The sequence below is a fragment of the Carassius carassius genome, chromosome 48, assembly GCF_963082965.1.
Source record: "Carassius carassius chromosome 48, fCarCar2.1, whole genome shotgun sequence".
NCBI classification, from domain to species: Eukaryota; Metazoa; Chordata; class Actinopteri; order Cypriniformes; family Cyprinidae; genus Carassius; species Carassius carassius.
Window position 1 is genome coordinate 14,523,316 of NC_081802.1, and position 72,089 is coordinate 14,595,404.

Genomic DNA, 72,089 nt, shown 5'->3' on the forward strand with positions numbered 1-72,089 from the left:
ACACAGCCCATTGATCTAATGACACTGATGAGTGCACCAAATGCACACCTTGCACGCAACAGACAGAAATGTACAGCTCTCTGATCCAATGGCATACAGACATCGTCAGTTTGACAGTACTCTAGGCCAATGATGTTGGGGGATCGTGTGTGGGTGGCAGTTATATTTCAGGGCGACCATGCCACTTTTTATCATAACCCTGATAAAATGTAGCAATGTATTGCCAGTATGAGTGCTAATTGGAATAAGTAAAAATTGAAATCGCATCATTTGACTCCTTTAAACTGACTGATTTGTAACTAGGAATTAATGAATCAGATTTGTAACTGATGTGCAGTAATAATATTAACAATCAAGAAATGCATAAAGTATATAAAAAAATAATTTACTCTGGCAAACACACCTTAGTACTACTTGTGTAGAATTATGCCAGCAGAATATTTACAGGAATGACTGCAATTTTCTTTAGTGTTTCAAGATCTCATACTGCTATACAATAAGAACAATTGTTTTCTTTCAGCAACAAGAAAGTATCAGCATCAGAAAATGTGACTGTGCATGACATGCCACTCTTGCTTCAAACACTCATTTGTTAACATGGGGGCCGAGAAACTTGGGCTGCTCAGATGCTGTAGATGCAGGAAGTCTGCAACAGGACCTAAGTTTGACATTTGTCCTTCTATAAGGGAGCTTGAGCTCTTTTTCTCCAGCGAATCAAGAAATAGGCTATAGACAGGAAAATGATTACAGATAAAGGAATTCGAACACAGATTAATAATATCTTCATCCAGTCTGTCTGTGTTTCTGGTACTTGGTTTTCTTCTTCAGTGGATTGGTTTCCAGTTTCTAATGTTGATTCTGAAACAGAACAAGTTAATTTAAAATATAATTAAAAAAATAATTATTACACTGTCATAAAGACATCAGATCCATCATTTTACCCTATACAGCAGCATTCAGACTATTTTAATGAAAACTTCAATACATTATTTTTACACACCGTTAATGATCAGCCATACAGTCTCTTGTTTATTATAAGATGAGTGTGTGATTAAACACCCATCACAGTTAGATCCTCATCTCTGCTTGCCTTCACATGCTCATCAATAGAAACATTACAGGCTAGAATAATCATCAATCTGAAGAGACATTTAATGCATTAAACACTTTATCAAGACATTCAATTCTTCAAATATCCCAGTGAACACTGAAGACACATGATTGTTACAGACATATTTATTCATAAGGTTCTTGGCTTCTATATTATTCAGTTCATGCAAATATACAGTACTCTGCATTTGAGGAAATTTTTCAATGTACTATAGATTTGTTGATAAGTTTGTGGGTTCATTTTCCAGGAAACACATACTGGTAAAAAAAAAAAAATATATATATATATATCTAACAAATACCTAAAACCAGCATTTTGTATTGTATCATTGTTGTATTGTGTTTCTGTATTCTCATAGTGATCAGACTGGTTCTCAAATACATATTGTGTGTCATTTAGTTGGTCTGTCATCTAATTTTTTATGTTTAATATTCACTAAGATGTGGAGGTTCTGTGGTGACATTCAGCTCCAGGATGCTGGAGATATAAACACGGTAACGAGTCAAACAAATCCAACACGCATTTCTCTACCAAACTCTGCTGCTGATTGACTGATGTTTTAGGGAATTAGTGAATCAGATTTGGTAAAGGTTGTAAATAAATACATTTGAACACAACATTAAGAAACAAATAGAAGGATAAGGGTGGTCAACCTATGAGCCCTAGCCCTTTATTAAAATGACTGAACAATGTGAGACAACAAGGTGCCAATAATCCCACACATTTTAGGTTTCACGTTCTCATGCTAATTTATTTCACACATAATTGTCTCTTTTTGCAAATTAAAACTAAAGGAATAAGCCTCATCAGCAGGCCAGTCTTACGAAAAAAAAAAAAAAGAGAACTAAATGTATATTTTGCAAAATGATCTCAACTTGCTTTTTGCATAAACTGTATTGTGGTGGCTTAGAATAGCATAGATATATTTGTCTCAAAAATGTTTCCTTCTGAAGAAATAATTCAGTCAGGGGAAGGAGTGGACAGCTAGAAGGACGAGCAGGCAAGTCAGCGCTAATGATACTTTTGTGGATGAACAGGCAGCAGCATCATTAGCTCTTTCACAGTGTATTCAAGCTGACAAAACAAATGGCAACAGTGCTGGCAATACTGCATAATCGCAACAGGGTTATGACCTGAGCCTGGTTCCCCGATAACGCTCACTCTTAGCACGCTAAGAAGACTCGAAAGATATATCTTACCAAAGTTGTGTATGTTCCTAAGTGTGTTCCCCGAAGTGTCCCTTAGGAAGCTTCTTAGCACGCTGCCTCTTACGTTCAACGTTACAAAGGCGCTGTCCCGAGTGAAGGTGCTGAATTAGTTGGCATCGATTACTCAGGAATCCGTTTTCCACTTCACGCGAAGATGCATTGCAGCGTTAAGAAAGACAACACGTTCTATGCAAATGAAACATTCCTCAAATTATTCCAGTAACATTTATTTATGTAAGTTATTAGTAAAATATAGACTATTAATTGAATGATCAAATTGTCAGTAATATGTTCACACTGGACGAACCACATATCCCTCGCTAATCATCCACCCTCCTTATCCCATTGTGCCACTTGTGCCGCTTCTTGACATGGGTTTAACGACTTAAAAATTATGTAATACACTTTTATATTAATGGTGAGGTACTTTACAATCAGAATTGATTGGCAAGCAGCTGCAGTTACTTCTGTTTAATGTGGTATTGATTGCCATTGGTTAATGTTTTCAATAAAGAGCAACCTATCTACAATGAACAGAGAGAAAGAGTTAGATACAGAATATGGTGGGGAAGCAATGTAAAAAAGGGCACCAAGCTTCTTGTCTGTTACGGCTGCTAGTGTGTGAATGAAGGCGCACGAGGAAGAAGATACACTGAAAAAAATGATTATGGCCCCAATTAAATTAAGCGTAATTCAATTTTGCTAGTTTTATCCTAAATTTAGTTTTGATTTTAATTAATAAATATTAATTATACGAATTACATGCATTTAAATCCAAGCCATGTGAATTAATTAAATTCAGCATGAAAATATTAAGTTGATGCTGTGTGCATGCGTGCAAATGCACATTTTCACAGGCGCCAAAAGGAGTTTCCAGTCCGTTTCATGGTGGGAACTGAAGACCTTTTCATTCCACACTGTAAAACCCGGCAAGTTAACTTAACTCAAACCGTTTGAGTAAACCGATTGCCTTGATTTAAACCATGTACGTTTTAAAACTTTTCAATTAAGTAATTAAGTGATTAATTGAGTGATAATTGTGAATTAGTGATGAACAGCTGCTGTTAACAAACAGAATCACTGAAGAAAAGAGAAACACAAGAACTACTACAACTGACTTCAGACACAATCTTAGATGAAATCAACTGAAAAAAAATACATTAAATCTCTCAAGATCTGATTAAACAACCCCACAAACAGCATCACCAGCTCCACTTATTAATAACCAGACTGACTTTATTTCTGTCAGACGTCTACAGAAGATCTTATTGAGAATGAACTAAGGTTTAGATGTTGATTTATTGTTTCATTTGAAGTAACCATGCAAGAGATCAGTGTTTGCTTTAGTTGGGCTCCTGACCCTTGACTTCTGTCTCAGTTTATTTTTCTCTGATTGTTGTAACCATGTGTTTATGAGACATGTTTGTTATAACTCAAAATCATAGAGAGAATATTATCAGATATTGGTTGTTATTCAGCATTTTGTTGATGACAATCATCAATTATGGAGTTGTTCAGAGTCAAACATCAGACTAAATAGGTGGTTTATAATTAGTTTGGATGTTTACAATAAAAACATTCAAAGAGCCAGTGGTTCTGTCATAATCAGTCAAAAAGGACTTTTCAATTATCTTGTGCTTATACATCTTTCTTCTATGACAGCAATTAGTCACTCACAGACATGAATAATCAGAATATGAACCTCAACAATGGTGACGAAAAAAGATGCTGCAATGCATGCTGGGTACTATTGTAGTACAAAACTCATCCATGGCTCCCAGCATGCATTGCAGTGTGTTTTTTTATTATTTATTTTTATTAATAAAATCAACTTATAAAATATAAGTACAACCAATTTATAAAATATAAGTACACTCAACCTAAAAAATATATCTGGATTTAGAAAACTTTATTTCGTGCAACCCCTTGACATAATAAAATTAAGTAAAGTCAACATAACATTTTATTCAGTGTATATAAATGGGTTCTTTTAATGAACACAGGAGAATAAGGGCACATCCAACATAACCATACTATAAGATACAATACTAACTCCAGATACAACATCACAATACATTAACTTACAATAATCACGGACCAGGAGGATCTCAAAAGACAGGGTATTTAAACACGAGGGAGAAATCAGGTGAATGGAGACAGGTGGGGATTAATCAATTAACCAAACAAGAAAAGGAAGATGACCAAATAAGGGAACTGAAAGTCCACGTACATAACATCGTCAGAGGAACTTGAAGTTTTGCTGGACCTTGCCACCAGGTCGGAGCAGGGGCGTCGGACTGTGGGTAAAACCAGTACCAGGGCCCCAAAGGAAGAGAGGGCCCTTGAAAAGTCTGGAATATATATTTTCAAGGGGAGGGGGGCCCATTAGGACTACCTATGCATAGGGCCCGGGATCTTATGCAGCCCCCCTGGGTCGGAGATCACACCCCTATGGTCCACTATAACCTGCACGTTTATGGCCATGTATCCCTTTCATGATATGTACGCCTTATCAATCACAGATGGATTGGCGATAGGGATGCCCTCCACCAGGCCCAAGATTCTGGGGATACCAGCAATGGCATGACAGCCCTGCTGCACCTCCTGACTTGTTGCTATAGCAGCCGGATGTAATCCCCGGCATGGCGCAGAGTGGCGTTGGTGACAATGTGGACCCACCTCCACACCGAGGTCTTGCTTAGGCCATAGCCCTCTCCCACCACCTCGATGAAGCTCTCTGCAGCAAAAAACCTTAGCGCTGCAAGCAGCTGGACTTCAGGTCTTAAAGTAAAATTCCGCCACATTAGCTTGGCAAGCGCAGGTCTGAGAAGGTCCAGCAGCTCCATAATGAGTTGTCTTGGGAGGCGAAATTTTATTAATATAGCCACGTCAGGCAAAATGTCAAAAGGGCTTAAGTTTTGCCGAATTAAAAAACTGACATGGACTAAACGGCTCCGTGGCCGGCACCGTCTTTGATTCAATAGCCTACGTTGGATCACTGCCATAGTTGGTCGCTTACTGGACACCACCATGCTTACCCATTTATAGATCTTAACCATTTAGCGCAATATTGTTTGCCAGATTATAATTATCAAAAGTGACTGCCAATTTATACTCTTTAATGACATTATGAAATAGCCTAGGCTAATTAACACCATATTAGTTCTGATACCACATGAAGTCAACTTCATAAATATGCCTGTATCCAATGCGAACATATTTTATTATTAGTCTTAAAATGTCCATAACATAAAATCATTGTTGAGCCACAACATTGTCAACATATAATAGTTTTTGACTTGATTTCTAAAGACAGCTGCACAGTGGCGGCGACTAGAGTCTTGAATTTCAACACTTTCATTTTACAGAGAGTAAAGAAAATTTTCTTTCAGTCTAGCCAGAGTTCAGGCACTCTCAGAAACTCCCATTAAAATCACTGAAGCACTTTACATTATGAAACGAATATCTTACATTCGTATCCACATCTGCACTTTTTGATGTATCTGATGAGAGAATTCGCTAAATAATTCAGTCAGTGAGCAAGTAAACAAAACACCGCGTCTCAGTGATGACTCTTCTGCACGTCTCTGATTGGCCATTGCATCCATGAGCGCAACAGAATTGTCTCTGATTGGTTATCATGAAGCGTTGTACGAACGCGTCTGTCTCTGGCTCAGCGCCAGCCAGTGAACACAGATTTGAATTTAGCAGCTGATGCATGTGCATTGAACGATCTAATCACACTGTGATTGTATCAAATATATAACAAATATTATTCGGCTATAGTGTTTTTTTTTTGGTCGTTCTACTACTGTTTTTACCTCAGTATTTTTTAAATATATATATGTGAAGATGTTTCTCACAGATACAAGAGACATCTTGTACCCCAGGTCAGCAATGCCATTATAATGGTCTATTCTACTCCAGAGCTTTATTCTAAATTATTACCACTTATCTTATTGTTAGAAATGGCTTGTAAATGTGATGTTATACCTGAATTTTTTTTGGTGTCCTGCACATTCTTTGGTATACTCATTACTTATGTTTACTGGTGATTCTTTTCATCCCAGAGCTGACCTCTTTATATTATTTACAATTATTGTAAGTGTAATAATTTGCTTGTAAGCTAAGGCTGTTTTTTTTAACAATTTAATTGGAAACCTGCATGTTCTTTTGTGTGTGTGTGTGTGTGTGTATATCTATTTTTTCTTTTTTTCTGTTATTTATATTTCAGTGATCTGACATCATGTTTCAATGACAGTTACTGTACTTTGAAATGTGGAATTAAAACTTCAAATGGAAATTTGTCTGGTTTGATCAATCATTATTCTTGATAAACTGCATGGAACGAAGGCAGTAGGAAGGCGCCGGCGGTGCACCGTCAAACGTGTTTGCGATTACGCCATTCTGACGCTTCTACTGCCGCCGGAGCGCCGCCGGCGGTCCGCCGAATCATTGCTAACTGGGCAGTGCTGAAATTTGCATGCTCACAAATCCTTTATGCAAGAAACATCTCATGGATGCACTGGGACACATCTTCAGTGATGTATCCTGGGATCATTGGGTGTTTCGGGTCTCGCAACATCATACACCCTCGCCCAGGCGACCCAGCCGGGGTTGATCAAGCCCCGACTTGCGTCCCAGTAGCAGACCACAGATCATCCCTCTTAATCCAAAGCCACCTTGTAGCTTTTTCTGCGGCTTCGCTTGCAGATTGAATGGCCCTCTTCTTGGCCGCCCCTGTTAGACCCAGACGGCTAAGGACTTTGCAAAGTGAACGCCCTGCAAAGCCTCTACAGCCTACTTCTATAGACTCATAGAAGGTTTTCCAGCCTCTCTCCCTGCACTCTTCCACCAGTTCCTGGTACTTAGCGCGTTTCCTCTCATTGGCTTCCTCAATACGCTCTTCCCATGGCACCGTAAGTTCCAGCATGATCAGATGTTTTGAAGCCTCGGAAGTAATTATCATGTCTGGGCGGAGATTTGTGGTTGCAATATGCTGAGGGAACCTCAGCTGTCTTCCAAGGTCAACCTGCAGCTGCCAGTCAGAGGCTTTGTGGAGGAGGCCTGTTGTTAATTGTGGACGCGCCAGGGGTTTCTCTCCAGCTTTGATGAAGAGGACTGCCTTCTTTGGAGCATGATGGTGTTTGCTGGTGCTAATGGCTGAGGCTACACTCTCAGCAATTGCCTTAAGCACCTGGTCGTGGCGCCAGCGATAGCGACCATCTGCCAGAGCCTTTGGGCAGCTGCTGAGGAGATGTTCTAGGGAGCCTCTTCCAGAGCAAAGAAGGCAGAAAGGTGTTTCACTCTTCCCCCAGACATGGAGGTTGGCTGGGCTTGGCAGGGCATCGTAGACTGCTTGTACCAGGAAACGGACCCGATGGAAATCTGCCTGCAAGATGTTTGCCCAGGTAATCCTGCACTGCAGTGTACTCTCCCACCTTGTCCATGCTCCCTGCTGCCGGAGTCCCACAACCCTGCTCAGTCGCTCTTCCTCTACGCATGCTCGGACCTCTTCCTGGAGTAGATGGTGTCTTTCCTTACCACGGACCTGGCTGACCAAAATCTTCAGCATGTAGCCCAAGCCCACTCTGCCTGTTGCCACGGTGCCCACAAATGCCTTTTGTCTTAGGCGTGACTCTGCCACCTCCAATGCTTTCCCAGCCTTCCACTTCCTTCCTTTCCTCACCTCAATGCCGGCTGATGACACTTTGCAGTCTCTGGAATCCCTGTACTGTAGGACTTCTCTGGTGCGTACCACCATAAATTCTTCAGTGAGGCCACTGAAGGGCAGCTGCAGGATGTTACTTGTCCCATACAGTGCAGCGCTGGTAAGACTGCGTGGAAGCCCTAGCCATTTCTGAAGAAAGCCACTGATCTTCCTTTCTAGGGACTCAACTGTTGTCATCAGGACTGCATAGACCAGCAGGGGCCACAGAGCTCGGGGCAGGATGGAATGCTGGTAGATCCAGGCTTTAAATCTACCAGGCAGACCGGACTTATCAACCTTGGTGAGCCAAGCTCCAAGTTCTTTGTAGAACTTCCTGATGGCGGCAGAGTCTTTCAGGCTGGAGTCAAAAAGCTTCCCCAAACTCTTGACGGGTTGCTCTGTGATGGTTGATATGACAGCTCCTGAGATGGAAAAACGGAACTTGTCAATCACTTTCCCCCTCTTCAGCACCATGGACCTTGACTTCCTCTGTAGAGCACTCAAGCCGGCCACTGCGCTTGTCCCCAAGCAGTAGTTTTGTGAAGCCAAAGGGATTGGCGATGAAGGCCGCTCGCTTCCTGGCTCTCTCTCTTCCCCGTCTCCGGTGCCACTCTGCTCTGCGGAGGGTCATCAGCTTCTTCCGCAGGATGTTTTGCAGCTCTGCTAATGGTCGCTTCTCCTCAGCAGTAGCTTTCTTGTACTGTTTCTTGAGAGTACGAAGTTCCTGACGCAGGTGATGTATCTTGGTGGCCCTGCGGTTCATGGTGTAGGAAGGGGGCTTGGTTTTTCCCTTCTCTACCTGCCCAAATCTTTCTGAGGCGTAACTGAAGATGATGGTAGTCATCATTTGGAGTCGGCTGTCAGCGTCTCCTTTGGCTGTGGCTTGGATGATATTGGACACATCCTCGTCGAACTGCAGCCACTCACTCCGTTTGCTGGCTGGGGGCCATTTAATCCGCTGCTGAGGAACTACTCTGCTGGGATTGGGAGGCTCTGGTACGTGGAGGGACTGGGCTCTGTGGGTTGCCTCCTGGCCGGGCTCCTCCTGCGTCTCACTAGGTTCAGGACCTGTGCATTGCACCTCACTCTCCCGCTCCAAACATTTCATTCTGGCCTGGTGGATTCTTAGGCCACGATGATTCTTGCACAGCTTTCCGCAAATGCATGTCACGTTCGTTGTCTGTCCGTTTGCATGGGTTGTTAACCTTTAGTCCGTCCGATTGGAGATCTCATCCTCCCCCCCTCTCGGGATCTCCTGGGGGTATCTCTCTGTAGGGCTTTCCGTAGCTTGTTTGGGTTCTTTCTCGAGAAAAACTCAGGCTGGGGTGCTAACCCATACTGACCCAGGTGCCGTCTTTCCGTGCCGTCAACTGTCTCTCCAGTCATCGACCAAACTATTCTTGGTTGTCACCTAGTCTATTCCTAGGTGTCACTGGCTGAGCCAGACCTTAACTATGCAAGAAACATCTCATGGATGCACTGGGACACATCTTCAGTGATGTATCCTGGGATCATTGGGTGTTTCGGGTCTCGCAACATCATACACCCTCGCCCAGGCGACCCAGCCGGGGTTGATCAAGCCCCGACTTGCGTCCCAGTAGCAGACCATGGATCAGCCCTCTTAATCCAAAGCCACCTTGTAGCTTTTTCTGCCCTCTTCTTGGCCGCCCCTGTCAGACCCAAACGGCTAAGGACTTTGCAAAGTGAACGCCCTGCAAAGCCTCTACAGCCGACTTCTATAGGCTCATAGAAGGTTTTCCAGCCTCTCTCCCTGCACTCCTCCACCAGTTCCTGGTACTTAGCGCATTTCCTCTCATTGGCTTCCTCAATACGCTCTTCCCATGGCACCGTAAGTTCCAACATGATCAGATGTTTTGAAGCCTCGGAAGTAATTATCATGTCTGGGCGTAGACTTGTGGTTGCAATATGCTGAGGGAACCTCAGCTGTCTTCCAAGGTCAACCTGCAGCTGCCAGTCAGAGGCTTTGTGGAGGAGGCCTGTTGTTAATTGTGGACGCGCCAGGGGTTTCTCTCCAGCTTTGATGAAGAGGACTGCCTTCTTTGGAGCATGATGGTGTTTGCTGGTGCTAATGGCTGAGGCTACACTCTCAGCAATTGCCTTAAGCACCTGGTCGTGGCGCCAGCGATAGCGACCATCTGCCAGAGCCTTTGGGCAGCTGCTGAGGAGATGTTCTAGGGAGCCTCTTCCAGAGCAAAGAAGGCAGAAAGGTGTTTCACTCTTCCCCCAGACATGGAGGTTCGCTGGGCTTGGCAGGGCATCGTAGACTGCTTGTACCAGGAAACGGACCCGATGGAAATCTGCCTGCAAATGTTTGCCCAGGTAATCCTGCACTGCAGTGTACTCTCCCACCTTGTCCATGCTCCCTGCTGCCGGAGTCCCACAACCCTGCTCAGTTGCTCTTCCTCTACGCATGCTCGGACCTCTTCCTGGAGTAGATGGTGTCTTTCCTTGCCACGGACCTGGCTGACCAAAATCTTCGGGATGTAGCCCAAGCCCACTCTGCCTGTTGCCACGGTGCCCACCAATGCCTTTTGTCTTAGACGTGACTCTGCCACCTCCAATGCTTTCCCAGCCTTCCACTTCCTTCCTTTCCTCACCTCAAATGCCGGCTGATGACACTTTGCAGTCTCTGGAATCCCTGTACTGTAGGACTTCTCTGGTGCATACCACCATAAATTCTTCAGTGAGGCCACTGAAGGGCAGCTGCAGGATGTTACTTGTCCCATACAGTGCAGCGCGGTCCGCCGACTCATTGCTATCTGGGGCAGTGCTGAAATTTGCATGCTCACAAATCCTCTCATTATAATATGCGAACTGTAGACATTATGAAAGATTCATTATGCATATGTTTCTTGTGTTAGAAAAAATATTTGTGACATTGCGATGAACTGAGATGTCGTTTAGAGATTATAAAAGCAGCGCTATTTTGCACCCTCTTGCTTTAGTTAAAAATAAATGTTCTGTGAATGTTGATGCTGTAATGACAAATATTTATAAGGAGCGTGTATGCTGGGATTTCATAAATTTCATGGAGAAAAAAAGTAATGTAACAAGTAATGTAACTAATTACTAATTACTTTAGTAATTACTAATAACTAAAGTAATCATAACAGTAACGTGATTACTTTTAAAAGGAGTAATCAATAATTATTAACTTGATTACATTTTCAGAGTAACTTGCCCAACAGTGGCCATTAGTCATCTTAAACTCAACACATTTCCAAGAATAGACTGATGGTTTGTCCTCTGAATTCAACAGATTGTTTGCAAAAAAAATGTACTCTTGTCACAGAAAGAAATATGAAAGGTTTACTTCCTCTACACTTACTCAAGGCATTAAGTAACAAACATCTAAGCCTACAAGATGATATAATAGATACCAGTATGTTGATTTTATTTGTATTTTTTTTTTGGAAGGTATACACATTTCTATTGCTAGACAACATGTTAGATTTCCAGTCTAACAAGTGAGCTCAAAGATATTTCCAGTTTTGCCTGATGCCGGTGCAGAGATCCAGAGAAAGACAAAAATATTTTACACAACATCACTTCAAGTGCTAGCATCAGGTGAATGAATGAAATACAATGTACTGTTGAGAAAGAGAAAACTGTCTTGGACTCATGGTGCACATGCTATATGAAATTTCCTACGTCCCACTTCTGAAGCTCTGAAGTTTTGTTGTCGGAAAGATAGAAATAATCCCAGATAACAACATTGCTTCGAACCAGATCCCGCCCACACCGGATGCGTTCCGTCAGATGTGCATTCCACTCCATGATGGATGAGCTAAGAAAATAAAATAAAAATTCATCGTTCGGTCATATATTTGCTAGATGCTGACTTTGCCATCTAGTGGAAAGTGAGGTTTTTTTTTATGATAATGGTAATTCCTATACAGTTACATTAAATGTCTTGATATGAAAAAATAAAAAAAATAAAAATTCAGCCCCATCATGAGCCACATCTCATCTGATCACCTCATTCTGAAGCTGGAAGAACAGTGAGATATTAATCACAAAAACATGATACAGTGAGTTCATCTTTTTAGCTTCTGTCAGATCAGTGTCTTTAATAAATTTCTGTTTCTCAAAACGTTAGCACAAATAAAAAAAAGTTATTTATGCATTTGTTCATTGAGTGTTTATCCCTAAAACTGGATGTTCATGTTGGATGTTCAAATGTAACTACTTGTTTCAAAAGTACAATTCCCATTATGTTTGAAGAATGGTGGAATGTAATGTACCTTAATGTTCAAATAAAACTGTACATTTGGTTTTAAAAGGTTCAACTGCATTAAAACTAGCAACCAAACCTGCATGCTGATATTGTATCCTATAAACAAACAAGGCATGAAGGGTAATTTCAAGACAAGGCTGTGCGTGTGAAACTTTTACTCTCTCTCTTTTAGTTCCTTTGTAGATCAAAATGAGGATGTCTTGTCGATCTGAATCAAAACCTCAAAAACACACTGTACATTGCCACTTGCCTGCTCATCTCTGATGGTTGTCCTCAGTCTCTATGAGTTTCTCCTCCCAAGAGAACATCAGTAAATATTAACTTTGTCAAGTCTGTTTTATTGTCAATTCTTCCACATACAGTACATACGTAGAGAAATTGTGTTACTCTAAGACCCTCGGTGCATACAGATAACACAAACAGTAGAGCTTAAAAATCTAATATAAAATATAAGATACAACTATACAATAAGGGCATGTAGAAAAGACATATAGTATTATACAAATAAAAATAAAGTTAAATAAAGCAGCACAAGGCACATGGCAGATAGAGTGCAAACCAGTGAAGTGAACAAACAGTGCAGATAAAAGATTTTTAGTGCAAAAAATGATGGATGAAACTGTCCTTCAGACTGAAGAAGCTGTGTGACGGGTGTGTGGGATCACCTGTGATGCAGAGGGCTTTACGAGTGAGACGGGTTCAATAAATGTCCTGGAGGGAGGGGAGAGAGACACCAGTGATCGTCTCAGCTGCTATCACTATGCGTTGCAGAGTTTTTTGGGCAGAACACATTGCAGGTGCCGTACCACACAGTGATGCAGCTCATTAGGATGCTCTCCACGTGTCACACAGCAGCTGAACACTCTGTCAGGATCAGAACAAGAGAGAGGAACCATGGATTCAGTCCAGATCTGAAAAACAGGTAATGTTATAGAAAAATGTCATGTTTGTTAATATATATATAAAAAAAAACATTTCAAAAGCAAATTTGTGAAAAACTCACTGTATATTTTCCTGTTTTATTCAATTTTATCTATCTTTTTTTTGCTCTGTAGGTCAAAATTAGGATATTATTGGAGGCTGCATTCTTATTATTGGAAGCTGCATTCTTGTGGTGTATTTATGGTGACAAACTGAATTCAAGACATGACATCGTATTAAAAACTAAATGACACCAGGGATATATAAAAAAGGATTAAGATAAATGTTTGATTTGAGGATTAAGATCAAGAATATAACATTTTCCCAGAGGAGTTAATGAAAGAAGCTTCAATTTCACACTCAAGTAAGTTTGTGTTCATTTACTCATTTGTTTCATTTGCTGCAGTTCATTTCGTGCATGTGATCAAACATCAGATTTAAGGACGGCTATAGCTGCCAGCTCAGAAAACAAACAAACAAAAAATTTGCTTATTTTTATTATGTATATATATATATATAAAGCTTAACTCTTTTTTTTTCAATGAAGCTTGTGCAATAGTTTGTAGTCTAACCAATGAAATGAGAAATAAAACTAAGCTTTTCTTATGTCTTTTATTGACGAATTAAAGTCTAGACATGACAGATGATGTGAAAGTCAACTCATCTCTCAAGAAACATGAATCACCACAGAAACCCCATTTATAAGCTACTATTAAATATTGTAAAACGTAATTTTCTGTAAAGTTGCTTTGTAATGATTTGTATTGTAAAAAGCGGTATACAAATAAACTTGAATTGAATTGAATGAATAATCGAATATACCAATGCATTTCTGTTCACGCCATTTTGACGATCTCAGAACCCGGAAACTGTTCTTTTACGACAAATAGGAATTTTATGTACAATGCATCAATCATATCTGAAGACCATGATCGTCGGGTATGTTTAAGATTTCAGAAGTACTGTCTTCACAAAATGAGCCGTATTTCCCACATTTCGTCTTGTTACTGCCGCTACACGTGTCAAAAGTGATCAAGGTTACATGCTCATGTTTGCATTTGGACTGGTTTGATATGATCTTCACTTAAAATAGCATTTATAATATCTAAATGCATTAATAATGGTTTGATTTATTAATGAGTTACAGGTTTATACTCAGAGAAATAGCTAAAACTATTCTTTTGATTTAGCCATGAGCATTAGCATATTGTATTGCCTTTTGTTGTCCTGGTGCATGTGCAATTGTTGTTGTTTTTTACAGTAATTTGACTGACCAAGTCTTACAGTGCTATAAAGAGGCTCGTCTGAGGACAACATTTAGTTTAGCATCTACAGGATAAATATGCAACACCTAGCATATTAGTAAGGGAAATACATGGAAATATTTGTTTATTTAGTTGTATGCATTTTGACAATTTAGTTGAATGGTGACATTTGACAACATGTCAAAAATTTGCTTGCAAGCAAATGAAATCCAGTTTAACCTCAATCCCATTTAAAGCTTACTTTGTAAAAATATAAAAGAAAGATTGTTGTAATGGCAACAGGCTTTTAATTCAGACCGAATGATTTCACTCAACCGGCCTGAAGAATAATGAATATGCCATTTGTGGCGAGTGGGGCGGGGCCGAGGGATGTGGGAACAAGGAGTGAGGCCGGCAATGATTGGGCAAATCAGTGACACCTGCGGCCCACCGCCGGTCTCGAGTCCCACGTAGGAGATGGAAGGATATAAAACTGGAGCGACGACAGTGAAGGACGAGAGAGGACCAGGCCTGGGATTTTAGTTGTGTTTTGATTTTGATTTTGTGCGCGTCAGTCGCCGTGAGGGGCTGACGCGCTGTTTTGTCTTTAATTTGTAATATTATAATATGTTGTTTGATTGTCCGCCGGATCCCGCCTCCTTCTTGCCGATGACGAGGAAGTCTTATCATTACAGTGGTGCCGAAGCCCGGGAGAAGGAGGGACGCGCTGCTGAAGATCCCTCGCCGCTGTGGTGAATCCGCGGTGCCACGGAGCTGGCGAGGAGGATGCCGCCATGGACGCTCGAGGCGGTGGACTGGAGCGAGTTGCCGGGGACGGGCGAGCTCGCTGCCGACCGCCCGCGATGTGGAGGGATGCCTGCCGTCCGTGAGGGAGCGGAGGAGTCGGCGCCGTTCGCCAGGGGGCCGGAGCCTGCTGCCTCCGTGAAGGTATCCGGAGGAGCAGGGAACGGGGGACTCCTGCCGGCTGCCCAAAACCGGAGGAGCCGTCACCGTCCACCGGGCGGCGGAGGGGTGTCGTGCCGTCCGATGAGGGCCGTCCAGTGCCACCGCCAGGCACCGCGGAGGAGATCGCCCAGCCGGTGGAGGGCCGAGCAGCAGTGCGTCTGGGAACCGGAATTTTTTTTTTTTTTTTTTTTTCCTCTCTGGTCTCTGTCGCTCCTCCTTCCATCTCCTCCTTCCGTCTGTCCTACCCCCAGGTTCCCGCAGGTTCCCGTGAGCGGTCCCCACCGGAGGGAGGGGGGGGGGGTAGAGCGCAGTCTCGAGGGTACCCCCCGGCCTGCGAGGGGCGATGGGGGTATTTGGCGAGTGGGGCGGGGGCCGAGGGACGTGGGAACAAGGAGTGAGGCCGGCAATGATTGGGCAAATCACCTGCGGCCCACCGCCGGTCTCGAGTCCCACGTAGGAGATGGAAGGATATAAAACTGGAGCGACGACAGTGAAGGACGAGAGAGGACCAGGCCTGGGATTTTAGTTGTGTTTTGATTTTTATTTTGTGCGCGTCAGTCGCCGTGAGGGGCTGACGCGCTGTTTTGTCTTTAATTTGTATTATTAAAATGTTGTTTGATTGTCCGTCGGTTCCCGCCTCCTTCTTGCCGATGACGAGGAAGTCTTATCATTACACCATTAAACAATAACTGCATGAAATATAATAATTATTGAAGTAAACAATAAAACACCAGCAGCAGCTTGCCTTAACTGTAAGGGGGGAATCCCTAAATGTCTCACTTTAACTTTCCACATCAAAATAAATGATAATTATACTTTTAAAGTCAGAATTAATAAAGGGGTAATTTTTTGATAATTGTTTCTAGATTTAGTGACATCAGAGTTTCTTTAGTTTAATAAAGGACCTGTTTTCTGTTTCTGCAGTCACTACTTCATGTTTGCAGTGCTGATAAAAAAAGGTGAGTATCTGAACTAAAAGATACATTTATAAATGCCAGACTGTGTTTACAGTAAAGTTTGTGTGGTTTCAGTGTGTCTGCAGGTCACAGTCGAGGGGTTTATTGATAGTTCTGTTGTTCTGCCGTGTTCTTCAGCTCAACATGATCTTAAACTTCAAGATATTGATGTGCACTGGAGAGACACAAATGACAAAATTGTTTATAGTATAATCAAGGGTAAAAATTCAGTAGCGGGACAAAACCAACGGTACAAGAACAGAGCTGAAACTTTTCCTGATGAGTATCTGAGAGGAAACTTCTCCCTTAAACTCAACAATCTTCAACACACTGATGCAGGAAAATACACCTGTTTCATCACACCCTCAGACGAACAAGAGACTGCAGAGCTGATCCTCAAAGGTGTGTGACACCAGTTGATTAATGTATGGTGATTTTAATTTAAAAAGTAAAAAAAAAAAAAGCCAGCAATGACATGTGGGGGCCAGATGGGTTAAGTATGGGTTCCATGGTTACTGTGTGGGCGTGGGCTTTGACTGGGTGAAATCAGCGGGTCCCATGTAGGTTATGTAGTATGAGTCCCACATAGGAAGCCCATATGAGCTGATTAAATGAGCCCCGTAAGGGACAGGCATGGGCCAATTGGGCATGGGTTTGAACTGAGAACACATATATGGATCCTGCATAGCATATTTATGGTCCAAGTGGGCATGGGTTTGAACTGGGAATGCATATATGGGTCCTGCATAGATTTTTTATGGGCCAAGTGGCCATGGGTTTGAACAGGGAACACATATATGGGTCCTGCATGGCATATTTATGGGACAAGTGGCGGATATTGGCTTTAAAATTCAATATCGGTTTAAAGATCCTTACAGAGCCCACTTTAAGCCCATAGGGGCATTCACGGTTGAAAAAATAACCTATACTATAAAATTACTATAAAAAGACGCATACCTTTGGTGTGAGAGACCCGGGTTCGAATCCACTGTGAGACACCAATGTGTAAATAGCATAACATAAATAGCAATTGTAAGTCGCTTTGGATTACATAAATGCAATTTAATTGTAAACCCCTTTAGGCAGGTGGGGCCCAAATGGGTATGACATGAATTACCCAGTTAAGACCCACATAAGACCCTTACAGGTCCCACTTAAAACCCATCTTGGCATTCACGGCTGGCCCCCGGGTGCAAGCCCATTTTAAACGCCCTTTAAGCAGGTGGGGCCCAAATGGGTCTGTCATGAATTGCCCAGTTAAGATCCCACATAACACCCTTATAGATCCCTTTTAAAGCCCATCTGGGCATCCATGGCTGGATCCTGTGTGCAAACCCACTTTAGACCCATTTGGGCAGGTGGGGCCCAAATGGGTCTAACATTAATTGCCCAATTAAGACCCATTCAGTACCCTTAAAGGTCCCACTTTTAGTATGTCTGGGCTTCCACGGCTTGCCCCAATATGGATCCTGGGTGCAAGCCCATAATGTGGCCCACATTTGCCGCCCATGAAGCCCTCATCTGGGCCCCACATGTCATTGCTGGCTGGGTAAGTGTTTGATCAATTACTGATATTCAAGGCTGAATGCTGCTGTAAATAAATTATAGACAGATCTGTCATGTTTATCACATGCAGTAATATTGTTTTCTTCACTTTTTGTTGACAGCAGAAATAGGACACAACCACATTGATCAAGAAAACCAAGGAGAAGATTCAGGAGCAAACAGTGTGGGCAAATCAGGGCCTTTGCTCTGGGTTTGCATTTTAGTTATTTACTACTATTATCCTTAACAGGGCAACAGCATACTGTAGTAACTATAGTGAACTGATAAAATTTAATAAATACTGTAGTATTATTTAGTTTTTACTACAGTAAACTGCAGTGTAAAGTAATATACCCTATAGCTGTAGAAAACTTAGTGCAGTATTGGGTAATTAGTTTATATTACTATAATCGTTATGTTACCACAGAAACTATAAAATTACCACAACAAATTAATTCAAGTACTTTACTAAAGCATGGTTTAAAAACACTATAGTATTTGCTATAAATTACTATAAATTACTACTTATTTTTTTCATGTGCATGGCTACAAATTTAACCAAAAAACATGGTCGCTATAGTTTAACCATGGTAACCACTGTAGCGAATCAGCTCAAATGGGGAAAAATTAATAATCAATCATAACCAGTTATGATTAGTTATAAATATTTAGATCTGCTGTAAGTATTTACTTGTCCTCTCAGTGTCAACTAACGTTAATTTCCTGGTTAAAAGACAATGTACAAGAACAGTAACAGCATACACAATGCCCTAAAGTATATGGGAATTCATTCAAAGAAAGTGTTTTCTACGAATCAATTAGAGAAGAGTCCCTTTTTGTGCATTATATGTCTGTTTTTGAGAGACTTGAGTTAAGAGTTGCTTTGCCACATTCCTGGGCGTGGTAAACCTAGTGTTATCAGATAGTGTGCCTATGGTTGCTGTGGAACCAGAGGCCTGTTCTGCCTTTTTTGAGGTGATAGCTGCCTTTTGGGGCAAGGGTCCATAGACTCTTTGATTAGATGAGAGGTCATTAGATATTATTTGTTAAATATAACAAATAGTTGTGTGTCTGATTGGTCCAAATGCTACATACCATAGTTTAACCATGGCGAACCATAGTTTAACCATCGTGTTTGTAGCGAAACTGTAGTTATACAAATGGTAATCAATAGGCCAAAAAAAAAATACTACACTTTTACTGAAATAAAATTTATAAAATTCATTTTTGTAAGGGATTGACTGCACATGACATAGTTGAGTGACAGTTATAGTAAAAATGTGGTAATTGTGTAGGCTTTTTTACATGATCCCACAAATATCAAATTTCCTAAATTCACAAATGCGGGAAGACTGATATTTTATGAAACAGGAGGAAACCTTACCTCTATGTGTCTTGAAGTCATCTAAATCCATCTTTTAATACACTATATAGCTTGTCTTCGGTCCGTGTGGAGTTGTTGGCATTTAGGAATTATTGCCCCTCCTTGTGCTCCAGTAGTAACTGTTTACAGTAAAAATGTGATTTCAGTGTGTCTGACGGTTAAAGTACAGGCTGTTATTGGCAGTTCTGTTTTCCTTCCATGTTCTTCCAAAGATGATCATGAACTTCAAGACAGTTATGTGCACTGGATACTCAATATGATATTGTATATAGTATAATAAAGGATAAAGATTCAGAATTGGGACAGGACCCATGGTACAACAACAGAGTCAAATCTTTCCCAATGGTGTATAAGACAATATATATATATATATATATATATATATATATATATATATATATATATATATATATATATATATATATATATATATATATATCTTTATATGTATTTATATATATGTGTGTGTGTGTATATATATATATATATATATATATATATATTTAAGTCACTTTGGATAAAAGCGTCTGCTAAATGAATAAATGTAAATATGTAAATGTGCTGAACATGAAAGCCAAGGAGAAGAAAACAGACTAGATAGAGTGATGACTGCATCCCATTTGCGTCACAGGGACAGTTGGCCAGCAGGAGGCACCAAGGCAAATTTTGATTTATCTGTGACTTGTAAGTCAATATTAACATACTGACATCAATGAGACACTTACCAAGTTCAGTCACTATTGCCGAAGATCCCAAAAGTAAGTAAAGCCATGAATGAATCCTACCTGTGAAAACATACTTGGAAGTAAAAAAGCCATCAAACCTTTTCCAGGCAATGTTGTCAGTTCAGCAGCAAGTTTACACTGATTTTTTTTCTTTTTCTTCAACCTTTTATTTGCTATGTTTGGGTTGTACATTTTTCTTTGTAAAATTTGAGGAAAACATTTGTGAAATAATGGAAGAACTTTTTTTTTCTTCTTGTAGTTTGTGAAATAATTAAAGTGGATCAGTAATAGTGTGACAGGAGTTGGTTCTTCTCATAGCACGATTTCCTCGAAGGTGTTTACTTTGTACCTGTACACATAAACTCATGTATAACAAGTATACACACTGTAATTCTAAATAGTTAAGTAAAGAGTTATTGAACTCGGATGCCCTAAAGTTACTTGCTCTATTTTTGTTTTGCACACCTGTCATTTGAAATCAATGAATGTCACCATGTAGCTCACAACCAGTTGCACTCTGAATCTAAGCAGGGTTGAGCCAGAGGTGAATCTGGGTGGGATATCTACCTGGCTTAATCAATGTTGCTGGTGTGTTGATAGTAAGGTGCTCACATTGATGGTGGCATGGTTCATACTATCCCAGTATGGTTCTGTCCTAAGGGGGAATTTGTGGTCTGTATGTTTGTGTGAAGTTCACTAGACATTAGGTTGTTGATTTGTGACTTTAAATTTCAGAATGGTATACTTATGTTAGGCCCTTACCTATGTGGTCATCACAGAGGACTAGTTCTGCTGGGTTCAGCTCCAACCCCAATCAAACATACCAGAACTAACAAGGTCTTCAGCATCTTTGGGAGAGACCCAGACTTCTAAAAGAAAATGCTTTTCACTAGGGCAATACCCCTAGCCTATGACTTTGGTGTTGCTAGAACCATGCTCGACTATTTGAGCTGAAGGAACTACTAATATGCACCCTTTAGAAGTAGAAAAGGTACAAAGGTGTTCATGTGAGGGTTCTATCCCAGTGACAAGCTTGTGCATCTCTAAAAGTTCGATTTTTTTCACATTGTTTTTTGAGAGTGTGGTTGTAAAAAATCCCATGGTGAGTAGATGATTGACTTTGGTCTCCTGGCCAAACTAACCTTTGGTTTCAATAGAAGTATCCACACAAATGCTATAAAAAATGTAAGGAAGCTATTATACCTCTCCTTTCCCTTCTCCTCATCTGATAAAGATATGTTCAAGTCACTTGTGTGTTGTGGCTCCTTGACAGATGGCTGGCATTGAATTTGTTTGCTATGATGGGCATGTCTAGTCGAACAGGAAACAAGTTGAGATATGGATCACATTATGCAGTCTCCAGTCTGCACTTTGGTTACATATCATTTTGGTAATTCATCTGGAAGGCTATCAATGTGTTGCTGTGCTAATGCACCACAAGTAGTTCTGTGTTTATTGATGTTTTAGCTGGTGCCATTTTGGAGTCGAGAGTTTCTCAGACCGAGTTTTGTTCTCTAAGAAGGAACCACTCTCCTCTCGCACTCCTTCTCATACCATGTCAGTCCACTTTCTCACCAATACCACCAGCTCTGGGACAAACAATATCACAGCAGTGAGAGGCAGTGCTGTATCAATTTCAGGGGCTCTGATCCTCTGCCTTTTTCTACCAATTGGTGTCTTTGGAAACCTCTTGATCATTTGGAGCATCCTGGCTCGAACCCGCCACCGTTCCATCACAACCCTCCTGATTTTAAACCTCGCCTTTGCGGATGGATTCTTGATGCTTTTGATACCTTTTTTCATTGTTTATTTGTTAAAACGCAACTGGGTTTTTACCCTGCCACTGTGCAAGATTCTGCTGTACCTCTGCAGTGCCAACATGTACGCTTCAATATTTCTGATAACGCTAATGAGTTTGCACAGGATGATGGCTGTGGTGTTGTGGAACCATGCTGGTGTCCTGACAGACCGGAGGGCGATTATTCGGGTGTTGGTGGGACTGTGGATTTTTGCTCTCGGCATATCAATACCCAACTCTGTTTTCTGGACCACTTTCAGGAGTGAGCAAGAACCAACATTTTTAATGTGTGTTTGTAAACATCCACAGCCACGAGATGTGAGTTATGTTTTCCAGATAAACATTTACAAACTAGTTATATTTAGTAACCATTAAAGAGAATAGTAACTCACATTTAAGCATGCTACTAACTTAACTATGTTTATACCACTGTAGCTCAGAGGTTTACTGTTGCTTTTCCAATAACTAGCTATTTTTTAGTAGTGCTGCAGTGTGTCAAAATGCTTTATCACTGTTTTAACTGAATTGCACATGTAGCCTCACAACTGAGCTTTCTGATGCTATGGTCCTATTTTAGCTTCTGTGTGTCAGAGTGGAAGTTGTCATAGAAGGGTATAGACACAAGGGTAAACTGTCTTTTGCTAGTCTACAGACAAAAATCATTGTTAATGACACAATGTTAATATCTGCTCCAGCAATAGACACAGAGGACTAATATAGTAGAAATCGGGTGGAAGCAAGGGCATTGTGGTTTATTTATCTATAATGCATCCCACTTTAATAAACGTGAAAAAGTCAAAAGGGTTCGTGATCAAACACAATCTGTAAGAATGTGTCGCTCTTTCAGTTATTAATATGCAAATAATCCATTAGTAATCAGATTGATGGCTCAGTCGGAATAAAAAAGGCTTCATTCAAAAATGCCTCAATAGATGCGATTGAGCTCAAATGGAATTAAATTTCAAATGGATTTGAAATGGTCGGTGTAGACCTGAAATCAACAGGAAAAAAAACTGAACAACTTGTTAAGCATGTAAGAGAAGTCTAAATCAATAATTATTTGCAGGCTGTCATATATGACCTCACTCTGTTTTAGGTGATACTGCAGCATTGTTTGGAAATTGTGCTGGGATTCTTGATGCCGTATGGGCTGATCATTAGCAGTTACATGTGTATCCTGTGCAGAATTCGAAGGACACGGTTTCGTAGGCACATCCGAAGTGAGAAACTCATCATGCTTATCGTCATCACCTTCGGCTTGACCTGGCTTCCTTTCCACACCATGAATATGGTGGAGGTGTGTGTGCTACTCAAATAAAACACAAGCATTTTTTTTTCTTTTCTGATTGAATTCAGTGCACACAGACTGAAGAAGTTTATGTCTTTGGCACTTTTAACTGTGATGGTTTTGGCTCACATTTAACAAAAACCCACCAATTCACGATCTCAACAAATACTTCATAAAAAATAAAAAATAAAAAATGAAATAGTGAATTGTTGGCCTTCTGGAAAGTATGTTCATTTACTGTACATGTATTAAATACTTGGTAGGGGCTCCTTTTGCTTTAATTAATGCCTCAGTTCACCCCAAATCATCACAGGCTGTGGAAACTTAACACTGGACTTCAAGCAACTTAGGCTATGAGCTTCTCCACAATTCCTCCAGACGCTAGGACCTTGGTTTCCAAATGAAATACAAAACTTGCTCTCATCTTAAAAGAGGACTTTGGACCAATGGCAACAGTCCAGTTCTTCTTCTGCTTAGCCCAGGTAAGATGCCTCTGACGTTGTCTGTGGTACCGGGGGGCTTAAAAAGAGGAAAACGACAACTGTAGCCAAATTCTTTATGCCTTGACTCCAGCCTCAGTTTATTCCTTGTGAAGTTCTCTAAAATTCTTAAATCCCGTTTGCCTGACAATCCTCAGAAGGCTGCGGTTCTCTCTGTTGGTTGTGCATCTTTTTCTTCAACAATTTTTTCCTTCCATTCAACTTTCTGTTAACATGCTTGGATACAGCACTCTGTGAACAGCCAGCTTATTGGCAATGATTTTTTTGTGTGACATACACTCCTTGTGAAGGGTGTCAATGATTGTCCGAGACCATTCTGAAACTCAGGAAACCTTTGCAGGTGTTTTGAGTTGATTAGCTGATTGGCATTTCATCATATTCTAATTTGATGAGACAGTGAATTGGTGGCTTTTTGTTAAATGTGAGCCAATATCATCACAATTAAAAAAAAAAAAAAACTTACTTCAGTCTGTGTGCATTGAATTTATTTAATACATGAGTTTCCTAATTTGAGCACCTGTAAATATTTTCATGATAATGTTTTGCACATGTATATATTGTATTTATTTAAAACATTATAAATGTGTTTTTATGGGTATTCACCATAGATCCCTTAAAATGGGATTATCATATCTAAGAGTGTTGATTATGACCTTCCTGCACAGATTGCAAGGACTTTTCTCCCAGAAGATTCCCATGCAAAAGCCAGGTGAGCTTAGCTGAACACACACGGAGAAATTATATTCAGACTTCTTTCATTGTGTATGAAATAAATAATTTAGCATCTACAAAAGTTAAGTGACTAATTTATCCTCTTCCTCTCAGACTAGATCAAATCTGGTTTTCATTTCGAGGCCTTACCTCCACTATCACCTTCATCAGCAGCTGCATAAACCCTGTTCTCTACACCTTTGCTGGAAAGCCATACATTAAACGTGAAGGTCTGGCTTTCATGGCAAGGCTCTTTGAGGGCTCAAGGATCGAGTCCATTAGAAAGAGTCGGCAGAATCAGCAAAATCAGGATCAAGAGGAGAAAGAAGAGGTTGATCATCTAAAAGACATATGATTTAACTTGCTTGCATGCCGATTTAAACATTTAAGAAAGGGGAAGGGACATGTTGGGCTTGTTTTTGGGTCTTGGTATTTTTCTTTATTTGTACAGTTATGGTTTAGACTGAATGATGCTGTTAATGTCAAACAAAAGGATAAGTTCACTTAAGTGAATTTACAGAACCACTTTCTTTAAGATAACTTTAATTTTGTTTGATAATTTGTTATATAATGCAAAGAAATGTTTAACTGGCTCAAGTGTCCAAATATTTTTGGGGGGTTAATGTAAATCTCAAAGAGTTGGTTTAGGTTTTGTCAAGTAGAGGGCACCACACAACAGAGAGACAAAAGCCTATGCAAACAACTCAGAAAGAGTCTAGTAGTGCAGTGGAAATGGTTGTAATTGTTATGACAGAAATGTCAAAATTCATTAATTTTGTTTATTATTCTAGTTTTGAGCACAAACTACTATATTGTGTAGTTTATGCTTGGAACTATTTGCTACTGACTTCAAATAGTATAACTTCTGAAAACAGGACTTAATATATCTGCTACTTTGGTAAACTTACCTTGTATTAGGGATGTTTGACATACATATATTGACATATATTGGAAGTCGTGGCCTGGTGGTTAGAGAATCGGACTCCCAATCGAAGGGTTGTGGGTTCGAGTCCCGGGCCGGCAGGAATTGTGGGTGGGGGGAGTGCATGTACAGTTCTCTCTCCACCTTCAATACCACGACTTAGGTGCCCTTGAGCAAGGCATCGAACCCCCAACTGCTCCCCGGGCGCCGCAGCATAAATGGCTGCCCACTGCTCCGGGTGTGTGCTCACAGTGTGTGTGTGTGTGTTCACTGCTCTGTGTGTGTGCACTTCGGATGGGTTAAATGCAGAGCACAAATTCTGAGTATGGGTCACCATACTTGGCCGAATGTCACTTCACCTTCACCTTCACCCTACAGATTGGTTAAGAACAGATCTGCGAACTTTCCTTGTGGATTTTGTACATAGAGGTGAATGTGATTTTCATAAGTAGGACATGCTTGCTAGATCAACATCCTTTTTGGTTCTGGAATAACCAGAGCCGGATTATCCATAAGGGCACTTGGGCCAGTGCCCAGGGGCACCAACCATTCACAACAACTAGGGGGCACCACATGACACAAGCTTTAAAAATATTTTTCGTAAATTGTTTTATTATTAACTTGAAATTCTTGAAAGACCATACATAACTCGTTTATGAACAATAACTTAAATACAATAATAATAATAATAAATTATAAATAAATAAAGATTACATGACCACTATCAGTCCCCCCCTTCCGTCCCCAATCTGTCAGAGTTGAGTTGGTCCACAAGTACGCGCGAATGTGTAATTTTTTTAGCGGCTACAGAAAATGAATCAAAATGGACAGACGTCAATGGAGTGGTTTTGCAAAAAGAAAGTTAAAGACAGACAAGGACGCTAGACGTTTAGCTAAAATTCAAAATGTTCCAGGGATCGAAAGGTTAATGATAATGGACGGTAATGTTTTCTCTTGGTTCTTGGTTCTAAATAAATGCGGCTTATAGTCCAGTGCGACTTATATGTTTTTTTTTCCTTGTCATGACGTATTTTTGGACTGATGTGACTTATACTTAGGTGCGACTTATAGTTGGACAAGTTAATAAATTACATTTGAGAAATCACCTTAATTATGTCTGAATGGGGGGGTGGGGGGGGGCTTTTGAGGTAGTGCCCAGATGCACCACACTGTCTTAATACGGCCCTGGGAATAACATACCTATAAATCATTCAATCAGATTTACAGGTTGGGTTTAGGGTTAGGCATGAGTTAAAGACATTTGATCGACTTATCAATTTCCTCTGGTTTTAAGGCTAGGTTCTCATTTAAGTTGTTATGGTTGGTGTGGTATTCAGGTTAAGAATAACACAACGCTATTTCAGTTATTTGACTGAAATGTTTGCTTGTTTCATAGTCTGATAGAGAAGTTATTTTAAACCATCCCCCGTGTAACTTTGTGTAAAATTTTAGAATGGAAGTTCACGATTTGTTAAAATAAATGAAGTCATCTGAAAAGACTTCACATTTTATTCTACATTAACAATTGATGTGATGTTTGTGCACAGATATAATTTAAATGATGTGCTATCAGGAAATAATGAATCACATTTGATAATGTTGATAAATTTATTCTGCAAACATGAAATACATAAAGAATACAAAATTCATTTAATATTGGAAAACACATTTGAACAGAACACTTGTGATACAGAATTAAGGCAGGAACATACTGACAGGCTTGTTTGTCCTTTAGCTAAAGCAAAGCTATTTTTTTATCTTTCAGTCTTATTCTGTTATAAAATAAGAACAATGCAATTCATTCAGCAATAATGTAACAGCACCAGAAGAAAGGGCCAAAAAATATGTAACAATTCAGCTATTAGACAATGATCAGAAATGTTGCAGAAAGTGAAAAGTAACTTTTGGACCTGTTTTATATCACTGTAGCTTGTTCTTCAGTCATGACTAAAGAAAATTGGGCAGCTTGAATTCTTTCTATCAAAATGCATGATAAAACAGGCAATTCTAAGTAATACAAAGGCAATAATAGTAGCATATATTGCACAATGATAACCCGATCTAATGAAAGTGTGTATAAATAGTATGCCAAATAAAAATTAAAACTCATGTTTTCATATGCAAAAATTGATATTTGGCATGCATATGCATATGCTTTAGGCTTGTGGGGTAGATCCGTATCATATGTACACGAAACCTGCATATCGTAAAGTCGCATTTCAATAAATTAGAATGTTGTGAAAAAGTTATTTTAGTAATTCAACGCAAATTATGAAACTCCTGTATTAAATAAATTCAGTACACACAGACTGAAGTAGTTTAAGTCTTTGGTTATTTTAATTGTGATGATTTTGTCTCACATTTAACAAAAACCCACCAATTTGCATCTCAACAAATTAGAATACTTCATAAAAAAATCATTTTTAGTGAATTCTGGAAAGTATGTTCATTTATTGTACATGTACTCAATACTTGGTAGGGGCTCTTTTTGCTTTAATTACTGCCTTAATTCAGCGTGGCATGGAGGTGATCAGTTTGTGGCACTGCTGAGGTGGTCTGGAAGACCAGGTTTCTTTGACAGCGGCCTTCATAACATCTGCATTGTTTGGTCTCTTGTCTCTCATTTTCCTCTTGTCAATAGCCCATAGATTCTCTATGAGGTTAAGGTCTGGTGAGTTTGCTGGCCAGTCAAGCACACCAGCACCATGGTCATTTAACCAACTTTTGGTGCTTTTGGCAGTGTGGGCAGGAGCCAAATCCTGCTGGAAAATGAAATCAGCATCTTCAAAAAGCTGGTCAACAGAAGGAAGCATGAAGTGCTCCAAAATGTCTTGGTAAACGAGTGAAGTGATTTTGGATTTCAGAAAACACAATGGACCAACACCAGCAGATGACATTGCACCCCAAATCATCACAGACTGTGGAAACTTAAAACTGAACTTCAAGCAACTTGGGCTATGAACTTCTCCACCCTTCCTCCAGACTCTAGGACCTTGGTTTCCAAATGAAATATAAAACTTGCTCTCATCTGAAAAGAGGACTTTGGACCACTGGGCAACAGTCCAGTTCTTCTTCTCCTTAGCCCAGGTAAAATGCCTCTGACATTATCTTTGGTTCAGGAGTGGCTTAACAAGAGGAATACAACAACTGTAGCCAAATTCTTTGACACGTCTGTGTGTGGTGGCTCTTGATGCCTTGACCCCAGCCTCAGTCCATTTCTTGTGAAGTTCACTCAAATTTTTGAATCGATTTTGCTTGACAATCCTCATAAGCCTGTGTTTCTCTTGTTTGTTATCTTTTTTCTGCTAACTTTCTGTAAACATACTTGGATACAGCACTCTGTGAACAGCCAGCTCCTTTGGCAATGAATGTTTGTGGCTCCTTGTGAAGGGTGTCAATGATTGTCTTCTGGACAACTGTCAGATCAGCACCATGATTGTGTAGCCTAGTGAACCAAACTGAGAGACAATTTTGAAGGCTCAGGAAACCTTTGCAGGTGTTTTGAGTTCATTAGCTGATTCGCATGTCACAATAATCTAATTTGTTGAGATTTGGTCAGTTTTTGTTAAATGTGAGCCAAAATCATCACAATAAAAAAACAACAACAAAGACTTAAACTACTTCAGTCTGTGTGCATTGAATTTATTTAATACACGATTAACATCGTGTATACACGATTAATACACAATTTGAGTTGAATTACTGGAATAAATGAACTTTTCCACAACATTCCAATGTATTGAGATGCACTGTATGCATGCCGACAAATTTCGTATCCTCTGCATGCGAAAACTGCATATTATATGCACGCCAAACACATGTGTATAATATTTTTTTTTTTTTTTTTTGTATATCAATAACACAGGTTTTGTTTTTATTTGGGGTACTATTTATACGCATTTTCATGAGACTGGGCTCAACTGTACAGGGTGTTTTACCTACAGAATGAGATGTTGGAATAGACTCTAGAAACCCTGTAACATCATGTAAGAAAAGCGGTTTAGGAAATAGATGAATAGAAGATTAAACTTTGTAAGAAGTTTAATAAAATGGCCAAAACATATATGTGTTGAAATATATTTAGAGTGTACTGCTGTAGCATTTTAAGTTGGCTCTTGACATACAAAATGGCCAAAATGTGGTTAGAGTTCAGTCTGACTTCCTGTAAGTGCAAGGCTTTGTTGTGTGAAGGACAGCAACAAGAAAATTTTGCAGCTTCATTTCTTTGATTTTTACATGTCATTTCATACGCTAATATTGCACAAAATTGTGTTGAACGTTTCAGAGTGTTTGCTTGTTTGTGTTCAAATGAAGTGGACGTTTTTTTTTGCATTTCCTAAAAGAAAAGCATCATTAAATCTGTGCATGCAAACTTTTGACTCTCCTTCGCAGGAGAGTTTGCAGTGTGGTTTAGCTCAAGTAAAATGTTAAGTTAAGCTCAGTACTTAAACCATCAGTTCCACTGAATTGGGTCACTTGAGAAATAATGACTCATATGGTCTCATCTTTGTCTAGATGGATGTTTCCCATCTCCTTTAGACATTTTGCCATGACATGATTTTCCTAACCTCAAATGGAAAAACGAACGTCAGTGCAAGTCAGTGGGGTTTTAACGATTTGATAGAATGATTATTGCTGTTTCTGCACAATTTTTTAGATTTCTACATCTATAAATATATATCTATATATCACTATGTATATAATAAAACAAAAAGCTTCATACTGTTAAAGGTTAAACTACCTGGCTTTGCAGTTCACTGGTGATCGGTGACCATGTGTGAAAAGCTTTACTTAGCTTAACTGCCCAAGGCTAACCACACCGCCTACATTTGAACTGCAAAGATGACTGCATTGTTTGTTTAAAAAAGAGAGAAAAGTTAATTTGTGATGTCTATTTCTTTGTTATTTTTTTTATTTATTAAGAAAGAAAACATATGTTATGAAATTATATATTTAAAACAAAAGTATAAACAACCCACTGGTCTAAGGTCAGGAACAAGCGTTCCTGTTTATGATTCGCGCTGCAGGAGAAAAGCACCAGTTTTTTTCAAACTCTTCAGACGTCAAGGAAAAGACCACCTCAGTATACTGAAAGAGCAATAGCATTTACACATATGTCATGCATCTCTATCTGGTGTATGATAACAAGTAAAAGTAATGAATAAAAAAAAAAAAGTAAACATAATTTACCATTGTTTTTTGCTCTTGAAGTTGTTCCAGAGGCATAAACTGAGTCCCCTCTAAATCTTCTTCTTGTCTTTTTAAAATTTCTCTAGAGTAGTAACATACACCTATAAGAGAAGAGAATCGTGGTCATATTTTCCAGATAGATTTAATTCCTTAAAATGATATTAAAGAACAGAACTTACCAATGACCACAAAAACCAGAACACCATGCATTAGACCAGATAAGATAACAATAATCATCCATGGTCTCTGAATTTGGTCAGTACAATTCACCACCGTATGATTCTGCTCAATATACTCCGCCACAGTGTGATTCTGGCACTCAGGTAATTTAGCTGGTTCTGTAAAAAACAGTCCTGTATTCAAAGCACTGAACATCCATGTGGCCTGATCACTGAATGCTCACTCACCAGTGATGTGAAGTCTGATGCTGTTGCTGAATTTTGGAGGTGCCTCTGTGGTCATGCAGTAATAAACGCCTGACTCGTCAAGAGTGACATTTTTGATAAATAGATGATTTTCAGGTTGCACTGAATATTTGGGTCTGAAACTTGCATCGTAGTAAAAAGGAGTTGGTGACGTTGAAAACAACCGCAATATTATAACTGGACGATTTGGTACTTCCATCGTTACTAGCATCCAATAAATCTCTTTTTCTTCAAGATCACAGTTTATGGACACATTGTCTCCCACATTTGTTAGCTGTGTTAATGTTTCTACACCTTGACACCACACTAGAAGACCTGCAACATAAAAAAATACATAACAATAAAACACACACAAAAAAAAAATGATTCTTACGAAACGGTATACTTGTTCGACAATAAGTTACTGTATAAAATACTTACAGATAAGATGGTGGATGATCTTTGTGTCATTTCCGCAGTTAAAATACATTGAGATTACGAAATCTGGTTGCATTCAAAAAAGTTTTAGGAAGGAAATGTAATTCAGAGCTTTGAAACTCAGAAGAGGATGACTCTCTTCCACCCACTGAAAGGAAGTCACACTCACAAACCATACCTGATAGATGTTTAAAGCAACAGTTCACCCAAAAATGCCATTCAAGATGTAGATGAGTTTGTTTCTTTAGAGAAATTTATCATTACATCACTTGCTCACCAATAGATCCTTTTGATGTGGAGAAAGCAATATCATGGATGGATGACTCATATTTTAGTCTGAAAAATAAATAGTTTGAAGTTACAAACGTCTTGACTTGATGTCAAACATGTAGTGTTTGATTCACAAGACATTAACGGATGGACTGGAGTGGTGTGGATTACTTGTGGATTATTGTGATGTTTTAATCAGCTGTTTGGACTCTCTGACGGCACCCATTCACTGCAGAGGATCCACTGGTGAACAAGTGATGCAATGCTACATTTCTACAAATCTGTTCAGATGAAGAAACAAACTTATCTACATTTTGGATAGCATGAGTTTTTTTCTTTCTTTTCTTTTGGTGGGGGTGGGGGGGGGGTCTTTAACAGTAAGATCTTCATCATTATCTATAGTTTACAGTGAGTAATGTTGGCATCGTTGCTTTACTGATTGCGTTTTAACCAAGTTACAGTACAAAAACAGTGTGAAATATAGCCTGAAGCTAAGGCTGATATTGCTCTGCCAACACTGTATATTTGAACAAAAGACCACTGACTTATTAAGCTGTTATTATTATTGTTGTTTAAAAAACTCTTTACCAAAGAATATCCCAATTAAGTGAGACAAATGAAATCTGTGTAACGTTTATATATATATATATATAAAAAAAATGACATGAATAACAAAAATCCTTAATTTAAGTTATAGGTTACAGCACTGAATACACTGATGTGGGAAAAACAGTGGACATTAAGTTGTGCCAAGTGTATCATGTGCTGCTTCCAGTGTTGCCAGATTGGGCGGCTTCCCGCCCAATTGGGCGGTTTTGAATTTGATTGTGCGGGTAAAAATTGTCTTGGGCGGGTGGACAAAATTTGGGCTGGTTTGGGGTCAGTTTGGCGGTTTTCAAAAATATAAATTGTATAGGCTAATTGGCTAACAAACAAGCTCAAGTGTGCATATACTGCATCCGAACAGTCATCACGTTGTTATAAACTGCAGTGCAGAGGTGCTGATGATGATGTGGACGTCGCGGCCGTACTTTTAGCCAATCACTAGTGATCTACAGACACACGTGATGATTCATGAGCAATAACGGATCTAATTTTAAATGTATGAACTGTATGAGTTATCATAATGCCTAAATATATGTTACATGGTAAAGAGTGTTACATGAACACTCAAAACGTGAATTACACTTGTTGAGGGAAAGATGACATCAAGATTCTAATATTACTGCAACTCCTAAAATAGAGCACAGTTAAATTATTTAATTCATAACAATCTATTTATATCTAATCTATATCTAAACGATCTTGTCTTTTATCTTTTAAACAGTACAGATTGGTATATCTTCTTAGTTTTGACTGTGCAAATGTAATGTTCTACAATATGAACTTCACAAAAGACTAAAGCCCCTATTAGGGCGGTATTGTTTCTCATGTGGACCGCTGTGAAAATAAATTTACATACCACCTCAGTGATAAACTCATGGATTCGGATGGCGATTATTATTGTTGTTAATTTTCATACAGAATTTATCAATGAATGACAACACAGTTTTGACTGTTATATGTGTGCATAAACAAGTGTGAAATACCTAATTACGTTGCTTTTTCCTATCACTTATACTGGACACTTATGCATTTAAATTCTGACTGTTTACGTTGAAAATGATGCATATGTTTTTTTGAGGGTATCGGTAAATCAATTATAAATCAATCAAATGTTTTGACGGTGACTGCTTGCATAACCTATTTTAATCATATTCGGTAATTGTCTGTAATGTATTTGCCACCATTTGATCCATGGGAAATTTATCTAACGTTATTATGTAGTTTTAAGGAGTTCAAATGGCTCTTAACACCTTTGACTGACATGTTGTATCACATTATTTTGTTAGTTAAAGTTTTGGGCGGTTTTTTGTTGGAGTGGGCGGGTTTTTGTGAGCTTTTGGGCTGGAAATCGTCCATCCAATCTGGCAACACTGGCTGCTTCCATTGTATATAACAACAGGAACTGAGCCTTACACACTTCTCTCTCTTTCTGTTTCTCTTCATTAAAACCTAGCATTGATGAAACTTGATTTTCCACAAAGTAGCAGAAGTCCACTAAATACTGTTTTTGGGATTTACATTAATGCTTTCCATATTAGGTAACGAGGAGTTTCGTCTTGTAAACGACTGACAGTGATTTACTGTGACAAAGCAACCGGAAATCTTTCAATGTGAACGAGAGCTGTCTATTACCTCTGAGCTGCAGTTGATTTAAATGAGCAGCTACACGTTACAGACAGACCTATCGATCTGATATTTATCCACCGACAATGCTGCACCAGCACAACGGGCTGAGTTTCACGTCCTTATACAGGTAGATACCAAGTAAAACGCCTCCTAGAAACATTCATGGTGGGTAGACCTTTCCGCAGTCATCTCAGTTACTGAAAAACGTATAGATGATGTTGCAAAACATTCGGACGATTCAGTTTCGAGAGGCGCCCAAAATGCTGCATATGCTGCTATCTGCTGGTTAAAGCGGGTAACTGCATTATGTAAATAATGTTTTTTTTGCATCTTCTAATTACAATCTGTATGTTATTGAAAATGTTACAGAATATATATATATATATATATATATATATATATATATATATATATATATATATATATATACATTCTTTGCGGGACATTAAATGACAATGCAATCGTAAGTGTCTTGACTGTGAGTGTTAATGCATTTAGGAAAAATAGCATTTAAATGATCATTTTGCCACAGTTTTTGCTTGAACATGTTATACATATCTTATCATTTCTGTAATACATTTTCATTTTAATTTTGCAACTTATAAAGCGTTACAATTAGTATGCATTTTACATATTAAAACTGGTGTACGAAATGGCAAATGAAAATTATGTAATTTAATTTTCATTTTCATTTTGCACCAAACGTTGCACAAATGTATTGGAAAATGTAAATGTAAATACAGAAATGCATTGTCATTTTACATATTGCATTGTCATTTTGAATATTACATCCCAAATTGAATAATGCTACCCATATGCTTCCATAGTCCTATACATATCCGCAGATTGCGCAGTCAGCAAGATGTCTGTTAAAGATCACATCAAAGCATACAAGCATCTGATAGACGTCTTTAAGATGTCAGTTTTATTAAATACATCTTCTAAGCGTCAGAAGATATGCATATGAGCAAACACTCAAAAGAATGTCTTGCAGATGTAGAGTGAATGCAGACTTCAATTAAATATCATACATTTAGAATTTTATGCAAGTTAATGACACAATTTTGCGTGTATTTCAGTGTCATTTGTCATCTATAATGTCAAACTATCCAATAAACATCTTAATCTCTTCATATGTCTAGGTTTCATTTTACTAATGTTGCATTTAGGTAGATGTTTATGGAAAAGCTTACCATGTTCTTTAAAATGATCAATTATTTTGTAACCAATGGCCGATTTTCAGTGCAGATGAATTTAATTTACACTGAATGTTTGTCAAAAATCAACATGAAGCAACACTTTTTGTTTCATGAATGTTTTTTCATGCTGAAAGTGCACACTGGCCAATAAAAAGCAGTTTTACTCTATGTAAGGTGCTTCTACATGTTGAGATCACAAGCCCAGGTGATCTCACGTTATCTCAGTAACGACCTATTATCAGAAACTTCTGGAACAAACTGATGGATGCAAACCTTTGCATGAATTTTGTATATGTATGTAATATTAACAAAACTCCAACATTATAACAACAGAACCTCTTAGGTTGTACAAGTCTTTCTTACAATTTTTTTTTTTTTTTGACTTGGTTAGTAGACAAGATAAATGCAGTTTACTTATGCATCTAGTTTCTTCAAACACAATTAATGCAATTATTTTAAATAGATAGATAGATAGAGATACATTAATAAATAAGAAAATAAATAAATAAATAAATAAATAAATAAATAAAGCTAGTGCAAATATTTAGTGGAACTAATCTGGCATAGGCAGGAGATGTATTTACAACTAAATAGTTTAGTAAACAATTAAACTCAAAATGGATTCCTAAAAAAACATTATAGATGTTATAGAGCCTGTCAGTGTAGATGCCATATTTTAATTGATTTGTTTTATCTGAATGGAAAAAAGGGTTGTTTCTTAATTAATGCCTTTTTTATATTTATTGCTTTAGCTTGCTGTAAATTATCAAATCCAATGTCTGAATCCACTTCCAGTCCAGTGTCAGTGAACAGACTTTACTCATGGCATTTACCAGATTATAACAGGCCTGATATGTAATGTGTGTGTGTGTGTGTGTGTGTGTGTTCGTGTGTATCCAAATGTGTCTTTCAAATTATATTCTAAACCCAAAGCTATGCAAACTTGTGATTCCTACTTTGGTCCAGTAAATATAGAGTACACACAATGTAATATCGCTCAGGGGTGCGTAACTAAGTTAGCAACTTTGTTGGTTGCAATGCAATTTCCTGTTGCCGACCAACTAAGTTGCTAAAAGGTTAGCAACTATGGTTTTGGGAAACGCACCCCAGGTCAAGGCTCACTGTAATGAAAGCACACACTGCTGAACTATATGCAGTCACCATTCACTCACACACAGAGCAGAACAGCAGCAGAGAAGAGAGGAATTAACAGAGATACAATTCTCCCGGCTGTGGTTTCAACTCCACCGTTTGAGTTTTGTTTCTCTTGGATTTCTCTTGGTTTTTCTAAAACATAAAAACAATGAAAGAAGAATGAAAAATAGTAGCATGTAGGCTAGTACACACTCAGCAAAAGCACTCAAACTCAGGTGAAGTGTGTCATTTCTGTTCCACGAATGATATCAAACGAAAGGGCAACAATAATCATTTGTTTCCAAACAGGTTTCCCAAACATTCAAACCGTTCCACTCCTGTTTTTCACCTCGAGTTGTTACTCACTGATTTCACATTTGGATATCAGATTTAGTTTTGATTGTTTACTGTTACAGTATGTAATTTTTTTTTTTTCTTTTTTTTTTTTGCTTGTAAGAAATGTTGTTTGCCAGATTTATGTTTCTTCATAATTTTTAATAAAATAATTTTTTTTTTCTTCTGTTATGTTATTTTTCAGACTATTCATTTTTTAAATGCATTTAGTTAAAGTTTTCATTTTCATTTTTCATATTTTGTCAATTTGATTAGTTTTAGAATTTGTTATTTTGCTGCTTATTTTATATTCAAATTTATTTAGCCAGATTTGTTATTTCGTTTTAATATATAGATCAAGTTATTGTCTATTAAAATGCATTTGGTCAGATTTATTTAGTTTAAAATTTGCTCTGTAATCTGTTATTTAGTTTTTCAGGCTGCTTGTTTTGTTTCATAATCTATTATTTTATTTGTCCGACCGACTGGTTATTTTGTTTTAAAATTAAGCTATATTTGTTATTTGGTTGTATAATCTGTTTGTTTGTCAAAATTGTTTTTGCATTATTATTATTAATATTATTAGTTTATCAGATTTGTTGTTTTGTTTTAGAATGTTATTTTATTTGTCTAACTAGTGTTTTCTTTCCCCTACAATATGTTTATTTTAGAGATTAGTTGTGTTTTTGAGATTCATTTTGTTTTGTGATTTTCATTTTTTGTTTTATTTTTGGGTCTCGTTCAAATCGTGCTGTTTTGAATTTCTCGGCCATAGTGCAGTTCTTCACTAAAAGGCACATTACAGGTAGCCCCGCCCCCAAACCCACACCATTGGTCATGGCAGAAATGATGTGCAGGACTACTTGCAAACAGCTGAAAGTGTCAAAGACCACTAGTGTTAACATTCATTACATCAACCTATGAACAGCTTACGGTGCAAAATATTTCAACATTTAAAAGAAATACACACTTCACCTCACTTAAATACCAATCTTTGATTTTTAGGAGCAAATTATAGCCATTTCATCACACCTGTGACTTGAAGATTTATGCATTTGCTTTCATCCGACTCAGGCGTGAAGCAGCAGTACGACCCTTCATCACTTTTCCGGAGATTCCCAAGCCTGAGGGAGAAGTTGCCTTTCGAAAACTCTGCAGGGAACGTTTCTGTTCTGCCCTTGTACTCTGCGTCCTGCTCCTTCGTCTTCCCTTGGCCATTTAATATGTCGTAAACATTTTTGTGGTCGTCATATCTCCAGTGTGCAGTGATGACTTTAAGCTGCCCGGTCTTAGGATGACACGGCAAAAGTGCAGAATCTCCGATAAAACCCTGAACTGTGTCCTGCACAGATGCTGAAACGAAAGCAAAGACAGACCAGGAACAAGCAAGAGACAGTCGATGCTGACTCAAAAACTGGATTCAAATGAATATCTGTACTTTTTTTGTGTGCTTACCTTCATTCAAAAGCAGTATAAAGAAACAGACGGGCAACACACTGCAAAAAACAAACACAAAAACTGTCACACAGACACAATAATCAGTGAGGAACTACTATTCCCAATATTAAAGATATGCCAAAGGGAACTAGTTTCTTTTGTTTCTTAAAAATAGCTTTTCCTGAGGGGACTGACAGACTTCAACAACAGGCACTGCAGAGACACAGAGGTCAACAAAAGGCCATTTATGATGACATAAGCTGGTGATGAAACCTGTAGCTGATACATTTATACTGACAGATGGCTTTTATAGAAGTGTGAATATATAGACGTTTAGGGAAGAAACTATGGGCTGCTTTAAATAAGCTAGACATTTACATAAGCTACATTACATTTCCACTAATGGACAAGGGCACATTTGGATTATTATAAATCTTTTAAAACAGATTATTGCTTTGTGTAACATGATTAACATAAATAATATGATGCATTAACCTGAAATTACTTGCAGCAGGTGCAGTCTGCCGTTAGATATAATACAAACACATGAACCATAAAAACAGTACACAGAGTAGGCATAAATACTGTACATGCAATAACACTCGATTTGCTTTCATGCATTTTTCACGAGTTTTGAATGAACGAGTTGTTTATGTTCAACTAGCCTGGCTAGTTATCAGAAATAAAAGCTAAAGGTAACCTTGCTGCGCAACAAACCCGGCAACGAATTCATTGGCAATTACAATCGTCTGTTCCTCAGAATATTTATGACTCGTTCTCGTCGTAAGATCTCTTCTGTAGATAAATAGAGTGCCTGAAGCTTAGCTAACAAAGAGCCTGTGATAGCAGCTGCAGGCCAGAGAATAACTGTCTGTGTCTAACGTTACTGCTAGACGACGACAGTTTCCGCAAAACGTACCTTTTGAGCATGATGGACAAGTTTATATTAATGTAAACGGACAGTTATTGGAGGAGTTAAGGAGAAACTTCGGCTTAAATATAACAATGAAGCTTGCCCTGAATTAGCATGGTGGACTGGACATACGCATCTGAACATGCGCAGTTCTATATTATCGTGTGTAAAATAAATAATAAAACGTTCGATTAAATAATAGGCTAAAGCAAAATGCTCGTGTGTTTGTTATTTGCACATTTTCAACAATTTTTCAACGTGTAGGTGCTTACGACCAACACAATACATATAACGTTACTGCAAAAACGATTATAAAAATGAAACAATAAACCACTAACACCTGCTTCCACCCATGTTGTGTTATCATTGATATAAGGTAGCTGCATGACAATTTATATATATATATATATATATATATATATATATATATATATATACAGTTATTTAAGTTTTTCCATTTTCCCATTTTTATTTCGTTTTTGGCATTGGTAAGCTAGTATATATATAGTAAATAATCTATATATATATATATATATATATATATAAACAAAACGGTGCACACTGGACTTGAATTTGCTCCTGATGTACTAAAACTAAAATAGAAATTAATTATATATATATATATATATATCTTTAGGCTAGCCTACCAATTGCAAAAACGAACAAAAAATTGGAAAATGGAAAAACTAAAGAAAAAAAATAGATATATATATAATTAATTTCTATTTTAGTTTTAGTACATCAGGAGCAAATTCAAGTTCAGTGTGCACCGTTTTGTTTCGGTTTGCGATTTGAACGACGTGTTTCCTGGAAACGGTGTGCAACCAGAGACAGCAACGGGGTTTGAGAAATCTATCAAAATGTAAAGCAGAATACTAATGTACCACTTTTTGATTTGTATTTACTTGTTTTATTCAATTTTCTCAACGATAGTAAAATATTAGTGTTTAAAGATGTATTATTTAGATTTTATCCCAGAATTTCAAAGGGAATGAGCTGTGTTCTGACTTGAGACACAAGAAAGAGATAGAAAAAAAAGAAAGAAAAATGTTGGGATTGAACACAGAGAAAGCAATAAAACAACTACATTTCATTTAATGTACATTCAAATGACATTATGCGCATATGTCACAGTTATACTAAATTAACATTAGAATTGTAAACCGAAAAAATCTACAAGTGAGACAAATGTGAGCTTTCACAATTCCTTACGAAAATTAATAATTTTCCAAACCTTACTAAATAACTGGAGGCAAAGTTTTTTTTTTAACTGCACGTAGATCACAACCTCTGAAATAGGTTTATAAATGTGAATGTTATCGTGTTTTTATTCAGAAAAAACCGCAGCTCCCCCGTTTACTTTCATTTGTGTTTAAGGCCGTCTTGCCCTCACTAACATGGCGGACGCGTTGACGTATCGCGGCAACGGCTCAAAGCGGCCAATGAGGCGTCTAGGTATTTATATGTCTATGGTTTGAGATACTATTTTTCTCGTTTGGTGGGTGTGTGTCAAAATTTCAGCAACATGTATAAGGCACACGGTGGTAAAGAGACGGCTCGCACAATGTAATTAACATCAAAACAAATTCACACGATCAAGTATATTTGCACATGTTTATTTACATTCATAGATATATACAATATTATAGATATTATATGTATATCTATGATGTATGTATTAGATATTATTAATATTATATGTGTATATCTATGATTTACATTAAAGGCAAAATAACTAAAATAATAAGAGCACAATATAGATCTGGAACTTCTTTTAGTCTGTCTAAATATCATTTAATAATTTCTTCAATGTCTGGTCCATATCCTTTCCTTATGAAGATGTGCTAGACACTGATTAATGTCACATAAATATACTATAGGACATGTTTATATGTTTTGCTATTGTATTGTGGAGTGACACTTTCATGAACTTTTATTTACCCCTTTGATTATATAATGGTAAATATTACAATTCAATTCAATTCAATTCAAGTTTATTTGTATAGCGCTTTTTACAATACAAATCGTTACAAAGCAACTTTACAGAAAATTATGTTTCTACAATATTTAGTAGTAGCTAGTAGTTTGTGCACGTTTGACAGTGTTGGGGAGTAACTAGTTACATGTAACGGCGTTACGTAATTTAATTACAAAATATATGTAACAGTAATCAGTTACAGTTACTAAGAAAAAATGAGTAATTAAATTACAGTTACTTATGAAAATTGTAACGATTACAAAGAGGATTACATTTGAATATTTACACACATCCACATACAGCTTATTTCTTTCCCAAATTGCACTAAGACATATGGCCCATAATCTCAGAGACGCGGAAAACACATTCGTAGAATCCAGTCATAAAAGTGGAATTCAGCCTATAACGCGGACGCAATATGCCACATTTTGGACGAATAAATCAAAAGTAGGTCAGTACACTTGAATCAAAACCCGATATGGACTGATGTCTGTGAATATTAAGCCGCAAAAAGACTGAATATGAATCATACACGTTCTGCATATCTGTGGAAATGGCCGAATGGTTTGGATCAGACTCCGAATAATCAATGCGAGAGAGAGAGACCGGAGTGAACTGTGTAAGCGCACAGCTGGAGCAGAGAAGCGACACTTCTGTTCAGGGTTTCAGGTGCAGGTCAGTTTCATCTGTAAATATGCTAATGTAGTTTTGTCTTTGTTTACTTAGTCAAGCAGCAGCAGCACATTGCTCACAATCACTCAAAATACTGTATAAACGACGTCATTATTATCTATTGTAATGTTACAGTAGTAAGTTAGCAGACAAATCATCATATTTTATCATAGGTTTAGGGGAGCTAGTGGATACAAAAACACAACCCTTAGGAAAATTAATGTAGCCTATGGTATGGCACTAACCGTGGTTTAACTATGGAATTTGTAGTAAAAATAAATACAAGTGGTAATTAATTTGCCAAAAAAAACAAAATTGCACTTACAAAACATGGTAAAAGTCAAATAAAAATCTTCAGTATTAAAGTCATGAGAGAGATGGGTGGATAATGGAAGTGAAGGTGCAGTTCAGGAGAGAACTCTTAATTACGTTGCAAGTCCCCCAACCTAAGGATTCAAATCTTTTTCATGTCAGGTCCAAAAAAAAATAGGGTTGTCCATGTTTCAGAATGGGTTGTGGGTGTATGAGTGTGAGATTTCCCAGCCTATTTTTTTCCCAGTCCGCCCCTCATGGAAATTAATGTCTAGAACAGTCACTTCATGAGCATTTTTTACTTATTTTGAGAAACTATCATCATATCATATACAAAGAGACAGCAGTGTTTCAAAAAGACACCAATGTTTCAGGAGTTTAGTACACAAAATAGGACACATGCTTATTAGATAACCGTATTTGAGTTGATGTATATGCTTTTATTTTTTTATTAACTATTTTTCCCCAAACCATTGTTAGATGCAGTTAGTTGCCTGTAGTTATGCAAAGATTTGGTTTCAAAAACAGTATCTATAAACTATTTCTTTTGATTTTAAATCTGCTTTGAACTTCAGATCAATCTCTAAGTAAAAGGCAGTACTAAAGTCTGATTGTGTGATGGATGTGTTCAAATGTGATCATCTTAATTCAGGTGATGAAGGATGGTGAAAGTCTGACAGTATTGAGCACTACTTTAAGGTTAAACCTGCATGGTGTAAAATGGTTGAAGATGATTAACAGTTGCAAATTAACATTCATTAGAAATTTATAAAAGTAATCAAAATGTACTCAAAAGTAATTAGTTACATTACTTTATTAAAGTAATTAAAAAAGTTACACTACTATTACATTTTAAATAGGGTAACTTGTAATCTGTAACCTATTACATTTCCAAAGTAACCTTCCCAACACTGACGTTTGACAAGATTTTAGAAAAATAAAAATAATAATAATAATACAAGACGTAGTCAGCTAGATGATGAACTATCAATATTATTAATTAATAGTAATTATATGATGCAGTCACACATGTAGCAATAATTGTTAGTTCTGTTTGTTGATTCAAGGTTAGGATCATCTGGGGTCCTCTGAGGGTCAGCATCATCTCTTCTCAGGTGTTCTGGATCCAGACTGGAGCTTGTGTAAATCCTAGTTACCACGGGATGTAAATCCCGTGGCAAAACATAGAAACAAAATAGAGATATCATTAGCATAGCTGCTGATCCAACAAAGTAAAATTAGTTTAACCCAAGCTAAAGAATAAATGCAGATGCAACTACACTCACAATTTAAGAGATACATTATTCGAATGCTTGGCGAAAGAGATGCGTTTTTAATCTAGATAAACAGAGAGAGTGTGTCTGAACCCCGAACATTATCAGGAAGGCTATTCCAGAGTTTGGGAGCCAAATGTAAAAAAGCTCTACCTCCTTTAGTGGACTTTGCTATCCTAGGAACTACCAAAAGTCCAGCCTTTTGTGACCTTAGGGTGCGTGATGGGTTGTAGCGTGGTAGAAGGCTAGTTAGGTACGCAGGAGCTAAACCATTTAGGGCCTTATAGGTAAGTAATGATAATTTGTAACTGATACAGAACTTAATAGGTAGCCAGTGCAGAGACTGAAATACAAATAGCAAATAATACAACACAAACGCATCACATGGGCTGAAGGCTTAACTTACCTGACACGAAGTGTTCATTGCATAGTAAGGAGTGAGATGTGGGTGTCCAGTGATCTCTTCGAATGGCAACTAACCACTTCTTCCTTCTATCCTTTTCTTTAGGTATATAATAGAATAACAATTCGGGGTTCCTCTTTCGGCTGTTGTTGCAGCCAACCGCACAACATATTACAGGCATATTCAGACCGTCGGTCGCAAAGATGGCGGCGCAAAGCTACAGTGACGTCATGTGAATCGAATGAATTGGAGAAAATTATTTGTCATCCAATCTTTTACATTTTTAACACACTCTGTTAGCTTAGATAATTGGGAAGTTTCATCTGGTCTCGTTGAGATATATAGCTGAGTATCATCAGCATAACAGTGGAAGCTAATTCCGTATTTTCTAATAATATTACCAAGGGGCAACATGTATATTGAAAATAGAAGGGGACCTAGGACGGATCCTTGTGGCACTCCATATTTTACTGATGATAAATGAGATGACACCCCATTTAAGTAAACACCCCATTTAAGCCTACAATAACATAGTAGGCTTCAACAACAGTGATCAGCAATAATTTTAAGCCTAATATACTCCCAATTCAAAAGTTTTATGGTCATATAGCTAATTACAGTCTCGGAGGTAATTATCCTTCATCTGAAATGTCTGTCTTGTCATCCTGAAATTACTAATTCGAGGCAAATGTTGGATCACAATAATTAAGAACCTCAGTTTCCACAAATCCCTTCCCTCGTTTGGGATGTTCTCTTTTATTCTGAAGGGGAAGCAATGGCTGAAACGGTGAGCGTATTTTGCAGTATTAAACACGTGCTTGTACCACAAAGAATGGCTTCTCTTTCATAGGTCACTTCGATGCTGCGGTGACGTCACCTGCTATGGGAACACCCCTCGGTGTGGCGAATGTTTGAAGCCCTATACCATCCCGCCAATCCTATTGGCCAAATAGCGCTTGGCACCGCCCTACGCATGCGTACGCATCGTATACCTGGGTGCCGCGCGCTATTTCGCTCAGATTTCATTCCTTCAGGGAAGCGAATCATCTGTGCCCTAGGATTCATCTCGCGTTCTCCAGCGGTTTCTACGAGCAGTGTTAACTCCTCTTCGCGGACGCGATGAGTCAACGAAAGGTAAGAGCCGTATAATGGGTTTATCACGAGGAGGCACTCATGAGAGGTTTGTTAGCAGCCTCTCTACATGTTCTCTCCGTGATAGCCTACGGCTACAGTAAAAAAAAAAAAAAAAAAGAATCCGCGCTCTGGAGTGTATTTCTATAAGTCGCCTTGCGTCTAACCCCCACCATTTTGCTTCTGCGGTCGCTGCGGTTTGCTTCTGTGATGCACTGGAGTTTTTCCACTTGCTCGCTCTCCCCCACTCTAGCGTGTTAATCAGCAGATTTGCTTTTTTAAAAAAACTATGTTTGTCCACCGCGGCTTCAAACTCAAAGTAGGCTCTGGCCGGCAAATGCGGTTCTCTCCCTCCGAGCGGACAGGAGAAACGCGCCTCCCCTTCCTCAGTGAGCTATTTATGTGGCTACCCGCGTGGTGGATAAACTACCCCCTCCGATATTTATCTTGTTGGATTAAATCCTGCCGTGGACACGCTTCAGGATTATACACAACGAAACGCAGCGAGTTTGACGCATGCGCTTCCCTTCCTGTTTGCCAGGGACTGTGCCCTCCACTAGAGAGTGTTGTTGGACTGCTAATGCACATCAAACCCTCTCACTGCAGTCCCCACGTTCTAACATTGACAGTCTCGCAGCAAAGGCACCTCGAGCATCATTGGATTGAGCTATCATTTGAGCGCCCCCTCAGACACTCTGCACAATCCAGCCTTCAGAGTTTGAGGGACCGCACAAGAGGCTGACAAAGACGGCCAGTTTATATGGCTCACACAGCTGCCGCGTTCTCGCTAGCGGCGTGGCCCGATGTTTACCTTGTTGGATTAAATCCTGCCGTGGATACGCTTCAGGATTATACACAACAAAACGCAGCGACTTTGACACATGCGCTTCCCTTCCTGTTTGCCAGGGACTGTGCCCTCCACTAGAGAGTGCTGTTGGACTGCTAATGCACATCCAACCCTCTCACTGCAGTCCCCATGCTCTAACATTGACTGTCTCGCAGCAAACAGTGCTTTGAGCAGCATTGGATCGAGCTGTAACGCCAAACGTTCCCTCAGACACTCTGCGCAATCAAGCTTTCAGAATTCGAGGGGCGATTCAAGGGTCCTGCACAGACGACCCGTTTATAATGGCTCGCACAGCCGTCGCTTTTTCGCTAGCGGCAGAGCCCGATGTTCAATCTGTTTGCCTAATTCCTGCTGTGGACACGTTTCAGGATTATACAAAACGAGACGCAACGGCTCTTACGCATACACTTCCCCGCATACGCTTGCCCGACATTTCTCAATGGGTGTTACGCACAATTTGTCACGGATACACCATTCAGTTTCGAAGAGGCCCGCCTCCTTTCCGCGGAATTCTTTCCACGGTGGTCACCCATTCTAGATTTACGCCGTCTGAATCTTGCACTCAGGCCGAGCAAATTCAAGATATTGACGGTAAAGTCTATTTTGTCTCAGATTCAACCAAACGACTGGTTTGTCACGATCGATATGAAGGATGCATTCTTTCATATTCAGATCATCAAGAGACACAGGAAGTTCCTCAGATTCGCTTTAGAGGGCAAAGCGTATCAATACCGCGTTCTTCCCTTTGGCTCCCCGTACTTTCTCAAAATGCATGGATGCAGCTCTGGCCCTGTTGCAGCTCCAGGGCGTTCGTGTTTTGAACTACTTAGACGATTGGCTGGTGTTAGCGCAATCGCAGACTCAAGCACACTCTCATCGGGATCTTGTGCTCAATCATTTAAACAGCCTGGGCTTACGCACGAATTTCCAGAAGAGTCCCCTCTCATTGGATAACCTTTCTGGGAATAGACTTGGACTCTCGCGCGATGACAGCAAAGCTTTCTCTCCCGCGCGCACAGTCGATTGCGTCATGCGTGCGGCGCTTCAAAGCGGGTCGCACAGTGACAGTGAGATTGTGCCTCAGACTTTTAGGTCTAATGGCAGCGGCATTCCCTGTAATTCGTCTGGGATTACTTCACATGCGCCCTTTTCAGTGGTGGACGAAAAGACGCAATATTTCACCCCTTTGTCTTCCGCATCGGACTATTTCGGTGACACGGAGGTGTGTGATGTCAATTTCTCCTAAGCGGGGTTCGGCTGGGGATTTGTGCTTTCCGAGAGACCGTCACGAAGGATGCGTCTTTGACCGGTTGGGGAGCTGTTTGTCAAGGGCGCCCAGCCCATGGAGTCAGTTGGCACATAAACAGGTTGGAATTACCGGCGGTTTTTCTGGCACTCCAGTATTTCTCGAATCTGCTGATCGGCCGTCATGTGCTGCTCAGATCAGACAACACAGCGGTTGTGTCATACCTGAATCATCAGGGAGGATTATGCTCTCGCCCCCTGTGCAGGCTGGCGAGACATGTTCTTCTTTGGTCTCAGAACAAATTTCTGTCGATCCGAGCTGTTCATGTCCCCGGACGTTTGAACTTCAGAGCGGATTTGCTATCCAGACAGACTCTGGAGCAAGGGGAATGGAGATTACACCCCCAAACGGTGAATCTCTTATGGCAGATTTTCGGAGAAGCGAGAGTGGATTTATTCGCGTCGGACATGACTACGCATTGCCCGCTATGGTTCTCCCTATGTCCCCCATCGCCCTTGGGCTTGGATGCGTTAGCTCACAGTTTGCCCAGGACCAGTTTGTATGCTTTTCCCCCAATTCGTTTGATCCCAGCGGTATTATGCAGAATACGGCTGGACAGAGTGGAACAGCTGCTGCTGGTGGCTCCGCAGTGGCACACACAGCCGTGGTTTGCGGACCTGATCAGTCTGTTAGCGGGCTCTCCATGGGAGATTCCCCTCAGACAGGATTTATTATCACAAGCACAGGGACTGATTTGGCACCCGAGGCCAGATCTATGGAAACTGTGGGCGTGGCCTCTGAGCGGAGTGAGTTAGTATGTCCCGGTCTTTCTGTTGAAACTACCGAGACTATACTGAATTCTAGAGCAGCTTCTACGAGACGCTTATATGCTTTCAAGTGGAGACTGTTTACGACCTGGTGTGAAATTCGTAATATGGATCCAGTTTACTGCCCAGTGGCTTCAGTACTGGAGTTCCTTCAGGACCGTTTTTCGGATGGAGTGACACCAGCCACTCTAGAGGTTTACGTGGCAGCCATTTCAGCTTACCACGAATATATAGACGGTGCCTCAGTGGGCCATCATCCACTGGTTTCTCGTTTCATACAGGGTGCGCGACGGCTGAGGCCTTTCTGCCCCGTGCGAGTTCCTTCATGGGATTTATCCATTGTGTTGCAGGGTTTATCAGGGCATCCGTTTGAGCCCTTGGAAACTGTACCGGATAAAATCCTGACTCTGAAGACACTTCTTCTCATGGCTTTATCCTCCCTCAAGAGAGTTGGGGATTTACAGGCTCTCTCTGTCTCACCCTCGTGCATGGAATTTGCACCGGGCTCTGTGAAGGTGTTGTTGCGACCAAGGCCTAATTATGTCCCTAAGGTCGCATCTAATCCCTTTCGCTTTCAGCAAGTGGTCCTGGAGGCTTTATCCCCTGCTGAGGCGGGGTCTGGAGATCTAAGTCTTTGCCCTGTGAGAGCTTTAAAGACTTATGTGGATCGTACAGCCCCATGGCGTGAGTCTGACCAGCTGTTTGTCTGTTTTGGACGTAAGTGCAGCCCAACCAGGGGCCCGTTCTTCGTACGTCGCTTACTCAGTTAGCTGGATTTGATTGTTGACGATTTGGCGTGATCTTGGATCGTTTGGTTCTTCGAAGCTCATCCCGGAGCTGCTGTCATAGCAACAGGTCCGTAAGCTCAAACCTGCTCGGGAGCAGGCTTATTTCATGTAAACAGGATTAGATTGAGGCTTTATAAGCGGAGGAGATAGGGAAGTCTGTCGCAGCCATGTCTTGTCCGTTTTTACGCGAGCAACCGGTTGCGGAAGGTGCGAGAATAATTCGCAGAGCTTTTCAAATTAATCGGGTATTGTGGGATAGACAGGATCCTTTAGCCCAGCGCGAAAGTGTAATTGTTGAGAGATACCGTTTTTCTCGTGAGGGTGTCATTTACATCATTAATTTGTTGGAACCACACATTAAGTGTTCAACACGGAAGAGTCGGGCTTTGACAACTGCACAGACTGTGTGCATTGCCCTGAAATTCTTTGCGAGTGGCACTTTCCTTTATACTATTGGAGACGCAGAGAACTTAGTGAAAAGTGCTGTCTGTCGTGCTCGTGCCATTCGCAAAGTTTACCTGGCACTCAAGCAGTTTTTAGGGGTTTTTGTGGTATTCCAAAGCCACTTAAGACCCCAGGTTGTAAAGCAGAATTTTTTCGCTATTGCAGGTACATTTATAATTGTTAATGACATGCAATCATGACCATGCAAAAAAGTATGACTAACAGTATGTGTCATTCAGGCTTCCCTAACGTGATTGGTGCCATAGACTGCACACACATCCCCATCACGGCCCCACCTGGCCCAAATGAAGGAGATTTTGTGAACCGAAAGGGGGTTCACAGTGTAAATGTGCAGGTAAGTTACTATTACAATTTATAATATTCCAGATTAGTAATTTATTACATTTAAAAAAAAGGAATGAAATAAAAAAAGTATGCAGTTGACTGACTAAAAACTCTCAGATGGTGTGTGACTCTATGTTCCATATTACAAATGTGGAAGCAAAATGGCCAGGATCAGTGCATGAATCAAGAATTTTCAGAGAGTCACATTTATGCACATTATTTGAACCTGGTAAGAGAACATAAATGTCAAGCTCACAGTATTGCACACACACACACTTATGCTGAGCCTAACAAAACTGCATTTTTCCATTATACAGGGGATTTTGATGGGATCCTGCTTTGAGACAGGGGCTATGCCTGCAGGCAGTATTTCATGACGCCCTTCCCTGACCCAAACCCTGGACCACAAACCCGTTACAATGCAGCTCTAGCCAGGACAAGGGCACGCATTGAAATGACCTTTGGGCAACTAAAGGAAAGATTTCAAAAGTCTGAGGGTTGCACCTGACAGGGCCTGTGACATAATTGTTGCTTGTGCCATATTGCATAACATCGCCACTATCAGAAAGGAGAGGATCCCTGTGGTGGGGGTGCAGCCTGATGATGACCTCCAGCCAGTGCACTTGGACCAACCTAGTGGCAGAGCTGCACGGGACAGAATTGTGGAACACCATTTTTGAATGTGTAATAAAACACGACAAATATGCGTAGTTCCCGGAGGTTTATTTAAACAATTCTTTAAAGAAAAGCCAGTATGTCATCTTTTGCCTGCAATTAGAGATAGTAGTATCGGTGACTTTACATAACTATGTGTCAAATGGTCTATTAGCACTTACTCTGAAGGTCCTTTTGAAGCAACTCTTTCTCTAGAGCAATCTTTCTCTTTTTCAAGTTGTCAAGTTCAATTTCTCCTCTTAATTTGTGTCTATTCAGCTCAAAATACTCATTTTTTTTGAAGATGCCGTTTATAGAGGGAATGGATGTCACCCTGTCATTTAGTAAAAAAAAAAAAAAAAGTCAAAACATGCCTCATGCAACAAAAGTAAAAGTACAACACTGTCCACCTCTGTATTAGTTATTTGTGCAGACAAATAAAATTGTGCAGGTTGTCATTACAATTAACTACACTGTAAAAAATATAATGTGATCAATAACTCATGGCAACATTGTATTAACTAAAAGTGTAGAAGTTTTCACTTTTACAAAGAGTTGTAATGACTGTACAAGCCATTTGGATTATACTTCATTTAATGCAGCAACAGATCATTTTACAGTGTACTAAGATAATTGGAAGCTCATTTAGCCTACCAGTAATGAAGGTGTTGCTGCTACTGGTCCCTGTCTTTGTGTCTGAGGAAGAGCTGCCCCCAGGGATGCCCTCCACAATGGTTCGGTTTTCATTCAATCCAAGGGCCAGCTCCTCTGCTGGGGTATATTGTGGTGGTACAGGACCACCACAATGGCTGGACTGGCCATTGGGCATAACGGGCATTTGCCCGGTGGGCCGACGTGCTTTTTGGGCCGATATCTCATACTCATACTTTTTTTTTTTTTTTTTTTAAAGGCCCATAAAATTTGTACATCGGCGGCCTATTCGTTTTGTTTTGCTTAATTGGCGGCGCTGGGTTTGTGCCGGTGTAATGCATTGGTCAAAGTCAGTGTTAGTTTTTTTTCTGACAGAACAGCCCATGAAACACGTAGATCAGCGGCCCATTGGCTCTTTTCTTGATTGACACTGGGCTGGCCCAATCACAACTTTAAACGAGTGAGCGAGCGGCAGCAGTGTCAGTGTGTATCTGTAAAAAAAGATGGAGAAGAAACGCAAGGAATGTGCAGATAAATAGAGTGAAAAAATAGAACCAGGCCCTTAAAGCAGACACTGTAAACTGTGTCAAAATATATGTTTTCTGACCTTCATCAGCTCCTGTGGCAGATGATGATAGTGAGGACGGAGGATCAGGAGAGAGATGAGAAAGTGTAGAGCCTGCGGTAAGCATAACTACTTTCAAAACACTTAGGCCATGTCATGAGTGTAGATTATTTCCACATCTGCATAGTTGACGATTACCGCAATTCACTAGAAATTGAATAAGAGGCGTTTGTAAACCATGTTTTCCGCCAAAATAAAAGCTTGATGCAGTTTGCGTCAAAATAAAAGATCATGTGCTTATCTCTTTCAAGTATAGAAATTGGTACAGCTAATTAAGAAAGTTTCCTTTATTTTTTTGTGCATTTGTTTTACAAAATATGGCTATTACTGTCATTGGATTAATATTATAACTATTTATAGGTGTAATGTAAATAGACACTGTAACTAAAAGAGGTTTGAATTTTTCTTTGTTTAATTTGCACACTGAATATGGGTTGGAGCTTTTAATTTTGAACTCTCAAAGTGCACCAGATTAATGAATTTAACATTAAAATGCACAAAATTTTCTCACTGGGGGGCCTGCCCCCGAACCCCCCTAGAAGGACCGAGGACACACCACCATAGTTTTAACAAAAATCCTGTAAGAAACACTGGTATTACTATGCCAGAGCCACTTATAGCTTGTTTTAGGATTCACCGCTGTGGAGTATAGTTCAACTGTATTAATAAATATAAAATTTTGACTTATTTCATCTGTTAACTCTCACTCGTTCCTATACTCACTCATTACATGGCATTAGTGGTTTTAATGAATAGGAGTTGGTATGCATATAATTAAGGCCGTGCAAAGATGGGTGGTGTTTTTTGTCCCAGTCCAGCCCTGACCACCACCTGTTTTTTTTTCAGCCTTTTTCTTGGTGGCTGTTATACAACGTATTATTCCTAGCCTGATATATAACATGTTATTCCAAAAAACATGGCGAAAATCATTTTTTAAGGCTATTGACACAGTATATTCTGATTTACAGGATAACAAAAGTAGATATCCATAAATCCCTCTGTAATTTTTTCCCAATCAATTGTAGGCTATTTGAAAATGTTTAGTAGCATACAGACTACAAAATAAATATGTGCATATGTTGTGAAAGTAAAATCTGGTGTTTTTTATTACATTGTATTGCATTTTGTAGAAATATAGTGTAAGCCATGCATGATAGACAGATCATGTTTAGCACGATGATATAATCTTGGATGTGTCATTTGATCTCGGCTGTAATAAGCGACGTACGAAGAACGGGCCCCAGGTCTCGTTACTTTCGTTGATATCACAAATCCCGGAAAATATGCATTATAGTTCAAACGGTGTAGTTTTTTTAAAGTGCTTTCTGTTAAATAAAATATCTTCTTTTGAATAGGACTTTGAGCTTTGTAACTTTACAGATCTTTTTCTATGCTCAAACATCAACATTACAGACTAAATAAAGTTGAAAAAGTAAAAAAGCATAATAGCACACCCGTTTGCATGTTATTCCATTACATAAAAAAGTGATAAGCAAACAATGCTTTATTATTTCTCAGTATTTACTTGTTTTGAACAGGTGCTTTGATCGAATGCTGTAATTCCTTCTGTGCTCTAGATGGCGTTTCTTTACCCGACATCAGCACAATGATGAATGTTTAAACTGATTGACAATGATCACATTCATGATCTCACTTAGACACGTATATTGTAAGGATTATATCTAGTATATATGATTATAGCCCGGGCATTATGTGTGTTTGATTCGAGGTCAGTGAGATTGTAGCAGGTTTAATAGTCAGATAGGCTTTAAACATAAACATTTAAACAGCCTTAAAAATAACAACTCTGTGTTAATGAGCTTTTTTGAGGACGTTTACTGGATTATTCTGATATTTTTCACAGCTTTGGTCACTGCTTGTTCACTTACACAAGTCTAATTACTAAATTAAATTTGTAAGAATGATAATTCTGGAAGACAGATTCCCAAACTGAGCTGCTTGGAAAGATTTAAACTATGCATATTGGTTTATAAAAAAATAAATTCTGAACTTACAATATCTGGGCAGAATTAATCTAATAATAACAACAACAATACTACCACTACTACTAATAATTATTATTTTATAATTAGAACACTGTCTCTTTAAAGATCTAACTGCAAAGATGTATGTGTAAATTGTAGCAGATCTGTATATTTCTATTTATTTAATGAAAACTATAGTTTTATTTTATTTTTGAAAACTTTAGTCTGTTTTTATTTTGATTGTAGTAATTGGCCTACTGTAATAATATTAATAATAATGTTTTGCATCATATGTAACAAAATCAATTATAGATTGAGTTCAGAGGAACACGTAGTTTTATAAATAATAGTAATAGTATATAAATATTTTATAAATAAAAATAATAGTTTTCTATTTGAATATACTTTAAAAAAAAAATAAAAATTCCTGTGACGCAAAGCTGAATTTTCAGCATCATTACTCCAGCCTTCAGTGTCACATGTAACATCCAGTCTACCACAGGATCATTTAGAAATCATTCTAATATTCTGATTTATTATGAGTGTTGGAAACAGTTCTGCTGTCTTATATATTTGATGAATAAAAGGTTAAAAAGAACTGCATTTATTAAAAAAAAAAAAAATTAACACATCCTTGCTGAATAAAAATATTGATTTTATTTTAAAAAAAGAAATAAAATAAAAATTACTGACCCCAACTTACTGACCAGTAGTGTATATTGTTATTACAAAATATTTATATTTTAAAAACATAGCTTCTTCTTTTTTTTTAGTTTTTATTCATCAACATATCCTAAAAAAGTATCACATGTTCTGAAAAAATATTAAGCAGCAGAACTGTTTCCAACTTTGATAATGAATCATCATATTAGAATCATTTCTAAAGGATCATGTGATAATGATCCTAAAAATTCAGCTTTGCATCACAGGAATAAATGATAATTTAAAGTATAATACATTTAAAAACAATTATTTTAAATTCTAATAATATATCACAATATTACAATTTTTTTCTGTATTTTTGATCAAATAAATGCAGGCTTGATGAGCAGAAGAAACTTCTTTCAAAAACATTAAAACTAGTAATGTTTCCAAACTTTTGGTCTGTACTGTATATATATATATATATATATATATATATATATATATATATATTTTTTTTTTTGGATCAATTCCTCAGAAAACATGACTTTAGTTTGCATTTCATGTAAATGAATGTTTTGCAGGTACAGTTAAAGTTATTATTTCCATACTTCAGTGGAATATGTATGTAAATTAACTTAAAATTAATGGAGATCTGTTGGAAATACAACTCGTTAGCTTCCCAGACATTTACATTTTGAGAACATACTCATTTATTTTATTTATGTTTGGTTTTTCCTAAAATCCTTCAATTTTTTCTTTAAATTCGCTTTACTTGGTCTTAAATAGTCTTTAATTTACCTTCATAAAACCTGCAGAAACCCTGTTTATACAAATTATAAGTCTTGAGATTTAAAAAAAATAGTAAAAGATCCAAAAAACACACTGCTTGCTATAGTATATTAAGCTGATTTGTCTTAGTGTGAAAGTAAAATGTTAAACAACACTGCTATAATTTGATTATCCGTTCTAATATGATGCGTGTTGTAGATGGCAGTCCTGTTCATGCCGTCAGGTTCATGCAGTCTCCACTGTCTTGACTGCAGGACAGTAGCTCAAACAAGGTAATGATGGCATCGTCTACACCAGGGGTCTCTAAACTCGGAGACCCCTGATCTACACTAATACACAAAAGTCTGTATAATCAGCCAATAAAAGGTGTTATCCATTTAGTCCCATTACAGTCTCTTTATATAAAGCAACTCAAACTTTCTTGTCCCGCAGAGGCAGTGGGGTTCAGTCATTATTAATGGAAGAACGCCTCATAAAAGCAGTTCAAAAGGAAATACGCTGCTAAAAGATGTTCAGAGGAGTGAATCAGTGAGGCTAGACTTCAGAAAACCATGCTCTGGATGCTTTGATAGTTTGGAAACTGTCACTAGATGGAGCTGTTTGTTCACTTTGTAAGTGTTGTGTGCTAAGACCAGCTCCAAAGTTTGGAATAATTATGATTTATATGTTTTTGAAAGAGTATGTGCTTTCCAAGGCTTCATTAATTTGATTTAAAAATGCTGTAAAATGGTAAAATATTTGTACAATTTAAAATAACTTTTCTATTTTAATATATTTTAAAATGTAATTTATTGCTGTGTTCAAAGCTGAATTTTTAAGCGTCTTCACTGTCACATGATCCTTCAGAAATTATTTTAATATGCTGGCTCAATTATAATTCGTGCTCAATTATTAATAATGGTCCTTATTGTTAATGTTAAAAATTAGTGCTTAATATTTTTGTGAAAACTATAATATTTAATTTTTATTCAAGATTCTGTGATGAATGGAACGTTTAAAAGAGCATTTATTTGAATTATACACATTTTGTAACATTATAAATGTCTTTACTGTCAGTTTTAATGAATTTAATGCCTCCTTGCATTTTTTATTGTTTTATTTTAAGTTCTGAATGGTAGTGTTCCCACAAAAAAATAAAAATAAAATAATAATTATAATCATAATTAAATAAGAATAAATGGTTCTTGAACAGCAAATCAGCATATTAGAATGATTTCTGAAGGATCGTGTGTCGTACTGAAGACTTTAGTAATGGTGCTGAAAATTCGGGAATAAGTTACATTTTAAAATATATTCAAATAAAAAAAAACTGTTATTTTTAATTCTAATAATATTTCAAAATAGTAGTGTTTTTTTTTACTGTATTGTTGATCAAATAAATACAGACTTAATGAACATAAGAGACCTCTTTAAAAAACATTAACTAATCTTAGTTATTTGAAACAAATTCCTAACCCTAGGTTTTAAACTGTGCATCTTTTGAGCAGCCAGACTTACATTTTTTTTTTTTTTCAAGCGGATGATAAAACAGGTAAAAAACTAATTGTGGATTTATATTTTTAACAATAATCTGAGCCACAATTAGAGAGAAAACATCATTAACAGTTGCATAACGGCACGTTATCTTTAGTATTTGTGTTTTGTGTTTGTTTTGCAGACCCATCAGGCCGTCTCTCAGCGATGACTGAGGGATCTTTCACCAGACTCACACACTCCAGGCCGTGGCACACACACCTGCTCAGATAACAGTCCCAAAGGAGCTGCACGTGAAGTATTCAGTTTTAAAATGAACAAACATCTGATCAAAATCAGCCCTGTTCATGTGAACGGGACACCCAATAAGGTGTCCGAGACCCCCGGTTTCAGAGCCCAATGTCAAACTCCCACCGCAGGGAGAGACTTCACAGGAAATAACTTTCAGGAACTCGAGCTGCGTCAAGCGCTTTGGGGAACGTCCCTGACGAGACCGACTCTGAATATCGTGTGCAATCTGTCCATCGGTGACGTAGCGACCAGGAAGCTATAAAAGCACGTGCCGTGCAGCTGGCTTCAGCTTCGCGTCTGTCAGCAAGCGCTCTGTGTGTGCATGTCAAAAGTCTGTCCCGTTGGTCCTATATATTGTTGTCTGTCCCTTAGCCATTAAAAGATCGCTAAAACAGCTCAATATGCCAAAAGTAAAAGCAAAGACCAAACATATTAAGGGCGATTCCAAGCCATGTTATAGATTGTGTGTTCCTCCCTGCCCCTTGCTACATTACGAGTGGGGATACACACAGTTTGTGCGTGGCTTGCCTGGGATCGAAGCACGCTGAGTCGGCTCTCGAGGGGGCCGACTGCCCGCATTGTGAACGATTGCCAATGCAGACGCTTCGATCCCCGAGTTTTTATTTGAATATCGTGTGCAATCTGTCCATCGGAAGGGGACAGCAGGTCAGGCTGGGGCTTGCCTTCATACTATGGCAGTCCTTCAAGCTTATCAAGCTGACCTGCTGGGAGATAACGATGAGGGAGAGGGGATTAAGTCTGAAGATGTCGAAAAACTTAGAAAGACCACTGATCTCTCCCTCCGCCCCACTAAAGAGACCGCTCGCGCAATTGGGCAGTCTATGGCAGCCTTAGTGGCTGCGGAGAGGCATTTGTGGCTGACCCTGTCAGAGATAAAAGAAAGAGACAGGGTCTGCCTCCTGGATGCCCCGCTTCAGCCTTCTGGCCTGTTTGGCGACACAGTCAATACTGTCGTCGACAGGTTCCAGGAGGCACGTTAACAGGCGGCGGCATTCCAGAATTTCCTCCCTCGTCGCTCTCGTGGTGCATCTGGGCGGGAGATGACCATGCCACATACTGGCTCCTCATACCGGGAAGCGCAGAGACAGAGTGTCACTGCTCGTGCTCCCCCACGACGGGACGGAGGGCCTCAGCGACGCTCTGAGTCAGGGGCTTCCAGGGCATCACTGAGGCCCTCCGATCTCAAAGATGCATACTTCCACATATCGCTTCGCTTTCGGGGGCAAAGCTTATCAATATCGAGTACTTCCCTTTGGCCTCGCACTCTCACCCCACACGTTCACGAAATGTGTAGATGCGGCTCTGGTACCCCTTTGTATGCAGGGCATCCACATTCTAAATTATATCGACGATTGGTTGATTCTAGCTCAATCAGAGCAGATGGCGGTTCGACATCAAGATGTCGTTCTCGCACATATGGGGGAGCTGGGTTTGAGACAAAAACGCCAAGAAGAGTGTACTTTCTCCAGTTCAGAGAACCACCTATATAGGCGTAGTGTGGAATTCGACCACGATCCAGGCACGTCTGTCTCCTTCTCGGATCTAGTCGATCCTCACATCAGTCGAGAGAGTCAAAGAAGGCCAGTCACTCACTGTCAAACATTTCCAGAGATTGTTAGGTCTGATGGCAGCTGTGTCCAACGTGATACCTTTTGGCCTGCTGTACATGAGACCCCTACAGTGGTGGCTCAAGTCCAAGGGCTTTTCCCCGAGGGGAAATCCACTTTGGGTTATCAAGGTCACATGGCGATGCCTTCGTGCCTTAGACATGTGGAAGAAACCTTGGTTCTTGAATCAGGGCCCAGTGCTGGGAGCTCCTTGTCGCCGTGTAACGCTAGCGACAGACTGTGGAGTGGTCGCCATCTGACATGGCACATCAATTGCCTAGAGATGCTAGCAGTCTATCGAGCATTGAAACATTTCCTCCCAGACCTGAGATGTCACCATGTGTTGGTGCGCACCGACAACACATCAGTGGTCTCTTATATCAATCACCAGGGGGGTCTGCGTTCACACCCCTTGTACAAGCTGGCACACCAGATCCTTCTGTGGTCCCAGGGCAAACTCCTCTCGCTCAGAATAGTGTATATTCCTGGGAGATTGAATGTGGGAGCAGACATACTGTCGAGGCAGGGGCCGAGGAAACTGGAAACTGGAATGGAAACTTCACCCAGATATGGAGAGTGTTTGGCACAGCCCAGATGGACCCCTTTGCGACTCAGGAGACATCACAATGTCCCCTCTGGTTCTCTCTAGTTCATCCAGCTCCTCTGGGACTGGACGCTATGGTACAGACCTGTCCGAGGCTTCGTCTGTACGCTTTTCCCCCTATCGCTCTGCTCCCGGGAGTTCTGGCGAGAGTACGCCGGGACGGGGTCCATCTGTTATTAGTAGCCCCGTTCTGGCCGGGCCGAGTATGGTTCGCAGATCTAGTCTCTCTCCTCGACGGCTCTCCGTGGGAGATATCGATCAGGACAGACCTACTCTCACAGGCGCAGGGCACGATAATTCACCCTCGCCCGGAGCTGTGGAAACTGTGGGTGTGGCCCCTGAGGGGGCACAGCTCATAGAATCCGGTCTCTCAACTGAGGTTGTTGAGACCCTCCTCCAATCCAGAGCTCCCTCTACGAGGAAACTGTACACCCTGAAGTGGAAACTCTTCACTTCATGGTGCAGAGACCGCCAGCTTGACCCTGTTAACTGCCCAGTTGGTACAGTTCTGGAGTTTCTACAAGCTAGGCTCTCTGCGGGGTTAACCCACTCCACCTTAAAGGTGTACGTGGCGGCCATAGCTGCTTACCATGTCCCTTTCAATGATCAGTCAGTGGGTAGACACCCCCTAGTTATACGTTTCCTCCGTGGTGCGCTGAGGCTGAGACCTCCAGTACGATCCCGTGTTCCCCCCTGGGATTTGGTTGTGGTTTTAGAGGCTCTTTGTAAAGCTCCATTCGAGCCAATACAAGATATCTCAGATAGACATCTGACACTTAAAACTGCCCTGTTACTGGCAATCACCTCACTAAAGAGAGTTGGAGATCTTCAGGCCCTTTCGGTGGCCCCTACTTATCTAGACTTTGCCCCTAGTAGTGAAGTGAAGTGAAGTGAAGTGAAGTGAAGTGAGTGAAGTGAAGTGAAGTGACATTCAGCCAAGTATGGTGACCCATACTCAGAATTTGTGCTCTGCATTTAACCCATCCGAAATGCACACACACAGAGCAGTGAACACACACACACACACTGTGAGCACACACCCGGAGCAGTGGGCAGCCATTTATGCTGCGGTTCGATGCCTTGCTCAAAGGCACCTAAGTCGTGGTATTGAAGGTGGAGAGAGAACTGTACATGCACTCCCCCCACCCACAATTCCTGCCGGCCCGAGACTCGAACTCACAACCTTTCGATTGGGAGTCCGACTCTCTAACCATTAGGCCACGACTTCCCCTATGGCCAAAGCATTCTTATACCCTTGAGCGGGTTATCTTCCGAAGGTTCCCTCTGTTACACCACAACCTAACGTACTGCAGGCCTTCTGTCCTCCTCCCTTTCGGGAGCCAGACCAGGAGAAGCTAAATTGTATGTGTCCAGTGTGAGCACTGGACGCATACGTCCACAGAGCTGCCCTGTGGAGAAAATCCGACCAATTGCTTGTTTGCCACGGTCCTCCTATAAAGGGTTCTCCTGCTTCCAAGCAGACCCTAAGTCGTTGGATAGTCGAGGCTAGCAACGTCTCCTATGAGTCCTCTGGTCTTCCCCTTCCATTGGGAGCCAAGGCTCAGTCTACTCGGGGTATGGCGTCCTCTAAGGCCTTCTCAGCAGGTGTGTCCCTCTTGGACATCTGCAACGCTGCAGGGTGGTCCACGCCCTCTATATTTGTCAGATTTTACGACCTTGACATGCGATCCACTCCGGGCTCTTCTGTTCTCTTGCCTTAGCTGTGCTCTTCGGATACACGCTAGGCAGGGATTTGGAAGTCTGGCAGCGTGGGCACACATTCCCCAAAGCGCTTGACGCAGCTCGAGTTCCTGAAAAGGAACATCTCAAGGTTACGTATGTAACCCTGGTTCCTTGAAGGAACGAGTGCAGCAGCCGTTCTGCCTTGGCAGAAGCCGGGTCAGCACCACGGGGAACGCCAGTGAAGGCTCCCTCCTCGCAGACAGCCCTCGGGGATCGAAGCGTCTGCATTGGCAATCGTTCACAATGCGGGCAGTCGGCCCCCTCGAGAGCCGACTCAGCGTGCTTCGATCCCAGGCAAGCCACGCACAAACTGTGTGTATCCCCACTCGTAATGTAGCAAGGGGCAGGGAGGAACACACAATCTATAACATGGCTTGGAATCGCCCTTAATATGTTTGGTCTTTGCTTTTACTTTTGGCATATTGAGCTGTTTTAGCGATCTTTTAATGGCTAAGGGACAGACAACAATATATAGGACCAACGGGACAGACTTTTGACATGCACACACAGAGCGCTTGCTGACAGACGCGAAGCTGAAGCCAGCTGCACGGCACGTGCTTTTATAGCTTCCTGGTCGCTACGTCACCAATGGACAGATTGCACACGATATTCAGAGTCGGTCTCGTCAGGGACGTTCCCCAAAGCGCTTGACGCAGCTCGAGTTTCTGAAAAGGAACCTAAATTAATAATAATAATGTACTACTGTGTATGTACTATAAATGTATTATGTGTGTAATATAAATGTAGTAAATATAAAAAGTTATCTGAAATAAAATAAAATACTAAAACAGAGGTTTCAATTATACTCTCTGTAAACATTTCCGAAGCAACGTTTCTAACTTTATTTTAGTTAAGTACTAAAATTAGTAAAACTGAAAATATGTTAACTAAAACAAATAATAAATAAATAACAATAGTAAACATTACATTTACAAAGAAAATGAAAGAAAACACACTAGGCGTAGTGTGGAATTCGACCACGATGCAGGCACGTCTGTCTCCTGCTCGGATCGAGTCGATCCTCACATCAGTCGAGAGAGTCAAAGAAGGGCAGTCACTCACTGTCAAACAATTCCAGAGATTGTTAGGTCTGATGGCAGCTGCGTCCAATGTGATACCTTTTGGCCTGCTGTACATGAGACCCCTACAGTGGTGGCTCAAGTCCAAGGGCTTTTCCCCGAGGGGAAATCCACTTCGAGTTATCAAGGTCACGCGGCGATGCCTTCGTGCCTTAGACATGTGGAAGAAACCTTGGTTCTTGAATCAGGGCCCGGTGCTGGGAGCTCCTTGTCGCCGTGTAACGCTAGCGACAGACGCGTCCCTCACCGGTTGGGGTGCGGTCATGAGTGGCCACCCTGCCCGCGGTCTGTCGAGTGGTCGCCATCTGACATGGCACATCAATTGCCTAGAGATGCTAGCAGTCTGTCGAGCATTGAAACATTTCCTCCCAGACCTGAGAGATCACCATGTGTTGGTGCGCACCGACAAGACATCAGTGGTTTCTTATATCAATCACCAGGGGGGTCTGCGTTCACGCCCCTTGTACAAGCTGGCACACCAGATCCTTCTGTGGTCCCAGGGCAAACTCCTCTCGCTCAGAGTAGTGTATATTCCTGGGAGATTGAATGTGGGAGCAGACATACTGTCGAGGCAGGGGCCGAGGCCCGGGGAATGGAAACTTCACCCGAGGTGGTGAAGCAGATATAGAGAGTGTTTGGCACAGCCCAGGTGGACCTCTTTGCGACTCAGGAGACATCGCAATGTCCCCTCTGGTTCTCTCTAGTTCATCCAGCTCCTCTGGGACTGGACGCTATGGTATAGACCTGGCCGAGGCTTCGTCTGTACGCTTTTCCCCCTATCGCTCTGCTCCCGGGAGTTCTGGCGAGAGTACGCCGGGACGGGGTCCGTCTGTTTTTAGTAGCCCCGTTCTGGCCGGGCCGAGTATGACTCGCAGATCTTGTCTCGCTCCTCGACGGCTCTCCGTGGGAGATACCGATCAGGACAGACCTACTCGCACAGGCGCAGGGCACGATAATTCACCCTCGCCCGGAGCTGTGGAAACTGTGGGTGTGGCCCCTGAGGGGGCACAGCTCATAGAATCCGGTCTCTCAACTGAGGTTGTTGAGACCCTCCTCCAATCCAGAGCTCCCTCTACGAGGAAACTGTACACCCTGAAGTGGAAACTCTTCACTTCATGGTGCAGAGACCGCCAGCTTGACCCTGTTAACTGCCCAGTTGGTACAGTTCTGGAGTTTCTACAAGCTAGGCTCTCTGCGGGGTTAACCCACTCCACCTTAAAGGTGTACAGGGCGGCCATAGCTGCTTACCATGTCCCTTTCAATGACCAGTCAGTGGGTAGACACCCCCTAGTTACACGTTTCCTCCGCGGTGCGCTGTGGCTGTGGCTATCAACGTCTCTTATGAGTCCTCTGGTCTTCCCCTTCCATTGGAAGCCAAGGCTCACTCTACTCGGGGTATGGCGGCCTCTAAGGCCTTCTCAGCAGGTGTGTCCCTCTTGGACATCTGCAATGCTGCGGGGTGGTCCACGCCCTCTACATTTGTCAGATTTTACGACCTTGACATGCGAGCAACTCCGGGCTCTTCTGTTCTCTCGCTTTAGCTGTGCTCTTCGGATACACACTAGGCAGGGATTTGGAAGTCTGGCATCGTGGGCATATCGTTCCCCAAAGCGCTTGACGCAGCTCGAGTTCCTGAAAAGGAACGTCTCAAGGTTACGTATGTAACCCTGGTTCCTTGAAGGAACAAGACGCTGCGTCACAGAACCATACTCCCGGCACCCCTGCCGGCGCTTGCTTCCCTACTCGAAGCTGAAGCCAGCTGCACGGCACATGCTTTTATAGCTTCCTGGTCGCTACGTCACCCCGCCCGTGACGTCACGCCCTTCTGATGGACAGATTGCACACAAAAGCGTTTGACGCAGCGTCTCGTTCCTTCAAGGAACCAGGGTTACATACGTATATATATATATATATATATATATATATATATATATATATATATATATATATATATATTCAGAAAGTAAACTGTAAACTTTGGCTGAGATATCTGCTGTAGATGATCAATAATCTAATGAGGGAAAATGCCCCATTTTTGGGCTTCACTAAGTTTCTGCATCTCTAAATACCTCAATGATCAGCTTCGTCTCTCTGCTCTTTCCCTCAATTGTGCTTCAGGCAGTATGTGTAACATCTCGCAGATGTCTCCTTTCCTTTGACCCTCCTTCACTCCCTGCTCTACATAATATTGGACGGCATCAGAGTTTTCCTGGCTTCGGAGCGATGATAAATAAACAAATGCTTAACTTTATGGATCTGTTAAAATGGTCCTGCTGCTCTCTTTCTCATTGGCTTTCTCTCTTATACTCTGTCTAGTTCCACGTCTGCGAGGAATTGGGCGATTTATCCCCGTTTCATGGCTCATGTGATCTCCACCAAGGTGGAGGAATGATATTTGGTCATTTAGGCCATTTTATATGTACTGGGGACTGTGTAAAGAGAAAAAAAACTTGTTGTTAAGAGAAGGTCAATGTGCTGCTTGCAAAATCCCAGAGCTTTTTATTGAAGTTTTTTTTTTTTCACCAAGTTCTCCATCGTTCCATCTTTTTAGGCCTGGATCCAGGGGAACTGGAGACGTGTGGGCTTTTCCATGAGGAAGAGGAAACAGAAGGGACACAAGGCCATTCTTAGGTGAAAGAGAAACAAGGATCGTCCCCTTTGGAGGTCATGTTCAGGTTCATCATTTAAAGTTCAAGTATATGGTATAATATAATATACTTTAATGGTAATTAAGTCTGATGTTGCTTTATTCTAGCCCTGGAGCTTCCAGCCATGCTATCTAATTCATATTTTTGAGCTGAAGTTTCATCATAGTATGATTCGTAGTCAATTAATTTGGTCATACTGATGTTGTTACTCAGGTAGTGAAGTAACGAGTTCTTCCTACAAGTCATAAATATTGATTATATATTTCTGGTTTTGCTGGATCGTACTAACTTGAATAATGTCTTGTTTCATAAAAATAAATTAGGTCACACTGACCAACCAGTCATGTTACCTAATAAATATTCATGAAGCACACTTTCATCATATAAGGACTTATAGTCTTGGCTCATGAATATAAAATTGGTTATATTGATGTTGCCTCAAAACCTTCCAGGAGAATTCAATATGTTACTTAATATTCATGATTTGAGACTTCACCGTAGTAGGGCTCATAAATATTAATTAGTTCATGACGTCATCTGTACACTAGTGGTGCTTTTACAAATCTTACTATGGTAAATATTTGGCTCTTAAATAATAAGTAAGTATTATGTTGTACTTTGACCACCCTTAGAGCATCCATAGTCACCATAATACAATTAGTACCTATTAATTTAGTCATACTGACGTTGGTACTGAAAATTTTAGATTTCAACTATGTTTAAGTGTTCGGTCATAAATATTAATTACTTTATTCCTAGGTTTCTTTGTAGCTTTTCTGAAGTGTTTATGTTAACTACTGAATATTAAAGAACTGAAGCTTCTCCAGTTTTGGACAGGGTGTTGTTTCAATCAACTAGGGTTATCTGTAACCTCTTTGTTCTTGTCCCTTCTGACTTCAGAACGCAGCAAGCAAAAACAAATCTGTGTTGAATGATAAATCAGTTTCCAAACCGTCCAATCATAAACCCAGCCTCCGCTCAGCCCGCTCTATGAAGAAAGCTCCAGCTAGGAATCTGAGGTCCTCTGGAGAAAAAGCGGCCATCTCTGTGCCTGTTAGAAAAGAACTGCTGACTTCACCTCCAGAGGCCAGAAGCAAAGACCCTTTTGGGTCTTATTACAGCAACAGATTTGAGGAGGAAGCCCCCGGTTTTCTGTAAGACTTACAAGAAATCCAAGCCCAGCTCCACAAAGCCGAGTATGTCTTTTTCTTTTTTTCTTTTTTTCTTTCTTTCTTTATTATTATTCTTTCCACCACTTCTCAAACATTGCTTTGAGTGCAAACTTGCCTTATTTAAATGTTCTTACCCTCCAGGGAGGTGGGTATTGCGTTTTAACAGCTTTTACATGCTGTGCAAGCCAACTTGCCCCATAAATGCTTAAAAAAGGGAACGTGCTGCCTTTGTCTTTAATGGAAGACCTCTTTCTTAAAAAACAAACTGGCAGAGGCACCAAACCTTGTTCTTGGAAATGGTCAGAAGGTCAATATAACTCAACCGGATCAACCAGATTTGGACATTTTCTGATAAAAATGTGAGTGGTCCTTGCCTGTGCAAAATCGTAAACACAGGGTGGTTTCCAGGACTATGCTGTGCAGTTGCTCACTGGCCCAAGTCTAAAGAGCCCACGCTCAAGTCTGTAGAACTGGGCATCAGAGTTAGGGACTTCGAACCGAGTTTGTTTGCCCCCCTGCCCCCGCTGGACTGTGTTCACATTATATTATTTAGGCCTGAGCCGCGGTAGGTTTGCGTCATCAAGCCAGCAGCTGTTTACCCCATTGCTTAGTAATGATGGTGCAGAAGGCACCAAAATGCGTAGCATTGCTCTCTTCAATGTTATATTTATGTTTTTGAACCAATGGTTTTGTTTCCAAATTAGCTTCAGTACATAACTGAACTTCAATCAGGACCACTTCCGTCAAGTATATTTATGACAATTATAATTGCATACAGTTAGTGTTGGTCGTATGGTTATTTTCTGGGCAACGCTCCAGACGCCTGTCCATGCAGCCATGCTTGTACAGAGCGGGGAGAGCAGCAAGGCAACCCCCCCGGGGTACAGAACAGAACCATTATAAGCATACATAATTACAATTCACAATTACATGAGTTGTAAACAAATGTGATAAAGACTGCTTCCAATGAAGACACTGTAAAGAAAGAACAAGTTAGATCGGATTACAGGTTCAGTTGGTGGAGTTGGGGTTGGAGGAGGGAGTTAATTGCAAGCAGCGATGCGATGGAAGAGACGCTGAAGAATGGGAATTTAAATAGACCGCATTTGATAGGTGTCAAGACTGGATTGGTACACGTCAGGAACAGCTGACTGTCGGCTGATGCAAGCGTGACTAACGTGGCCTGACTGAACTAACACGATGCTCAATTTACGTTTTTCTTACAAATGTACTGCGAATGCTCTAAAGAACTCTAAAAGCGAACAGAAATGAGATGTACAGGTCTGCTTGCAACGCATCAGTCACACTCATCAGGAAAGTGAGTTAAACTAACAAAAACATTTTTATCGAATAATACGTCATTAATAGTGGTTCAGTTCCGTGATTTGGTACGATTACGTTCACATCAGCAGCGAACCATACTGGAGATCACTTGAATCATACCCCTGACCACCCTTTTTAATTGGACTCGGTGCGGTTCGCGGGTGTGCACGCAAGTTCAGAAGACCGCGTTCATATCATCCAAACGTACCAAACTCTGACGTCAGTTGAACCCGGGTGTGCACCAAAAGTGCTAGTGTGAAAGCACCGTAAGTCACTGTCTAATGACGACAGAGGTAATCCATATGTTTAAATAGAGGAAATGAGCATTCACAAATACATTTACGAGAACGTTATGCCCCGCTTAATAAAAAAAAAAATATATATGTATATAAATCTGGATTAAGAAATGCAGATTAAGTATAAACAATAACAGAGAGTGAAACTGAATTAACCCAACAGGTACATTTTTTTTTTCTGATAACCAATATGGTACAGATACAAAGTGCATCCCTAAATTAAATAATAAAAAAAAAAAACTCAATAATGGACAAAGTGCAAAGTTAATTGAAAAATGCAGATGGAATGCGAACATTAAAAGAAAGTGGAAACGAACGAACCTAACATGTTGAAAAAGGAGTCTTTTTCCAAACCAAATTAAGCAAACATGTAAAAAAAAAAAAGAAGATACATTGTGCATCCTTAAATTAAATAATAAACTTCCAGCAATGGACGAAGTGGAATCTGGATAAAGAAATTGAAACCAAATTAACTCATCTGACAAATAGCAGCCTTTTCCATGACTATATTTCTGTCTCATTGTTATGGAGGTGGCGTAGGTTCTGAGCTGTCATTGGATGAAGGATGTCCTTATAAAGATTAATGTCTAAGTGTGTGGTGTGCAGAATAGCAACATTCACTCTCACAGTCTAGATTACTGCAATCCTGACCTCAAGCTCTAGGTAAAGCCCATTACACCTCTGCCTGCTCGAAATGAACAAAGATGTACCATTCTCCTCTTCATTATCAGCCGGGACTTGCTCATTCTAAACAGCTTATCTTCCGTTATGGTTACTGTTAAAGGAATAGTACACCCCGAGAAGTACACACATTCAAGTTATCCTCTCATAGGACCGGCCAAATCTTTGTTCTTCACTTGTAAACATCTGTTCCTGTCTGGATCATTAGGTCAGTGAGTTCATTTAGGCTGGTTTTGTGAATCAGATGAATTGACTCATTGAAATGATCTGGCTCAAAAGAATTATTCATTCAAATCTCGCTTTATCAAAAAAAAAAAAAACAACAACTAAAGTATGGTTTTGGAAAACTACGTTTATGGTGTTATTTGTTCTTTTTCCGTCCCTAAAATCTTAAGTTTTTCCCTGTAGTGATGATCTGACAAAGAAGATTTGATCAGAACGATTTGAATAGTTAACAAACGGCCACTTGGTTTGCAAATCTGTCCAATTGAAAACATTTTTAATGTAGCAAAAACAGATGGACAGCATTGAATGTATTGTTTTCTGATGGATTGGTGGACAGGAATAGGAAGGGAAGGAGGTGAAGTATGAAAAAAGAGAGAGGATTACCCATGTCCCTGCTTCTCTCTCAAAGCCCATTATGGGACCCAGCCAAATAGAAGCTTCTGGTGCAGAGAAGAAGGGAAAAAGATAAATACATTGGCTAAAATTAACACTCATCAATCGCCAAATGCAAGAAAAATTGGATGATGGCTTTATTAGAAACATGAAACTAGCAAGAACACAATGTCGAAAACCAAATTTAACCCGCAATGATATTAATCATGTGAAGTTTTCAAATACACATACAAACTGTTTACTGAAGCAAACATCTGTCAAGATCCGCGTTTACCTCATTGGAAAATGTAGCATCAGAAGTTTATCTAGAAGGCCTGAAGTTTGTTTTTCCTCCAGAACGTTTAGACATGTGCGGTATGGTCCAGACGTCTGAAACCACTGCTGAAAATGCTTCTATTCTTCATTTGTTCCTAATTTAATATAAAAAAGTTCATCTCAAATTATATTATCACGCACCACCTGACGATTTTTGTTCCAAGGAACATCCTGTGCGCTTCCATGGAAGAACATCTGACCTTTTGTACAAAGGCGTTTTAATGGATAGTTCTGGTCAACACACATCTGTCTCTCTCTCCTTCAGTCGTGCTGTCCAGTCGATGAGATGAATGACGTGTCTGGAAGTTTGCAAGAGCAGCGGATCTCTGATGGGATCAGGGACGCTCAGGTAATGGATACAGAATGGAGGTAGATTTCAAAAATATAGCCCTAATGACTACATGTCATAAACATTTGCATTAATTCAACACATGCTTTTATCCAAGTCAAATTACAAATGACTTGGATAAATGTTTACAAATAAATGTTTAATGCTGTTTGTGGTTATACACACACTCACTCACCTTTATTTATTTTATGAATAATTTATTAAAATCAAACCAGATAGGATGCTAAATAAAAGTCATTAAATGTCACCCTGGACCACAAAACCAGGTGGTCAATTTAATTTATTTAAGGGTCAGTTTTTTTAAATTGAGAACTATACATCCTCTGGAAGCAGTATAAATAAGCTTTCCATTGATATGGTTTATTAGGGTTGGATAGTGTTTGGCCGAGATACAGCTATTTGAAAATCTGGAATCTGAGGGTGCAAATAAAATCTAAATACTGAGAAAATCAGCTTTAAAGTTGTCCAAATTAATTTATAGCAATTCATATTACTACTCAAAAATGAGGTTTTGATATGTTTATGTTAGGAAATTTACAAAATATCTTCATGGAACATAATCTTTACTTAATATCCTAGTGATTTTTGGCATAAAAGAAACCCATACAATGTTTCTTGGTTATTGCTAAAAAATATTCCCCAGCGACTTAAGACTGGTTTTGTGGTTTATTATTGAAGCTTAACAATTAATCACTGGCGAAACACTAGTTCACAGGAAAGTAGCAAAAACATGTGAAATTAAGTTAATTAAGTCCATAAAGAGTGGGTAAACTAAATACATTAAAATTGAGAATGTAAATATTACGAGATAAACCGTGATTATTAAAATATTTTAATAATTTGGAAGTAAATTTTTTATTAATATTAATGTAACTTATTTATGCGATAGTAAAGCTGAATTTTCAGCATCATAACCATTCTTCTGTGTCACATGATCCTTCAGAAATCATTCTATGCTGATTTGCTGCTCGAGAAATATTTATAATTATTAATATCGAAGATGTAAGACACAGTTGTGCTGATTAATATTTTCGCGTAAACTTGATGCATTTATTTTCATGAATAGAGAGAACAGCATTTAATTGAAACAGAAATCTTTTGCAATGTTATGACTGTCTTTAATGTAACTGCGTAATATTAAGTTAATGTTTCCTTGCTGAATAAAACAATTTTTTGAATGGTAGTGTATAAATACTTTCTCAGCTAATCGACGTGGAATCTAAAAGTTGTTACATCTTTGATTTATCTTCAATCGTCATTATTATGACATTATTATATGTAAATATAATTATTAAAACCTCACTCACACCATTTGAATAAAGCTTTTGTGTGCTCAAGAATCAGTCTTGAAACCGTTCGCTTGAAAAAGCTTTGAAACTTTGCCAGAGAACCATGCTTAACAAATGTTGACTCATTTCAACAGTCTTCATTCACATCTATCTTTTGAAGTCTAGATTTGTTCAGTATGGCTGGGCAGTTTTAAGTTCGCCCTTGTTTACAAGTATTCATCAAACCCTTTCAACGAATTTCCTTTTAGCATTGCTTGTCCAAGCTGGACACATCTTCAGTTTGCATTGTTTTTCGTGACAGTCGAACAAATTCAGTGTGGCACCCCGGTATGAGAGGCTTCTAGCTTTGGAATCAAGCATTTTGGATTTCTTAATTCTGAACTCGACAGGTCTTTGGGCTCTTGAGCAGTACGGCTCAAGTGTGTGTCCGTATCAGTTGGTGTGTTCACCTTTAGCCTGTTATGCAAACCAAATGAGAAACATGATTCTGTAAAGAGGGAAGGGCTGCTGCGGTTTTCTGTTTAGAAATTTCAAGAAAAGAAAATTATTTCCAAGGATGAATATGAATTTTAAAAATTGAAATTTTCTGAATATTTTGACAGTTGTATATATATATTTTAAAGAAATTAATATTTTTATTAAAAAAGAATTAAATTGATCAAAAGTGACAGTAAAGCCATGTATAATGTTATAAATAATAAATGTTCTTTTGAGCTTTATATTCATCAAAGAATGCTGAAAGAATGTATCATGAATTACACACAAATATCAATCTGATTTCAACATTGATAATAAGAAATATTTGGAGTTATGATGCTGAAAATTCAGATTTAATATCACAGGAATAAATTACAATTTAAAATATTTTCAACTAGAAATCAGTGTATTGATATTTCACAATACTACTGTTATGTTTTTATATATTTTTTATCAGATAAATGCAATTTTGGTGAGCAAAAATGATGTCCATAAAGTGTGGGTGAAGTTGTTTTATTATTGAATTATTGCATTTTTAAATGTCCCGTGCATTGATGTCAATTTGAGATTTCAATAATGTGGTAAATTTATAGTTTTCTTAAACAAGAAGTGACTTTAATATGTGCAGAATGTAGAATTTACTAGATTAACCATGATTAAAAAAGAAAAAAAGAAAGAAAAAACTATTTAAATTAATTTTAAATGAAAATAGTATGAATTCATATTTGTACTTTTAATTTAATGTTGTAATTATAAATAAATAAATGAATAAATTAATTAATTAATTAAAAACAAATTGAGAGTTTTGTCCCAAAAATCAGTCTAATAACAAAAAAGAGAAATTCCTAAACCAAATGCATTGTGCACCTCTACTTCGCTAAATCATGTTCTGTTTTTTTCTTTTTAAACTTGAAGGATATTACTGATAACATCATTTATAATCGTATTAAATTATAAAAGTGGTTCAGTAGTGGTTTTACATCGGTCTGAAGATCTTATTTCTTGTGTCTGGTCACATTGGATTAGGCTTCTCGATTCCATCTCCTAGATCCGCACGGATGACTTTCCAACGCATGGTTCCAGCTCTTTCATTCAGCCAATCACGCAGCTCGATTTTTGTTGTTGTTGGTATAATGAAGGACATCTGTTATTCCAGTATTTTAATTGGCCATTCCTGCAACAAACCACAAAGCAACAGCTAACCGACATCGAGCTGCAGATGTGATTAAGAGACCAACGAAAGTTTGTTTGCCAAAAAAATTCTGAAAGTTAAACGCCAAACACTGCAGAGCAGCTAAAGGCAATGTTTATTAGAACAACAACAACAACAGCAGCTGTAACTGAAACTGGCCCTGACACGGAGTACAGCACAGCTTATCACTGTTTGTCCAGTAACACTTCAAAAGCACATAACGCACATAACGTGTTAGTTTCAGGTGTTTGTATGTTCTTTTTACATACTGTTAAGCAATAGATCTTGTTTTGTGAAGGGGGCGCTCATTTAGGATGTTTAATGAGTGTAGCTGGAGGGACGCATGCATAACGTGTGAATGTGATCAACAGGTCAGTATATCTGTTTCCAAAGCTCAGTGAGATGGATCTTTTTTAAAATTTGTATATATATATATATATATATATAATACAAGTATCAAATATTTTCACTATTTGTTTGAATATTTAGCTTGACGTG

The 72,089-nt window shown here is 39.5% G+C and overlaps 3 protein-coding genes and 3 pseudogenes across 3 annotated transcripts; 3 read left to right on the forward strand and 3 right to left on the reverse strand.

The window, feature by feature from the left end:
• Window positions 1-6,940: 6,940 nt before the first annotated feature.
• On the reverse strand, window positions 6,941-8,984 carry LOC132131524 (uncharacterized; annotated as a pseudogene).
• Window positions 8,985-21,329: 12,345 nt separating this feature from the next.
• Window positions 21,330-25,049, forward strand: LOC132131410 (leukotriene B4 receptor 1). The gene is made up of 5 exons (XM_059543426.1): window positions 21,330-21,418; window positions 21,496-22,144; window positions 22,923-23,123; window positions 24,280-24,323; window positions 24,440-25,049. Exons 1-5 carry the CDS (start codon window positions 21,330-21,332, stop codon window positions 24,678-24,680), a joined length of 1,224 nt encoding a protein of 407 aa, XP_059399409.1. The 3' UTR covers window positions 24,681-25,049.
• A 5,045-nt stretch (window positions 25,050-30,094) lies between these two features.
• Window positions 30,095-31,860, reverse strand: LOC132131519 (uncharacterized). Its single transcript, XM_059543570.1, has 5 exons — window positions 31,283-31,860; window positions 30,845-31,177; window positions 30,617-30,775; window positions 30,438-30,538; window positions 30,095-30,335 (listed from the first exon to the last, which is right to left on the reverse strand). Exons 1-5 carry the CDS (start codon window positions 31,353-31,355, stop codon window positions 30,237-30,239), a joined length of 765 nt encoding a protein of 254 aa, XP_059399553.1. The 5' UTR covers window positions 31,356-31,860; the 3' UTR covers window positions 30,095-30,236.
• Window positions 31,861-36,128: 4,268 nt separating this feature from the next.
• si:dkey-222p3.1 (uncharacterized protein LOC100007529 homolog) lies at window positions 36,129-38,923 on the reverse strand. The gene is made up of 4 exons (XM_059543580.1): window positions 38,804-38,923; window positions 37,903-37,943; window positions 37,480-37,800; window positions 36,129-36,267 (listed from the first exon to the last, which is right to left on the reverse strand). The coding sequence occupies exons 1-4, from the start codon at window positions 38,812-38,814 to the stop codon at window positions 36,149-36,151; spliced, it is 492 nt and encodes a 163-aa protein (XP_059399563.1). The 5' UTR covers window positions 38,815-38,923; the 3' UTR covers window positions 36,129-36,148.
• Window positions 38,924-48,442: 9,519 nt separating this feature from the next.
• LOC132131518 (putative nuclease HARBI1) lies at window positions 48,443-49,744 on the forward strand (annotated as a pseudogene).
• A 633-nt stretch (window positions 49,745-50,377) lies between these two features.
• The window catches only part of LOC132131411 (uncharacterized), a 28,263-nt pseudogene continuing 6,551 nt past the window's right edge, over window positions 50,378-72,089 (forward strand).

Coding starts and splice junctions, on each gene's coding strand:
- LOC132131410 (XM_059543426.1), top strand. CDS start 21,330: ATGGGCATGTCTAGTCGAACAGGAAACAAGTTGAGATATGGATCACAT. Junction 22,145..22,922: donor AACATCCACAGCCACGAGAT/GTGAGTTATGTT, acceptor ACTCTGTTTTAG/GTGATACTGCAGCATTGTTT. Junction 23,124..24,279: donor ACACCATGAATATGGTGGAG/GTGTGTGTGCTA, acceptor CTTCCTGCACAG/ATTGCAAGGACTTTTCTCCC.
- LOC132131519 (XM_059543570.1), bottom strand. CDS start 31,355: ATGCAACCAGATTTCGTAATCTCAATGTATTTTAACTGCGGAAATGAC. Junction 30,776..30,844: donor CATCAGACTTCACATCACTG/GTGAGTGAGCAT, acceptor TGTTTTTTACAG/AACCAGCTAAATTACCTGAG. Junction 30,336..30,437: donor TTCAAGAGCAAAAAACAATG/GTAAATTATGTT, acceptor TTGCTCTTTCAG/TATACTGAGGTGGTCTTTTC.
- si:dkey-222p3.1 (XM_059543580.1), bottom strand. Junction 37,801..37,902: donor TATACTGCTTTTGAATGAAG/GTAAGCACACAA, acceptor CTTTCGTTTCAG/CATCTGTGCAGGACACAGTT. Junction 36,268..37,479: donor CATAAATCTTCAAGTCACAG/GTGTGATGAAAT, acceptor TTTATGTTTTAG/AAAAACCAAGAGAAATCCAA.